The 69,645-nt window shown below is 51.9% G+C and overlaps 3 protein-coding genes across 4 annotated transcripts; 1 reads left to right on the top strand and 2 right to left on the bottom strand.

Moving 5' to 3' along the window:
* Window positions 1-31,278: 31,278 nt before the first annotated feature.
* Window positions 31,279-44,727, bottom strand: ATPSCKMT (ATP synthase c subunit lysine N-methyltransferase). Its single transcript, XM_037529487.2, has 5 exons — window positions 44,704-44,727; window positions 42,080-42,369; window positions 40,516-40,653; window positions 38,348-38,398; window positions 31,279-32,342 (listed from the first exon to the last, which is right to left on the bottom strand). The coding sequence occupies exons 1-5, from the start codon at window positions 44,714-44,716 to the stop codon at window positions 32,136-32,138; spliced, it is 699 nt and encodes a 232-aa protein (XP_037385384.1). The 5' UTR covers window positions 44,717-44,727; the 3' UTR covers window positions 31,279-32,135.
* A 341-nt stretch (window positions 44,728-45,068) lies between these two features.
* On the top strand, window positions 45,069-55,924 carry CCT5 (chaperonin containing TCP1 subunit 5). The gene is made up of 11 exons (XM_037529486.2): window positions 45,069-45,246; window positions 48,436-48,496; window positions 48,972-49,136; window positions 50,427-50,625; window positions 51,346-51,538; window positions 51,621-51,770; window positions 52,258-52,377; window positions 52,991-53,176; window positions 53,664-53,801; window positions 54,141-54,321; window positions 55,634-55,924. Exons 1-11 carry the CDS (start codon window positions 45,142-45,144, stop codon window positions 55,759-55,761), a joined length of 1,626 nt encoding a protein of 541 aa, XP_037385383.1. The 5' UTR covers window positions 45,069-45,141; the 3' UTR covers window positions 55,762-55,924.
* Window positions 55,925-58,334: 2,410 nt separating this feature from the next.
* CMBL (carboxymethylenebutenolidase homolog) lies at window positions 58,335-69,412 on the bottom strand. 2 transcript variants are annotated; one of them, XM_054687965.1, is made up of 6 exons: window positions 69,302-69,412; window positions 64,852-65,086; window positions 63,493-63,600; window positions 62,201-62,343; window positions 59,769-59,860; window positions 58,335-59,044 (listed from the first exon to the last, which is right to left on the bottom strand). In XM_054687965.1, exons 2-6 carry the CDS (start codon window positions 65,064-65,066, stop codon window positions 58,865-58,867), a joined length of 738 nt encoding a protein of 245 aa, XP_054543940.1. In that variant the 5' UTR covers window positions 65,067-65,086; window positions 69,302-69,412; the 3' UTR covers window positions 58,335-58,864. The 2 variants fall into 2 exon arrangements, with proteins under 2 accessions (XP_054543940.1, XP_037385182.1); XM_037529285.2 differs by lacking the exon at window positions 69,302-69,412 and adding an exon at window positions 68,903-68,954.
* Between the last annotated feature and the right edge of the window lie 233 nt (window positions 69,413-69,645).

Here is a 69,645-nt window from a genome sequence, read left to right as displayed (position 1 = left end):
AAGACAGTTTGCTACCATCTGTTAGAAAACTAGAGTCAAATATACAAATATACATGTCTGCACTGTGACCCATGTCAGTGGCGCCCCCAGGGATGGGCACCTTGTGCAATGCACAACCTGCACAACTGTACCAAGCAGCTCAGAGCAGTGGTGGTGAGACCAGATATGCAGCAGAGCCCCAGCCTCTCAGGAAGGCAGGATCCATGGGTGTGAGGGGATCTATATGGCCCTAACAGTGCTGGTAGAGAAAAGGGGTGAACAGAAGCCAGGCTTCCACCACCACAGCAGGGGTGGAGAGGTGGGGGGAGGGAGTATCCAACCCTCTACTTTTACAGATCCCAGATCCCATGTCCTGAAAGTCTTTGCTGCTAAGAATGTGCCTGTGAGGTAGTATACCGCCCTACCACTCTCTAGCAGCCCTCTGGAGCAAGACCCACCTTCAGAGCCCACACAGGAACCCCGCCCCAGAATCTGCTGCAATAAAGTCACAAAGAAAGCAGGGTAGCTGTTCTGCCCTCAGGCCCAGAATGTGACCTCCCTGAGGGCCGGGAGGGGCCACATCCATATTAATCCCTTGTTATGTGTGCCCTGACGATAACTACCAGCCTGCAGACACAGACACCTGGGGTCTGTCCAACTGCCAGGGCCCAGAGGCTCCCCTCCAGTGCTGGCCTAGGCAAGAGCCACCTGGGCGCAGAGGAGCCCCACTAGCATTTCTCCCATTTCTCTGACCAGCTACTCACCTTACCTGACATCAGGGGTGTTGACCAGATGCCCCACGCACTTTCAAGTTCATGACTGTGGGGTCATCCTGGGCCCCGCTGGACTCCCCTTCCAGGATGACAGGCCAGGCAGCGATCACTCCCACCAGGTAGTGTTGTCTTGGTTCAAGGGTTTGCATGACACCACCTGCCAGAATGGTGCTGTCTTGCTGACTCGGAGAGATGCTCAGTCACACCAGTCTCAGGCTCACTGCCACCGTGGACTTGAGCTGAGTGTGTGGTCTGCACATTGACTCTCACCCATGTGCGCTCCAACCACCAAGCCAGCTCTGGTGAGCAGCACCAGGGCCCGCGGACAACCCGGGCGTTGGCAGAGGGCCCCCCGTCCTCTGCCAGTTCTGTGCTGCGTGTCAGGCAGTCTAGGGGTGTCTGCACCCCTCCCACCCTATGGCTTCCCCAGCCGTTGCCCCATACCCAAGGGGCATCTTAGATCAGTGCCCTCTCCTGCTTCCCATCCTGGGCGACAGCGGCCTCCAGGTCAGTCTTTCTCACGTAAATGCCAGCAGGACCACGCTGCTGGCCCGTCGTTCTTGACTTTGAGAGCAATTTTAAGTTAACAGCAAAATGGAGCAGAAAATGCTAAGTTCTCACTTACCCCTTGTCCCTCCACCATCGACACACATACCCACCCCCACCCTCAACATCCCTTCTAAATTTTATATTTTTTATTGTTTTTCCACGATGCAAAAATAGAGTCAATATCATGATACACTCACAAACGGGTGCAGGAAATCACGAGAACAGCTAAGCACTGACTACAACCCCACACCCGCCCGAGCCTCCCTGCCCCTGGGACACACAGAGCACAGTCTCACAAACTACTGGGTTCTTAGATAATTCAAGTTTTACCAAGTCTCCCAGTTATCTGAGAACACCTTTCGGATCATCTCCGGATAGGGCAGGGAAGCTGTCTGCTGGCATTTGTACAGGGCATTTGTAACCCTGGCATTTGTACAAAAGGAATGAGATACGGTCGTGTGCCACGAAGTGTCAGTCCCCAGCAGGCCGCAGAGGCGACGGCCCCGTGTAGGTGTGCACAGGCTAGACGGCTAGGTGTGTGTGATTGCACACTGCGACGTTCACACAGACCACCTGCCGCAACGTCTGCAAACGCTTCCCTGGTGTTAAGCCGTGCGTGGCTGCGCGGTGGGAACCCCCGCCGCGAGTGCTTTCCCTGCAGCATGAGGGGTGGCTACGCCCCCCATGGACCACTCTTCTCCCCTGGGTGGTGGTTCACGACAAGCGGCATCAACCCTGAGAGAAGCATCCTGAGGACACAGCAACGAGTGTCCGGAGAAGACGTGGTTGACACGAGCTGTCTTGCCTCCCTGCTCTGAAGTCCGCGCGGGCGACGTGAGCAGCGGCAGGGGTCACTCCCGTGCCACCTGTTCCCTGAGACCGCACTGGCGAGGCTGGCACATAGCGCACAGCACCGGGTGCAGGAGAGGACACCAGGCCAGGGGCGGGAGCACCGCTACCTGGGGAGCGATCGGGTCTACTGCCAATGGAAATGCCGTGTGACCCGGCGACCCCACCGAGCCTCTGGCCAGAGAACATGAGACCGGCACGCAAAAAATTGTCTGCTCTGCCATGTCCAGAGCAGCATCACTGACAAGCGCTCGGGTACGGAAACCACCCAGACGCCCACGGACAGGAGACAGGGTGATGAGGACATGGTCCAGCCACACCCCGGGAAACTAAGCAGGCGCCAGGAAGGTGACGTGCTGCCACTGACAACAAGTGGAAGGAGCTGGAAGGAATTCTGCGCAGCGGAGCAAGTCAGAACGACCAAGATGAATGTGGTCTTGCTCGTAGGGGAGGATTCAACAAAGGGAAACACAACAGCCAGCAGCTCTTCAGGCATGAAGCGGCGTTTCTGAGCTGAGAGGGAGGAGGGAGAGAAAGGCTGAGCGGGGAAGACGGGGTGACGGCGGAGGGAAAGGAAAGGCAGGTGGTGGCATCACCCACGGGTGCAGTGACCGCCCCGCGACTGTCCCGGGAAGCGGGTGCTCCTGGCGGGCGGCGATGCAGCCTCCTGAGAAGCCGTGGAGCCGCCTCAGCGCGTGGCCGGGCCCGGGACGCTGAGAGGCCAGAGGGCCGCCTTGTCCAGCACGCAGACTGCAGGGGGCCGCGCGTGCCGGGCGCCGAGGTGGGCCACGTGGAATTCTCAGGCATGGCGCCTTTGGCTGCTCGGCCTGACTGGGCAGAGCGGGCGCCTGGAGGGGGAGGCGCGCCCACGGGCTGACTGTAGCACAAACAAGCCCGGGAGTGTCTTCCCCGCCCTGCCTCCGCCTTCTCTGGTAAGTCAGCACTCCTCGGCGGGCCCAGCGTCCATGACACGCTTCAGTCAAACTAATACGGATGGCCCACGAGAGAACATTGTGCAGAAGCCCTGGCGACATGAGGGAGGGCTGGCGCCGCGCAGTTGATGCCGCTCGAGGGCCAGAAGACAAAGAAATGCCTGGGCTCAGGTGGGGGAGAGGCCAGGAACTGGGTGTCTGCAGGAAGGGGGAGGACGAAGTGATAGGGAGGAGGGCATAAAAAATAAAGAATTTAGACTCTCTGCATCTCAGAATCTTCATGCTGCCCCCTGCGCCTTACATCTTAGGTAGGAAACGGACAGAATCAGCTCTCTCTCTACCTCGGCCGAACATAAATACACTGAGATCGAGAAAGTATCCACACGGCTGGGATGTTTGTTTTTCCAATAAAACACAACCCACCCCGCCTACATAACCAACAGAGACATTAATATAGGTTTAAACAAGTGCATCTCTTAGGCAGATCCTTAAATTCCTTTAATTTTACATTAGGATATGAAATCGCTCATTCTAATGGGTTGGTAAATGCATGGTCCTTCAGGAGCCCCGTTGATGAAAACCTCACCAGGCGGAGAGAAATACACTGTTATTTCTGCTCTGGCTGGATCTCCCCTTCCTCATAACAATTATGAACTTGAAGCATCGGATTTGCATACAGATTGGCCTAGAGGCCCGCCCTGCTGCGGCTGTACAGTTGAGCATGTCATTGGTGTGCACTTCCCAGCCTCACCACACAATTTAAAGGCCACTTTATAGACACTCCAATTACAGCAACGTGCTTAAGCATTAGGGCTGCGACTTTTCCAAAAATTGCTGGCCACTGGGCAAAGTTCTATCGCATATAAAAGTCGATCACAAACTTCAGAGCTGTTACAGCTCATTGAATGGGGTTGTTCTTGAAATTTCTTAATGTCCCAGCCGTGGTCCACGGTCTCTAATTCATTCCCAAGCCTTCTGGCTGTTCCCACGCCCTCTCCAGCGCCCCCCACCCTTGCACCACAGTACAGATGCAGCTGGGGGCTGCACCACGCTGGGCCCCTGTGCAGATAGTCGGGTGCTAGCCCTGCCCCCCACAGCTCAGCGTCTACCAGGCAGTCTGGAAGAGAAACAAGTGCAACACACTGTGCATTTTGGTGCAGACCAACAACCAGGGACACACGGAGAAGGAACCACCTGCCACCGGCCGGGGAACCAAGCCCTGTGAGTGTGAAAGCTACAAGCACCCGGGACACAGGGTGTGAGCTATGGCGCCCCCAATGGGTAAAGCAAAGCACAGAGGGCATTTTAACTCAACACAAACACAACTTTCTCTGGAATTAGGGGGTAGATGGTGGCTGAACTGTAAGACAGAGCAAGAGGTTCAAGGTCAAGGCCAGCGATGAGCCTCCTTGAACATGATGAAAACTCCTCCCGCTGAGGGCACCGCAGGGCTGGCGCTGGCCTTGCTGGTCGTTCATGGTTGCTGTGTTGTATGGTTTCTTCACACATAAGGGAGAGATGGTGGTGGTGTCCTCTGCGAGCAGCAGTGTGGTGGGCGATCATGATGGGGGAGGAAGAACAGATGCACAGAGGCCCGCTGAGAGGCCCCACGCAGTCGGCACAGTCCCCAGCAATGCGTGAAGGCAATGGCGGGAGGGTGGAGTCCGGGCTGCCCGGATGCACCCAGGGCTGGCATCGGGGGAATGTGAGGGACAAGAGAGTGACACACGCCACGAGGTTTCTACCTTGAACTCAGACAGAAGCTAATGCTGCTCTTTAATTTGTACATCTACACGCAAGGTCTGCAGGTTAACGGGGGCAAACTGAGCGCAGCTGTAGACTCTGTGGGCCCCACGGAGGGGGAGAGGACTTGCCGAAGGAAGCGAAGGCAGGGACCCCCAAGAGAGCCTGGGGAAGGACCTTCAGGAAGGCCCGAGGGAAAGCCAGGTCCATCAGCCAGGGGCTGCACCCAGGGTCAGGGTCACGGGCCCCACGGAACTGGGCTCCCCCAAAGGGGATAAAATAGCCTCAGACGTGCAGGGAAGCGGCCGGGGCTGTCTCCAGAACTGTCTGAGACGGGTTTCACTGCACGGGCTGCGAGGGGGCGAGTTCAGCTGAAGATGCCTCAACGAGATGGACACCCACGGGGCAGGTGGAAATAAATGAGTCTGGAATTCAGAAGAGAAGCAGAGAAGCGGGGGTGACATCAGTAGTTCGCAGTTACTGAAGGAAAGCCGTGCTGGACGCAGTGGGTCACCCCCAAGCGGCTCCAGACAAGGCACCCTCGCCTTGGCGAAACCAGGTGGTCCTGAAAATGGAGGAAGGAACAGCTTACTTGACTGTCTCCCCTTCTGCCACCGAAGCCATTTTCATGGGATGTTAGGGTCGCCAAGGGGAGACCAGCCTGGCCACCAGGAAAGCGGGTCTGGAGCTGGGCAGTCCACGCATGAGTTTGGCCCGGGAAGACCAGGGCCAGGGCAGCGGCGCTGGATCAAGCTGGCAGAGCAGGGAGTACATGGATCCCTGACTTCCCACGCGGGCAATCCCACTGCCAAGTGGCCTGAACCCCCTGCTTAGGAAACAGCTGCTCGTGCGCCTCTGATGAGTGAACCGGAGGGAACCCTGATGAGGAGCTCGCCTGGTGAGGGGCGAATCAACCCCAGGAGCTATGTGGTCTCCTGTGTAATGAGAACTGAAGGGTGACCACAGCCTCCAGCAACAAAGAGGACTGAAGTGACTTGACTTTGTGAGTAGAAAAGTTGGCTCTGCCGCAAAATTGCTATGTATTCTTGGGCAAGTTAATTAACCTCTCTGATCTACATTTCTCCATCTATTATTTTTTTTTAAGATTTATTCATTTATACATACAAGAGCCGGGGTGTAGCCCAGAGATTCAGGGGGTGAGAGGATTCACCAGAGACAGAGTGGGGAACAGAAGAGGTGGATCTACTGAAATCCACTGCTGAGGGGAGCAGCGGGGAGTCAGGAGAGGTCTGCTGTGCCATGTGGGTCAGCTCCCTGGCCAGGGATCGAACTCGTGCTACAGTGGCTGCAGATAGCTTCATAGTGCTGACGCTTAAACCATTGTGCCACCAAAAGGCCCCCTCTGCATCTATTAAATGGAGGTGACCACCCAGGGCCATCCACCCTTCCTCGAAGATATTCACAGATGATCTATTTGGTGGCACTGAGTCAATATTCAATAAATGCCACATCCTATGCTGCATCTTATAGAGGTTCTTAGAATACTTAATCTGCATTTTAAAATGGATAGAAGACTGTTTGCTCAATTCTATTAAGGAAAGTCTTGGGGAAATTATAAAAGTACATAATAAAATGCAAAATAAAACAAAATTTAAAATAAAAGGAAGCACCTGCTGGCTTTTTGGATGGCTGGTCCATATCTGGGTCTCTCCATTGCGGTTCTGTCTGGAGGGAGGAGACCATCGTGCCCTGGCCAGCTGCATTGACCGGAGGCTGGTAGACGAGACCGTGCAGGACTCCCGTTCCGAATCTTTCAGACAGGCCCACCCTCTTGCAAACATTGTACCCACATCACAAAATGCTTTAAAATCAATACAAACGGGTCCAGCGGCAGAAGAGAGCCACTCATCCATTACCCGAAAACAATCAAGTAAAATGTACCCTCCGTTCCGTTTTCGGGATTCTATGTATTGCAGGTGAGCATTTCTTTCTCGCTGACTCTCTCCCTCTTCTCTCCTCTTGCTCCAGTTGTTTGCTTCCCAGGGTCAGGGAGAGTTCAGTTGTGTGGAGAAAGTACTAGCTGCTGAATGGCCCTGTCAGGCTCCTGTATTTAAGGAGACAGAATTGCATATTACAAGAAAATGATTGTTCAGCTACCTTTTCATTAACAATTTGTCTAAAGGGAGACAGACTTAACTGCTTCTATTGAAGTTGGGAAGCAACAAATTGAATGTGCTCCATAAGGGTTATGTCATACTTCAAACGTATGGTAGCTACAAACACCAAGATAGTGCGCGGGATGCGGGGGTGGGCTGGCTGCGGCTCGGTGGCTGTTTCATTGAATCGCCATAAATACCACTAAAAAAAAAAAAGGAACTAAGTCATTATCTACACAATCTCTAGTGAAATACTGTAATGATTTCCTATTATATATATTTTGGGTCCCTGACACGTTAAAGAAAAATTTCTTTGGGGGACCCGTACTGAAGGTTATTAAAGGAACACCAGCTCCAGAAGGTTGCCCAGGTCGGCTCCTTAAGGCGCGTTTCCATGTTAGGACACAGAGAGCCATCCAAGGGGGAGGGGGTACTTCGGAAGGAGCCTGGGATTAAGGAAAAGGGCCTCACCAAGGACATCTCAAGATTGAGGTCCTGGAGCCCACTGTCGGCCAAGCTTGCTTCTCCATCTGTAAACCAAACAGAAAGTCCAATTGTTCCCCATCCCCACCCCGTGATATCCTTTCAATACTCTGAATGGTTCACACTGACTTTAGATACTCAGAAAGCTCTTGGTGGAGGCTACATTATCATAACTTAAATGACCAACAAGTCCCTGCAGTCAAAGGCCCAGAACCCCAACTGAGGCTTCAAGGGGTTTGCATTTATTCTGCTGTGTCTCGGAGACATGTCTTCTCAGGACGTCCCTCTTGCTCAGCCATGAAATACTATTCACCAACACTCATTACATCTAAAGTTCATGTGCTCAATGCCAAAACAGCTCTTCTGTTCTCCTACATAATAGAAAACAATCTCTAATTACTGCAGACAGGGAAATGTTCTGAAAAATATCCACCCAGAACAAAGGGAATCGTGGAGGCGCTGGGCAAAACCGGCCCCAGGTGTCAGCTCTGACTATTTTGAAATAGAATTCAAATAAGATACAACCTAAAACAACACACATTAGGATGGCTACTAATCAGAAAGAAAGAAAGAAAATCATAAGTGCTGGTGAGAAATTGGAACCTTGTGCACGCTTCGTGGGGATGGAGAATGGTGTAGCCTCAGTGACAAATTGCACAGTGATTTCTCAGCATGTTAAGAACAGAAATACTACTTCTGGGCCTGCATCCAAGGGAATTAAAAGCAGGATCTTTAAGGGATATTTGAACACCCGTGTTCATAGCAGCACAATTTACAATACCAAGGTGGAAGCACCCCAAACTTGACGATGATTGAATGAACAAAATGTGGGCTATAAACACACTGAACTATTTTTCAGCCCTAAAAGGGAAGGGAAGGGAATCTGTCACATACTACACCGCGGCTGATGTGCAGACACCGTGCTAGCTGAAACAAGCCACTTACAAAAGAATAAGTTCTGTAAGACTCCACCTACATGGTGGCCCCTCAACAGTCAAATTCACAAGATCAGAAAGTAGGATGCGCCACCTCTCCTGCCGCGCCCGCTGCTCCCCTCAGCAGTGTATTTCTTGGTCTGTCTGCCTGCTCTGCTCCCCGCTCTGGCTCTGGTGAATCCTTTCACCCTCCTGCGCTTCTGACTGTACCCAGTGCTTGTATAAATAAATAAATAAATCTTAATAAATAAATAAATAAATAATGCCATATTTTAAAAAAAAAAAAAGAAAGTAGGATGGTGGTTGCCAGGGGCTGGAAAGGCAGAGTGGGGAGTTAGTGCTTACCAGGTATGAAGCTTCAACTCTTCAGACAAAAAGGTTCTCGTGATCCGCTTTACAACAGTGTGAATACACTTAGCACTCCCGGACTGCCCCCTTTAAAGTGGTTAAATGGTAAACACACATGTATACATATACACACGCACGTACACTCACATATACATGGCACACACATATACACACATACACACACATCTAAGAAAACACAATTTTAAAAATAACCAACACAATTTCCTAGGGATAATAAAAGGGGGAAAATTCATTGGTTTTAAAAATGCACATCTATTTCAACACAGAAATACTGGTGAGCTCACATCAGAGGATGTCAAGAGTAGTCAGCTGTTCTGACCTTAGAATCTGGAAGAATAGGAAGCCATAGAGGAGGAGGGACAGAGGCAGACACGCCATAGGTCAACCACAAGTGACTTCCCAGCTGCCCATAAAGTTCCAAGTGACGTGATTTACAGTGTTGCTCTCCTAGGGGACTTCAGGGACATCACACCCGTGCACATGGAAAACATGCCTCCACCCGCCTGCCAGACCTGTGGGACGCTTGTATGTTGGGGAGGACAAGGGGCAATTCAGCTTCTAGGTCTTGTTCAGTGAACACCAGCAGAGCCCCGGATCCAGGTCACAGCCAAAGACCCACCCCCCACCCCACACCCCCACCCACCCACCTCCCCCTCCAGTTTCCGACTTAAGGACTTGAGAACAGCGCCCCCGGAGGAAGCAGTGAGAATTGCCTAACTAAACCAGGAGAAGCTGCAAAGCCCTCCAAGGACCAGGGCTCGCATTAGGGCTTCTGTCTGGTGTCAAAACACAACTCAGGCCCCATCCCCAGGCCCTGCCCCTCAGGAGATGCCCACATGTCTCAGAACACAAGCAAAAGTTCCTCTTGGCAAAGCCATGTCAGACAAAATTTAGGTTTTATTTTCTTTGATATTCAGCTTATACTCACCCCCACACATCTCTGTCGTGGGGTTTCACTTAACTTAGGACTCTTGAGAATAAGAGGCTCCCACCAAAAATGAGTGAAACACCAATGGTGAAAATCAACATACTGTTGCCGTCTTGGGTCATCCTGAAGATTCCCAAACACTTTCACGCCTGCAGCCACCCGTCCGCCAATGACTGGCACTGACCCTGCATGGAAACCCAGTGCCCATGTATTTTCACTTTGTGATTGACATCTCCCCTAGCGTGGCTGAATGCTGCAGCTGCCTAGGGATGGACGAAATTGTCACCAAAGTGATAGTGCAGCTATCCTCTCCCTCCCCCTCTAGCCCACGCCGTTTACCAGCATTACAGGAAACAGAACCAAGGCCTGGTGAGGAGTCGCGTCAAGGAAAACATCATTCACCAAATGCCTATCGGTGACTAGTTTACATTTCAACTGCACACCCTGCACAGAGGAGAGGGGCCTGGCTCCCTCTAGGACCCAGGCCATAACAAAAGATTTTTCAGTTCTTATGCCAGCTGGTTCTCCCTGCACTCACGTGTTCAACATACATTGATTGAGCACCAACTGTGTGCTTCCACTAACGCTAAACACTTAGCACAAGTTTGCTACCCAGTCCCGATGCCCAAGCAGTGCAATTGGGGGTGCTGGCGGCCAAAGCAGGGGCAAGTACACAGCATCCTGGAGGATGCTCGGAGCAAGACAGGGGTGGGAGTTGGCAGCAGGGAGTGAAAACTTCCCCCAAAATAAAATGTCTGAGGTCCTGCAATGATTGGAGCAAAAGGTTTTCTACGCCTGAATGACCAAGGACATTAACAACTGTAAGCAAGTTTTGTGTCTAGACAGAGCAGAGTCTAGGAACCGTTATTTGATATGCAATTTTCTACTTAGCAGAGCAGGTACACAGAATTCAATTTGGGAGTGATCTGTATTCTATTCTGTTTCCACAATAGCATTCAAATGTAGGCAGGGACAGGGGAATTTATCTTCCTGCAAATTCACCCCCTAGGGGTCCGTGGGCACGCAGCTGGGTTCAGGGCTGGCTAGGTGGGCGGCAGAACAGACAACAGCAAGAAATTACAGTCACAAATCGCCCTGCGGGAGCCTCAATACTACAGCCACCGGCTTCTGCCTGTTCCTGTAATTGCAGACCCAACCACTGCAGAAAACAGATAACTAACCTGAAAAAAAGTCTCTCCAGATACCCAAGGAGCTGGTCTTGCTGTGATCTAGAGCAGAAAATCTTCTTTTCTAACATATTTCCTTGAGCTAACTCATGTAACCATTTCATCTCATTTTATCATTAGTAAAATTTGCAGTGTTTTGCTGTCAAATTGCACATTTCAAATAGCAGTATTTCATTCTCCTCACACACACAAATACTGCTATTAAATTGATAATGTGCTTTACAATCAGTAATATCTTTGAATCTAGGGAATTCTATAATTACCATGATTTAAAATGCACTTTATGGAGAATAGTCTACGACCATTTTTTTGATTCACTTGTTCGTTTCGTTGTGGTTGGGTTATGTGAGGTCTTAGACTGTAAGAAACTTGGGGAGCAAGGGGGGTTATGGAGGTGAAGGAGGACAGGATGGAGGGGCTCATCTGATGGCAGGAAGGGGGCTGTAACTTTGGTAGTGGGTGAGGTGAGGGTTTCCCACACCTAGAAGTGAAGATATACATACACATTATTTATGATTTATGATTTATCATAAATCAACAAGATTTAAATAAATAAAATGTGTAAACCTATTATAAAATGTTCTGGGAACACACCCCCTCCCTGCTCTAGCAGGCCAGGGAGCAAAGCCCTCTGCATAGACCTGGCGTGTGAAGCAGCTGAGCAAGGTCTGCTGCCTGCAGGTGGTCAGTCCTTGCACTCCCTCTATTGGCCAAGGAGCTGGATAAAGAAGGTTTAAATAATGGGCAGCTGCCTTTGCATGAGGACAGGGCTTCTTTAGGACAGCGGACATTGGGTCCCAGCATTGCTTTCCTCTGCACGACAGCGGCAGCCAGTCTTCAGGTCGAAAGACTTAGAACCAGAAGCCTTCCCAGCACAATTACATTTTTAATGTCAATGACTCCCTGTTCCTACCCTATAGAAACTAAATTCAAACTTGCCTTTATTGGAGCAGCACTCACAGAGTAAAGTCTGCTGAAGGACTTGCCAGGTTCAAATCCTCACTTTGTCTAATAAACTTTTTGCCCCACCTCCACACCAGTTAACAAAGAATTCATTACCAGTTAACAAAGGTATTCTACGGAACAACTAGAAACCTAGAACCAGGACGAGAGGCTTAGCACTGCTTCCCAAACATTTTCATGTCATCAAAGGTCTTTTGTCTACATCTCAGTGACCCAATATTTCACCGCTGGATCTGCTGGAAGGGCTAGAACCCTTTCCACAGACCCCCTACAAGGTCGATCTCCTGGCCTAGCTGTCCCCAGTCGGGGCAGCCTGCCTCTCATTCGTGGGAGGGTCCACACACAGACCCAGCTGCGACGGGTTGGGTCACACCCCAGCCCAGCCTCAGATTCCAATTCCTAAACGTAAGAACCTGGTGGCCTGCGCACCACTCACTGACCTGCGATGGGGCGGGGGGGCTGGTGAGATGGGCCCACGAAGCCCCGCCCCTCCAGCGCCCCAGAAAGCGCAGGGGCCTCCTCATTCATCAGTCCAGTTTCATGCATGTCCAGGAAACACTACAGGGGACCCCCTTATCTACAGGGGACCCCCTCATCTATGGGGGACACATTCCAGGAGCTAAAACAATGCATAGTGCTGAGCCCAGACATAGACCATGGTTTTCCCCACACATACCTCCGAAAAAGTTTAATTTATAACTTAGGCACAGGAAGAGATCAACAATAACTAATAACAAGAGCTGTAACTAAGACAAACAATTTGTAGCAATGGTTTGAATTCCTGCTCTCTTCAAACATCTTATTTTACATAATAACTAAAACTGCAGAGAGTAAACCCATGGTAAGGGAGGGGGCGAAGTGGGGCCGGCAACTGTATTTCTTGGAAGCAAAGGCTGACAGTGCTGGCAGGGAGATTTGTCCAGAGGGTGCATATGACGATGATCTGTGATCTGGTCTGGGGACCAAGCTAATTGATGGGGATTTGTGGGGTCCCTTTACCTTTCGCGCTCTTATTTACTCCTCCTTCTTGGCTTCATGACTCCGAAGTGCTCACTAGGAGCAGATTGACGCTGATAAACTGTAGACGTTTCTTTTCAAAATTTTGATTCTAGAATAAGGTAGATTTTTTTTTTTAATCAACCTAGGATCTTCATACCAAGCTGCTAAATGTGGAGCAGGCTTCAGAGAGCTTCAGGAAGTATAAGCAGCACCACCGCCCCTGGCCGACAAACTTGAAAAGGCCAGTGGAGACTTGACGGTGAATCCATGGAAGGACGTGTTAATAGCCTGAGCAGCCACACGGAGGAGGCAGGAGATCCATTCTCCACGGGAGACCCTTTGAGCCAGGCATCTGTCAAAACACCGACAGAAGCAAACTCTCAAGGTGGGAAATGAGTAGGAGAAAATGCAAAAGACAGACACTGTCAGGAAATGCAGTTCCACTTTTAAAAAAATCTGAAGGAAACTGCAGGGCTCACAGTTGAGTCTGAAAAATGCCTGCTTCTCTGCTAATTTTCGGAAGGAAAAAATGGGGGCAGAAGGGACAAAAAATCTGCATTAAGTTTTACCACCAGTTTTTAAAAGGCAGCTGACGGCGTGGCGCAGCAAGGCAGTGTGGAAACAGCCCCAGCCGGTGCCCCTCGCGTGTCCGCAGGAAGAGGAGGGCTGCAGAACAGCTCGTGATTCTCCGGCGGGGGGGCCCCGGGGCCCGGGAGCAGGGCGCCAGCACCTCCCTGGACGGCACCTCCCTGTCCTCTGGGGAGGCCGCGGCCCGTCATCCCACCAGTCGTCCAGCAACCTGCGCTCCTCTGCCCAGACCGGCCATAGCCAGGCTGAGGCCACCTTGGCCACGCAGAAGCCCTCGGCTCTCAGCTCTCGGTGTCCCCGGGTAGGAGCCGCACTTGAAGAGGTGGGGGCTCCTGGCGGGACCTCTGGGAGGCAGCTGGGAGGCGCTGGGCATTGAGGGCGGCCGGGGCGCCTGCCACTCACCTCTCTCAGGCTGAGCGCGGCCCTGCCCGGGCCCGACTCCAGCGCCCACAGCAGGCAGCCGGCAGGTCCCGTCCCCCTCAGACACCTGCCCTGGCGCCACCGCTGGGTAGGGGCTGGGGCAAGCGGCACCCAGGGGCCTCCCCTATGCCAGCGTGTGTGGGGTGCCCTCAGATACTCAGGCAGTGAAACGGTGGCCGTGAGAAGGGGGGCAGGTGGGAGGAGGGGACCCTAGGCTGAAACACCGCCTGGGTGAGGGGGACGCATCCCCCGCCCTGGCTGACATCCCGGGGTAAAAAGTGAAATCACCTCCCTCGTCTGTGTGTCCTATTTTGGTTTGTTTTTTTTTTCTGATGATAAGAAATATTACGGGCCTCCCTGGTGGCGCAGGGGTTAAGACACAGCACTACGAAGCCACTGGCAGCCACTGCAGCTCCAGTTCTTCCCGGCCAGGGAGCCGGCCACATGGCGCAGCAGACCCCTCCTGTCTCCACGCTGCTCCCCTCAGCAGTGGGTTTCTGTGGATCCCCCTGTTCTGCTGCCCACTCCGTCTCTGGTGAAGCCTCTCACGGCCACCCCTCCTCTTGCCCACACCCCAGTTCTGGTATGCATAAATAAACAAATCTTTAAAAAAAGAGAAAGAGACATATTACATGCTCATTATGACTTTTAAAAGTTAAATAAGAAGAACATGGGTGTCCTCCAGAATCTGCTGCCCCGAAAGCTCACAGAACAGGTGGCAGGACATGCACGAGAGCTTTCTAGACCTATAAATATATTCGACTTTTCTCCTCAGCCACAAGCCAAGTCATCACCGTGTGTTAATGCTCCCGCAGTAACATGGGCTTATAAGCCACTGAAAATGGAAAGCAATGATGACTATTATTATGAATGATGATTAGATAATTAATTTAGCAGGCCAATTTGGGTGGGTCAATTTTTTATAATGTTCTGGTTTCAGATATTGTCCCTCTAGTCTCCCTCTTTCCTACCCACCCCCCTGTTGAGTAACCGCCCCCCCAGGTGGAAGGTGATGTGCTGGGAGGAGGGGGGTGCTGCGGGCTAAGCTGGGCCAGTCAACAGTGGCAGGCCTGAGGCCAGAGAGCTGGTTGCTTCCGTAGGAGGTGACGGTCAAGTGTCTTCCAGCTAATGCTGGTGCCTGGCTCCAGGGGATGGCTCTAGGGGTGATGGGAGGCCCTAAAATGCAGCAGGGGCAGAAGGCTGTTTCCTCTATTAAAAAGGCTCAAAGTCACCACACTGAGTGGTATGGACAGGGTGCCATGGGCAGGCAGGGGCTCTCCAAGTGAGCCTCAGCACCCTCTCTCCCCTGAAATAACTGCCACTTCCTGTCAGACACCCCGCTCTAGTCCCAGGGCTGATGGCAAGAATATAAACCTTCTTCTAGAATATTCTCTAACATTTTTCCTTTCAGAATCCTAGGCCACATTTAACCAAATTGTAACAGGGTGGTCCCCAGGAAAGGGGGAGTTTCCCTGAAGAGAAGCTGCAGAAGAGACTGAGGAAGCAGGATGGAGCCAGGAGACCTGGAGGAGGCGCATGGAGCCTAGAGACACGTGAAGAAACTGCGCTTGTCTTTTGGTCGTGGACTGGGTGACACAGATGTGGGTGAGACCCGTGGGGAGGTGACCATGGCAGCTTTTATCTTGATGTTGATTTTGCTCTTTTCCTTCCGTGCTTTTCTGGTAGTTTCTGATCCTTTTCTGTGGGTCCCCACTGGAAGATGCTTTAGACTTGTGGCAGGCTTTGGGGCCTTGCTCTGGGCCAATCCCATATGGATGGACTTTTACCCACGAGGGGACGGGTCACTTTGGGTGCTTCATTTAGAAACTAGACTCTTTGACTTACCTGTATTGTTTCCTAGTTTTTATTAAAGATCCTTCCCATTAAAGTCTCCTATGTTTTGTGTTGATGCGGCCGATGGCAGAACCCATTTAGAATAGGCAGGTTTGCGGGGTTTGGGCTGCCCCTCTCCCTGTCCTATAACAAAACCTTGAGTCCTGCCTGCATCAGGGAGGTGAGCTGTGGAGGGCTGCGGCCGGGACCAGCTCCAGCACCGGTGAGCGTTCCTTTGCTTGAGCTGCCTGCCGCCGCCATACAAATAAAATGGAAATAAAAATAGTCCTCTCAGACAGTTGTTACAAGAACAAAAGCAGGCAGAGTAAATTTCTCTTAAACAGGCAGAAAAAGCTTAGAATAAAGCTGATGTAAAGCTGAGGAAGCACCCGGTAAGTGGCAGCATCTTCCAAGAGAAAAGCATCTCCAGGATGGCAGACCCCAGAGGAGGCACCAGATTCTCCAGAAGACACAGCCTCTTCTACAGCAAGGGGAAACAAGACAGTATAACCCGATGGGACAGCATCAAACACTGAGCTTCTGCAGCAAAAGACCCCATCGTGGGAAGAGAAAGGCACCATCTGGGGGGAAGAAGATGTTTGCAAACCATCCATCAGATAAGGGTTTATCTCCAAAATGCACCAACGCAACTACAGAAATGCAACCGGATTAGAATATAGGCAGAGGATCTACATGGACCTTTCATCAAAAACACACACAGATGACCCAAGACACAAGAAAAGAGGTTCTGCTCACGTGTCTTCAGGGAAACGCAGATCAGAACCACAGAGAGACTTCACCCACCCCTGTGAGACTGGCCCGTGTCACAACAAGGAACAGTGTTGGCGAGGATGTGCAGTGAAAGGAGACGCTTACACTGCTGGTGGGAATATATAGGAGCAACCACATGGAAAACAGTATGGGAGGCTCCCTAAAATATTGTTGTCACAAAAACATTTAAATAGGTCAACCACATGACTCAGTTACTCCATTTCTGGGTTTTTACCCAAATATCATGAAAACACTAATTCAAAAAGATATCTGCACCCCTATGTTCACTGAAGCACTAGTTATAATAACCAAGAGCTGGAAACAAGCCCAGTGCCCAAGACAGGTGAGTGGGTAAAGGAGATAGAGTGTACATGTGTGATGGAATACTACGCAGCCCTAAAAAAGATGAAGCCTTGCCATTTGAGACAACATAGATGGGCCATAGGGAAATTATGTTCAGTGAAATAAACCAAAGAGAAACATCTTTGATTTCATCGCTGTAGAAGATAAAGAAAGAAAAGAAAATGCGCAAACAAAACAAACAAACATTTAGGGGGAGGGAGAGAAGAAGGGGGAAAGAACATTGCTGAAAGTGGCCTCCAGAGCTGGATGGCCCCAGGTTCAAGTCCCAGTCCTGCCCCTCACCCACTCATCAGCCTGCAGCCATCAGCAAGCCTCATTATCCACATCTGCGAACAGGAACACCTACAGCCCCGACATCTCAGGGGGCTTAGACCATGTCAGCGGGCCATGGCACTGGCTGAGGAGACCAGCAGCCCGTGGCTGACAGCTGCAGATGGGAAGAGCCACGAGGCCCTTTACTGTTCTCCCTCCTCTGCACGTACCTCAACTGGCCCATAGCAACTCTTTTTAGCCAAGCACTTGGAAGAGGCCTCACGCATAATAATTACATTATTATTAATACTGTGCTTCATTAACATTACCCCTTTCATAATAGGCAGAGAGGTGTGTGACACGCCATTCTTGGCATTTAGACCCACTTCCCCAAGATGCCCACAGAATCTATGCACACTTACACACCCCTGGTACACACACCCCTTGTTCACAGAGCCTGGGTGGCCCCGGGGTCCCTCTGTGTCCCAGGTGAAGAGCCGCTCTCTGCAGCATGGGGTCGGGTAGGCATGGGGTCGGGTAGGGCTGGGGTCGCTCTCTGCCTGGCCCCCAGCTTCTGGGGTTAGGGTGCCATGGGAACCACAGGGCGAGGGACAGAAGTGAACTCAGTGCCAAGCAGAACCTCAGCCCAGCACATGTTAATGAGGAAGATGCATTTCAGGCACACGGTTGGTATTTATTTTTCTACCTCAGCTCATTTATCTAAACATATTTTCCTTTCTGTCTCCAGACAGCATATGAAAGAAGTTTCAGCTTCATAATTTTAGGTGTTTGAAAATTCACTGTAACTCTATTATCCATCGTGTTCTTAGGTTGACTCTGCTCCATAGCAATAAATCTGGACCAAAAAAAAAATAAAGGTAAGATATTGCAGTATATCATTTCTGATTTCAATACTATTTCTGGTTTAACATATGACTTTTATGCCTTTGTTAACATTTTTATCTAGCCTTGTGCAAATAGATGGAAAAATATCTAACGTGCTACAAAATATAACTGTGAAATAAGAGCTCTAGGTAAGGCCGTGGGCAGGAATAATCAGCTATGAAAATACTTCTCAAGTTGAACCAAATGGTTAAAGTTTTAGCTGAACTATCAATTCTGAATACAATTACAGCCCAGTAGTTAGCAGATCATTCAGAAAAGGATATTTTAGTGTTCGACTTTTCAAATTACAATGTGGAACTTTGAGCAATAAAGGGCAGTTTGAAGAAGTGAAAACTCATAAAATGGGAAATGCAAAACATTCCACATGTGCAGGGGGGAGGCAAGTGTGTGGAACATTAAATGGCCCTCGCATCCCTGTAAAATCTGGAACGCAGCGCCTCTGATCTGGTCCCGAGAGCATATGCTGGATGAGTTAAACTTTAAAAAAAAAAAAAAAAAAAAGAGTAGGTACTTTGAAATAAATGTTGAGGAGAAAAATGTAGGCACTGTCTGCTAAAATTAAAACTGATGCCGTTAAGTAGGATTAGCAGCAGCAGCCTGCGTGACGCCATGCAACTAGGGACTACCTACATCTCCGTGTGGAAACGATTAACTCGTCAAGTAATTCTTTTTTTTTTTTTAAAGATTTATTTATTTATTTATACAAGCACTGGGTACAGTCAGAAGCGCGGGTTGGGAGGGTGAGAGAATTCACCAGAGCCAGAGCGGGGAGCAGAGCAGGCAGAAGGACCGAAGGACACTGCTGAGGGGAGCAGCGGGCGGCAGGAGAGGTCTGCGCGCCATGTGGGACCCTCGCCCAGTGGCTGGGGATCGAACCGGCGCTGCAGAACTTCGCAGCCCAGTGCTCAACCGCTGCGTCACCGGCTCACTATGCTCCCAACCCAACAAAAACCAAAACAGGGCTCAAACATCCCCTCAACTGGCAGGAAAAACATCTTGATGGACAGAAGAGAGATGAGGAGCAATTGCCTGGAGGCTCCGGGAAACTTACCTCTTGCTCCAGAAAGTGACCCCACCCCATGCCCATCTCCTGTGTCTTCTACAAACATCCAGGAGAAGATAGTCCAGGTCAAGGAGGTCAGCGCCTCCTCAGTGAGCCCTTCAGAAATGATGTTCTCCAGGAGAACTGCAGGCACAGCCTTCTCTTCAGCCATTAGATGTTGGAGGACAATGAAATCAAATCATGGAGGGAATGTAACCTCTACCCCCTCAAGAGGAAGGGCAAAGGGGAAATATTTTCAGATAAACATACCCGCTGTGATGAGCTTTCCAAGTCCTGGGGCACAATCACAAAACAACTGAAACTTGCAGCTCCCACCTCTGGCTCAGGAGCCCTGTGAAGCTGCTGGGTAGACAAGTTCTTTTATGCTTGGATAAAAGTTCAAACCCAAGAAGTTTCTGGTCGCTGCTTGAATAACAAATTTCATAGGACCCGAATCATAAAATAAAAGGTCACCTCCACATTCTAATATCCAGGCCCACGTCCTGCGTAAGCAGTTCAGGTTTCTCTCTTCCCCCAGGCCAGGCTGCTGCAGTAGCAAGCCTCTCCTCCCTTCCCCGGCTCGCGCTCCACCTTGCTCATTAGAGCCATCCTCCGAGCCCTCCAGATCAAATAGGAAGCAAGAAGAGGCAAGGAGACCAGCGGTGCCCTTATGGGCTTGTATGTTCCCCCCAAAACTCATGTTAAAATCCCAACCCCCAATGCAATGGTGTTAGGAGGTGAGACCTTGGGGAGGTGATTTAGTGAAGCAGGCGGAACCCTCACGGATGTAATTAGTGCCCTAATAAGAAGACACGAAATCAGGCTCCCCCCTCAATCAGACAGCCAGCGGGGCGCTAGGGCGCTAGGAGGCTTACAGACTCCAGGAAACAACAAGGACGCCCAGGGAAGTGGCAGCAGGCAGTGACCCACACCCCCCCCCACCCCCGGTCCCTCCGGAGACCGAATGGAACCAGAGGGGGAAGGAAGTGACTGGCTCTTCGCTTCAGCTGCTACATCCATCCTGGGCTTCCAGATGCAGGTCGGGACTCACCCTGTCGCCCCCAAGGCACCTGCCCTGGAACGAAATACACGGCCAGCCCTATGCTGTGCTCAGCCTTCAGCACCACGTGAGCCATGGCCTGTGCTAAATTTAAGCATATGCACATGCAAGCGTGCACACACACACACACACACACACACACACACACGCGCGCCCTGTAGGTGCTGCTGCCCTGGATAACTCTAACACAGCAGAACACTTTTCAGTCCTTCGCTGACCTCACATTTCTACATCCCGTTGCACGAACAAGCCACATGGCCGGGCCCAGTTTCCAAGCAGGGGACGCAACGTCCCAGGGAGAGCCAAGCTGGGAAGGGCCGATCTGGGCCCCTTAACGTGAGCGGCCGCCGCCACTGCCCTTCCTGCAGGTGACCGCGGACGGAATGAGGCAGCACGATGCCAAGGTTGGAAAAGCAGATGCACGAGAAGAATCCGAGGCTCTGTAACGGGCACCGAGGCTGAAATGTCCAGGGACGCGCCCGGCTGCTCCGCCCGCCCTCTCCGTTCCCGCTGAGCTCCTTCCATCTTCTCAGCACATCTTAGCACGCGGAATTTTTCACTGTGGTGACTTTTATAACTACTCTGAGTCCAAGGGCTTCCCATTTACATAAGCTCAGATTTGGACAAACTGTAGGAGGACGATCTATGGGTCTAACAGGAGATGTCACACCGTGCCCTACAGGACCCTAGAGGCAGGCGGGGAGAGGCAGAGGAGAAGGGGTGGCCTCAGCCTGCACCCCAATTCTCCAGTAAATAAGTAAATAAATCTTTAAAAAAAAAATTACTTTTTTTAAAGATTTATTTTTTTTATACAAGAACCAGGGTACAGGCCAGATGCGCGGGGAGGGTGAGAGGATTCACCAGAGACAGAGCGGGGAGCAGAACAGGCAGACTGACGAAATACACTGCTGAGGGGAGCAGTGGGCGAGACAGGAGAGGTCTGCTGCGCCATGTGGGATTCTCACCAGCCGGCCAGGATCGAACCCGCGCTGCAGAGGCTGTGGACAGCTCCACAGTGCGGTGCTCAATCGCCTGCGCCACAAGGGAGGCCCAATAATTACATTCTTAATGTCAACAACTCACCTATCCCTTCCTATATAAACCAATTACAACTTGTATTTATTGGAACAGCTCTCACAAAGTCTGTCGGACAGCTTCCCACGTTCAAATCCTCATTTTGATGATCTACTAAACTCTTTGTCTATCCTGAGATTTTATTTCCAGGTAACATTAACCAGGCAAAGATATGGGGTTTTTTTATACATGCTCAGGGGCCTTTGGAGGGGTTCCTTTCCCATAAAGACTTCTAGTCTTTCGCATGAATGCAATTTTAAATTACACAATTATATTAATGCAATTTTACTCACTACCATAGAAGAAAGCTACACGTCCACTCCACAGCATCCGCAGACCTGACCCAGATTCCCTGTGCAACCTCACTGGTTCCCACCTACTCCACACATCTTGCTCACTACGACTGGAGATTGCTTTGCGTCACACGTGCCCTGCTTTCTGTTTGGAGTACAAGACGTGGAGTTTGTTTCTAGTTACCGTTGAGTCCATGACTTTAGAAATGCAAGGCTGATTTATCTCTGATACTAAACTGCATTAAGGACAATTTAATGCAGTGCACTCTCAGGAATGCGTTTCCTTTCTTGCCTTATGTACTTCAAGAGGAGCACCAGGAGCCTGCTCGAGAAAGATAATGCTCCGTGCTGATGTCTTCTCTGGGAGCTGCGAACAAGGCGCCAGCAGCCCGCCAAGCATATGCGTGAGGATCCGAGGCTAATCAGGGAGCAGAACCAGCCGCAGCTGCTAGCTAGTTCTGGCTCCATGAGAAGTCGTGACTTCTGCCATCTCCGAGGGCTGGTTAAAGCTCTGATTCATGCACGAACTACCCAGTCCATATGGGGAAGGCAGCACAGCTTGAGCTGGAACTTTCTATTAGAATTTTATAGGATTCAGAAAAGCAGTGCTTCTGCTATCACTGCCATTTTCTGATGATTCTTTCAACAGCATCGTTTAAAGCCTTCAATTTATGAAGGATAGTGTTGGACATTTCACAGCGAACTTAAGGCAGCATATACACCCCTAGATTCTCAACAAGTATCTGAAACTATATAATGTTATAATGCAGTGTTACTTCCATAAAAAATGTTTCAATCTCTGAAGATGCAACCTGACTTGTTCATAGGTAAAATTCCAAGAGATGCTGAAAGTCATTCTCCCAACCACACTGCCACCTCCATCTCTGTAAATGAAGGAATTCTCCCAGACCCCGCCCCACTAACATGCCCTGGGGAGAGAATCATTAAGCCTGTGCTCCTCAAACTTCCCCACTAAGGTGCTCCTCACAGAAGACAAAGACAGTATTGGAAGGGATGCCAGGAGCATTTCTGAAAAGGTGAGAGATTCCTTTGGAGAAGCTCCTGCTTTATCTTTTAAATGTAAATAAACGTTGTATTCCATGGCACAGATACTTATGATCATTTTAATATGGCAATAAATACTGGCCAGGAAACAGAAACCTTGCCCGTATTTTAACACTGAATATAAAAAGTGGACAACCTGGCAACCATTTTCTGGACCCAGAAAATGCAGAGAGGGGACACAGGCTCACAGAGAGCACCCAGCAGGCTGGGACTGGGCAGCAGTAACCCCTGGAAGCAGAGAAGGGGACCCCCCTCCTCCACCCCTACACCCTTTCTCCTTCCTCCTCCACCCCAGGAACAGGGATGACCAAGGTCTTGTTTCTACGGAGACCAAAGAGGCTGATGCTGGGGATGCGGGGAAACGCAAACTGAAAACCACCTTTGCAGCTGGAACACCGACTGGGCCAAGCACTGTCACTGGACAGTCAGTCACGTGGCATCAGTGAGGGCAACAAACAGGAAGGGACGCGTCCCCCAAAGTTACAGCTACCTTCCAGCACCCCTCCTGGCCTGTCCTGAAGGGAGCAGGGGCCGAGCAGAAGCCATTCAGTCTCAACCTCCACCCAGCCGAGCACCAAAGGGGCCTGGAGACTTTTTACCACAGCAGAGCTGCCTGATCCAAGCAGTTTATACTCCTCGGCAGGACAGTGTGGTTGGACCTGGAGGGAAGGTGCTAAGCACAATAAGTCAGAAAGAGAAAGACAAACACAGTGTGATTTCACTCTTGCAGAACAGGAAGAAATAAAGCAAGTGAACAAACAAAACGATAACAAGCCCTGAGATTTTAACAACAAAATGGCGGTTATCAGAGGAGAAGGGTGTTTCCACGATGGTGAGCTTGGATGGAACTTGACCTTGGGTGGTGTATACATTTGTCAAGGGATGAAGCTTTGTTCTTTTTAAAAAAAAAAAAAATAATTTATGCATACAAGAACTGGGGTGTAGGCCAGAGGTGCGGGGGGTGAGAGGATTCACCAGAGACAGAGCAGGGAACAGAACAGGCAGATCTACTGAAATCCACTGCTGAGGGGAGCAGCGGGCGGGCCAGGAGAGGTCTGCTGCGCCGTGTAGGCAGCTCCCTGGCTGGGGATCTAACTTGCGCTGCAGAGGCCGGCAATAACTTGATAGCGTGGTCTTTAACCCCTGCGCCACCAGGGGTTCTTGAAATTTACTATTGGAAGGAAACCAATGGTGCCTCCATTAAAAACAAAATGAGAGACTTGGCAGCGCTCCGGCGTTGGCTATTACCGGCCGACTCCTCCGGCATTTTCGATCCAAGGTGGTGGCTCTCCAGCCCGGTCCAGCCACTTTTTCTATGACCTGGGGCACACCCCTTTCTCAGTTGCCTCTCGTCTCCTGAGAGGTGGTTGGATTAAACTTTGTAAGATCTTTTCCAATTTTACAATTACTGAGAACAGTGACCTTTTCTAAGCATGGTCTCTGTGGAAAGGAGACTCCAAATCAGTGGGATTTCTAAGGCTCCCCGTGGGCACCCTGAAATAACATAAGGGCCTGGGACGAAGAGAGCTTTGAAGGCAGGGAGCCGGGGCGGGGAGGCGAGCTGAAGAGGAACCCGTCAGAGCGGGCGAGGGGACAGCAAGCAGGTGGGCAGCGGAGGGTCCACGACTGTCTGTGGTTCTGATGACCTTGAACTTGGCTGGACGACTCACCTGATGGCTCCGGTGGCTGTGAAATGTACGCTCTGTGTGCTCTGTTGTCTCGTGTGGACAAGGGGAACGGGCAAGAGGGCACGCAAGGCAAAGCCAGCTTTCTGCTGAGGTGAGGAATGAGAGCCCCCACCAGCCCTGAGCCCTCTCTTCCCTTCAGGACTGCAAAAATGGGGTGGGTGGGAGACTTGCACATATTGCCGTCTGCCACAGAGCATTTCTTGACATCATACTCCCCTCGTACAGATGAAATATTTTGTGCTTCTTGGCAGGATGGCGTTGGTTCACAGCAACCTCCGTGTAACTCACGACTGACAAAGAAAGAATTGCTTCCAGCTGCATCACGACAAGACAGGTGAGCGTCCAGGGCGGAGACCATGGGTCTTGCTAGTGTCGAGATGCTTACCCTTCCCGCCAGAACCTCTGTGATTTGGGTGACAAATCACTCGTTAATTAAATAACCTTTTCAAAATATCATGGCTGCTTTAATGAAAGCCAAATTCATCAAGGCAGATTGTTAATCTGAGCTGGTGGAATGTTTTTTTGCCTTTGTTTCATTTTCAAAGATTTTTATTACAGTAAGATATTTGGTGATATTCTTTATTAGGCTGATAAGTTTTGAATTGCTTTTCATTTTATTATCACATTAGTTCCTTCTTAATGGTTTTACTAGAATTCAGAAGTCTCCCAAGTTTTAATAACCTCTCTTTTTTCAGTATCTATAGCATGGAATTAATTGTATAAAATCATGAACCTTTACTGAATGTGTCACCAGGCCAAAAAGGAGGAAACTCAATAGGAAGAATTAGACCTTGAAGGGTGATTGACGATTCATCTCACCACAGATTTTTCACTTTGAGACTGCCATTTGCTTTGCAGCACCACATTTCCTTTCTTTCTACCTCTTAAAATATCCTCAGACGATGAATACTTTGGAATTCTCTCAACTGGGGGTTATTAAAATTCAACATTTTAGAGATCAGTTGATTTTTTTAAGTATATTGAAAGGACATGTTTTTATTCACCTAGAATACTCTAGCTGGTTTTGCTTGAAGGAGAGATGACAACAAGATGCATTCCAAGAAATTATCAAATTAGCAAGTCTTCTAAGAATCTCAGTTTCATGTTTATCTTCCTTGATCCATGGTGGTAGCAATTCTCTTAAAAACAAATGTCTATTAATTAAAGTCCTGCAGTCAAATCTCTTCTGTTAAATCACAACTAATTGTTTAAGGAACAAAATATTAGACATAACAGATTCAGAAAGAACAGTAATTTGATCTCCTGCACTGCTGATGGGAGTGCAAACTGGTCCAACCACTATGGAGAGCTGTGTGGAGATTTCTGGACCTACTAAACATAGAGCTTCCATAGGATCCAGCAATTCCACTCCTAGGGATTTACCCAAAGGACACAGAAACATCAATTCCAAAGAGCACCTGCACCCCTATGTTTATAGCAGCACTGTTTACAATAGCTAAGCTATGGAAACAACCCAAATGCCCCCAAATAGATGACTGGATCAAGCAGATGTGGTACATATACACCATGGAATATTACTCAGCAATCAAAAAGGTAAACACATGCAGTTTGCAGCAACATGGATGGAGCTAGAAGGGATCATGCTCAGCGAAATAAGTCAGAAAGAAAAAGAAAAATACCGGATGGTCTCACTCAAAGCAGGAATTTAGAAAACCTAAATAAGAGACCAGGAAAAAGACTAATCAATGCAAAGTAATAATCAAAATCAACAAGCAACTATAAACCACAGACACACTACGGGGGGGTGGGGGGGATTAGGATTAGGGAAGGGCAGGAAGAGGAAAAACTAGAGTCAAAATAAAGGGGGGGGTGCAATTGTATGGGGAATATAACCAAAATGAAAATGCATACATTGTACAAAGTTGAAAATTGATGTAAGAATTATATAAAATAAAATATTAAAAAAAAGAACAGTAATTTGAAATAATCTTTTACCTTAGATATTGTCAAAGAATGAGAATATCAACTGGAAATCAGTGGCCGGGTTTCAAAAAAAGGAATAAATAATTAAATGCCTAGTCACAAGATTAAAAATTGGGCAAATTAAAACCATGCTTAAAAATTCACTATCAAATGAACAATGATTTTGGGTGATCAGATACCTCCACTCTCACAACTGATTAAGTACATTGCAAGTAAAGTCTCCGTAGCAGCAGCAAATTAGAATGTTATCCCCATGTCAAAATTTCTCTTCCAAATCTAACACATAATAGATGGGCAATAAATGTCTGCTGAATGAATGGGTTTGTTCAATTAATGGCTTTAATCAGTTAAAAGAGAATTGAGCCCATCAAACATAACTCCTTGGTCTGCCCGAGCTGTAAATTTTGCAACTAGTCAATTATTGATGGATCCGATTTTTTAATGATTCACTTGGGAGATGAGTTATTTCTAAACATATTTAAATAAGCAAACTATTATCCAGCTTCAGGGTATTTACCTAAAAAGTACAGAAACACTAATTCAAAGAGATGGGTGCATGCCTGTGTTGATTGCAGCATTATTTACAACAGCCAAGAGCTGGAAACAGCCCAAGTGCCTCTCGACAAATGACTGGGGTGTATATATACACAAGGGGGTTCTACTCAGCTGGAAGAAAAGATAAAATCCTGACATTTGCCATAATATGGATGGATCCTACAGGGGACATTAAGTGAAATAAGTCAAATGGAGAAAGACAAACACCCGATGATGTCAGTCATAGGTGGTATATATAAATGAGCCAAACAAATGAAGGAACTAAAATGAATGTTCAGCCTATATATAAATAAAACAAACTGCTAGCTTCCCGAAAGGAAGGAGAAAGGAGGGTGGGTGAGTTGGGAAGTGGGATCGAGTGTATGGTGAAGGACAGAACTGAATTCTGGTGGTGCATTTAATGGCGTCTACACACATGTGATTCTCCATGACTCGCTCCTGAAGCATATATAAGTGTTAATTCAATTTTTTAAATTCTGGTTTTAGTTCTTTTAGTCTTCTTTTCCACTCTGCTCTCTGATCCATTAACGGTTAATTTCTGTGAATGGTGTGAGGTAGGGGGTGGCTTTATTCTTCTGTATGTGGATACCCAGCTGTCCCAGCACCATGCATTACAAACTATTCTTTGTCCACTGAACTGTCATGGCGCCCTTGTCAAAACTTAATAAATGTATGATTTCCTTTCTGGGTTCTCAATTTCATTTTTTTGATCTGGAAGTCTGTTCTTATGCCAGTGCCTTACAGTCTTGGTTGCTGTCGCTTTGTAGAAAGTTTTGAAATTGGGAAGTGTGAGTTCTCCAACTTTTTTCTTCATCACAACACAAGCCAGCAGCCCTGCTCCTGGGGATTTACCCAACTTCCACAAAAATGTCCCCAGAAAGCAAGCCTACAGGCAGAGGTTTATTGTGGCTTTGTTCATAATCATCAAGAACTGGGGGAAATCCAAATGCTTTTCACTGGTAAATGGTAAACAGCCGGGGACAGGTGTCCATGGACCCCAGCAAGAAGTGATCAGCACGTGTCCCCTGGATAAATGTCCATGCACCATGCTGGACTCAGAAAGTGACACCTATGTGACCCCCGCTATATGACATCTGGAAAAGGCAAAACTGTGGGACAGAAAATAGATCAGCACTTACTAGAGAGTTGGAGAGGGGAGAGGGGCTGACACAAAGGGACTCCAGGGAATTTTGTGGGTGATGAGATAATCCTGTGTCTTAACATGTGGCAGGACTATATCATTTGTCCAGATTCACAGCCCTGTAAACGGAGAAGGGTGAATGTCTCCGTGTGTAAATTACACCTCACTTTTTTAAGTGTAGAGCTTCCGCCCTCTACTGTTAACATCCTAAGACATCAGATTAAAACATTTCTGCATAGTATTTATATGTGTTATCATTATCAGCCTATGCTTGGAAAATATTTCCATTTGCTTAGACCAGAATATTGGTTTTTCTCAACAAAGGGTTGAAAATGAAAAGAAAAATATATCAAAGCCACTTTGAAACTTCTCCTGCTGTAGGGGAAAAAATTGTAAATAGCAAATCATCGTCCTTGATTTCCCTCCATATATAAATTGAGCACTGAAATCCTCTTTCTTGTTTTAATTCCAGCAATAGTTCATTTGCTCCTAGGAAAGAATTCGTCATAATTGGTCTGAATTATTATCATGTTTGTGAGCAGTTCGCAGGATCTGACCAATAGTCATGTGGATAATTTGAAAAACTTGTTTGTTCTTATCAATCTAAACATAATCCCTTGTGTTCTATAGCAAAGTGATTCTTCAAGCCTGAAAAAAAAAAATTAGAACCTTCTGTTTAAATGGAAACTCTCTCAATAGGATCAAAATTCATGTCTTAAAAAGCATCAAATAAAAGCCTAAACGAATAATCACCAAACTACTGAAGATACAAAATGCAGACACATGGACCAAGCGGGAAAGCCAGACAGTGTAAATCCATCACTTCTTATGTCACCCAGAAGTGCTGAGCGCTGGGCTTCTTCCTTCCCTTTGCTAACTGCTAAGTGGGGGAAGTGTTTCCTTTCATTTACCGGAGACAAAAGCAATGCAGTATCAGCAGATAGGCTACAAAGGAAAACATAAACAAGATGATGCCGCATTCAACGTGAACAAAACAGAAAGACCAGGGGCTTCATTAGGGCGTGAGTTTTGCAATCAAAATTATATTCAGAAAATTTAAATGCAGAAGGAAAAGGCCCAAGACCCCATTAGGACAGAAAGAGCACGCAGACTGCGAGGTCCAGAGGCAAGAGAGACGGGGCTGCAAAGGAAGTTGGACGTGGAGGAAGAAGTTAGCTCAGCCCACCTGGGTGGGAAAAGCAACTGCTAGACGGAAAATAATGTGCAAATTGTAAATTAAAGCAAAAATACCTGGCAAATGCGAGATTCATCGTTTTGTATTCAGGACCCACTACTATCACTATTATAACTGACATTAAAAATGGGGAATTGTAGGGCCTCCCCTGGTGGTGCAGCGGTTGAGCGCTGGGTTGCGAGGCTGCCCGCAGCCTCTGCAGTGCCGGTTCGATCCCTGGCCACCGGCGAGGGTCCCACAAAAAAAAGGGGGGGGAATTGTAAAGAAAAATGTTCTCTCCATTAGTGATTACACTAAGAGGAAACTTTTTCATTAAAAATTCCAAAAGTAGAGTCATTTACTCAGGGGAAACCTGCACTATAAGAACTTTATAGTCATAAAGTGAATGAATGTTTTTAAAAAGCAGAGTAGGTGGCAAAATGTAGCCATGTTTCTTTTTTACTTTTTTATGAGTTTTCTTTTCTTTTAAGATTTATTTATTTTTATACAAGAGCTGGGGTACAGGCCAGACATGCAGGAGGGTAAGAGGATTCACCAGAGACAGAGTGGGGAGCAGAACAGGCAGACTGACGAAACACACTGCTGAGGGGAGCCGCGGGGAGACAGGAGAGGTCTGCTGCGCCCTGTGGGAATCTCCCTGGCTGGCTGGGAATCGAACCCGTGCTGCAGAGGCTGCGGACAGCTTCACAGCGCTGCGCTCAACCCGCTGCGCCCCCAGGGAGGCCCTTGAGTTTTCTTTTTCTCTAGAGCCAACACCACTGGCACAGCTGGAATAAAAGGGAAGTCGCAGTGCAGCTGGACTGCAGCAGGACTCAGGGCCACCTCTTCCACACCCTTCCTTTGCCCATTTATTCAGCAACTGTGCCCGGACTGCCTCAGGGTACAGGCACTGTCCTCCAGCTGGAGACACCGTGGGAGCCCCACCCATGGGAGGCGGCACTGCTGTCTCTGTGCCCTGCAGTCAAGAAGCACCAGCTAGGAGCAGGGAGACTGAGCATGAACTGAAAGAGGGACCGTCTCCATGGGGTGTCACCAGTAGAGCTAAACAGGTAGGGCTTGGGGGTTCTGGAATGGGGGCAGGGAGCCCATCTCAGAGCTCCATCTCATCCAAGGCTTGTGGTTATTTCTTTCAACCAAGGTAGGTGAGAACTCAGGCAGCCTGGTGCAGGACAGCCGGAGGGCGCGTCCACAGCCCTGATCTCCCCTCTCCACACAGTCCAGCGCCTCCTGTCTTCAAGGGCCTCTAACCTCTGGGTTCTCTAAGCTGCTGACCTGAATCCCTCAAGTCACTGTGTCTCTATTTCTGTTTCATAATAAAGACCTATCAGGGAACAGGGGGATTACAGGAGATAAGAAAAAATCACAATGACTGACATGTACCCCAGATAAGCCACGGACACGCTCAGTGTCTCCACGACAGCTTCGCTCTGCAGGCTGACGCTCTGCCCCATGGTGCCCCCCAGCCCCGCCGGCCTCCCGGAGGCCACAGCCACCATCCCAGCAGCTCAGCACATGCCGGGGCTGAGACATCGCTGAGTAGTCTCTCCCCAGATGTGCTCGCAAAAGTGGCATCTCATATGCACTTGAGAACTTTAAAAATGAACTTTTCATTGGAAAGTCATATGTATGGTAAAAAAATGCAAAATATATCTTAAAATACACAATGCAAGATGCCTCCCTCTCGCCCGCTCTCATCCCGCCCTCTCCCGCCGTCCTCAGCCGCGGAAGCTATTACCAGTTCTCTCAATTCATAGACTCAGAGATTCTGGCGGAGAGTGAGTGTGTTGGTGAGCACACACACGTGCACCTGTGAGCACCCGAATGCCCTTCCTTGTATAATTGGAAGCACCTGTCCTTGTTTTTGCACCTGAGGACAGTCCACTTTGCTGCAACACTGGCTGTCACTCCACAGCGCCTGCCCCGGTGCACAGAGGACCCAACTCAGAATAGCCGGGAAGCTTTGTTGGTTCATAGGAGATTTTTCCTGCAAGAGCTTTGAACTCAGAGGGTAAAACTGGAAGCTGCAGCAGGGAGGGAAGTGGCGCTAAGCAGCCAGGGAAGTGGCGCTAAGCAGCCAGCCCCTCCAGGTGTACGTTTCTCCAATGTGAAGTGAGAGAGAACGCCCTCTGCAGGGAGGGCATCCAGCCCTAGGGGACACCAATAGGACGCTTTCCAGCTGTTTTAAAAATCTTGAGGTCCTGAGGCCTGGCAGCCACTGCAGCATGAGTTCAGTCCCCAGCCAGCCAGGGAGCTGACCCACCTGGCACAGCAGACCTCTCCTGTCTCCCCGCTGTTCCCCTCCACAGTGTATTTCAGTAGATCCGCCTATTCTGCTCCCCACTCTGCGTCTGGTGAATCCTCTCATTTCCTGCACCCCTAGCCTACACCCCAGTTCTTGTGTGCATAAATAAATAAAAATCTTTTAACAATAAACAAACTCCTCAAGACCGGGGCCTGGTGTACATGGCGGTGGGTGGCAACCAGACCTTTGGTGGCAGGTGTGATGTGCATATACAGGTGTCAAGATGTGCAGCTGTACACCTGGAACTTGTACAGTGTTGTAAACCAGTGTTACCACAATAGCAAGTGATTTTTAGAAATTCAGAAATGTTAAAGTATGTATGCACATGCCCTTGGACTCACAGCATGGATTCAATAATAGACGCCAGTTAACTTTGGAACCAATGATTCCTAATAAATTTTATAAAATATGAATGTCTCTGTGAGTCCTTTAGAATATTTGTCATGAAATACAGAAAAGAGACAAACCTTAAGACTGAATAAAGCCAGAGGACGCTGTCGACATCGCTGACACACACCCTCTTTAACAATGTTTAATTCTCATCTCTGGCACCGCATCACGGTCTCCACGACGTGAACAGCTGCTGACGCCTTCCAGTCCGTCCACACGGCCCTCACTGGCTACGTCTTACACACATGAAAGCAGCACAGATTTAGGAATATACCCTGAAATGGGACTTTAAATCCACTGGCTGTTCATAGCTTGTTTTCTCCAGAAGTTAAGGAAAGTAATAATTCCTCGATCTGTACCAAAGAAAGACTCTCTTGCTGAAGACACGGCTGTGAGTCTATAAAAGCAAAGACCACCAGCATTTCAGGGAAACACTCTCAGCGACACTTATATCTGCGTGACCAGCTGTCCAGGCGCAGATGCTCGGGGGCCCTGGCTGCTCCCTCTGAGAGTCCCCATGTCGTAGGCCCACACGGTGTCGATGCCCTCACCCGTGACCTGGTCAGGGGCCCAGTTCGGAAACGGGAACCGGCAAGCGATGACTCTGGCACCATCCTCAAGTTCAAGTTCAAGCTTCTTGGCCAACTGCGGCATCTGTGGGGAAGGACGGTCATTGTTTGGTAAGGGGAAATGACCCCCCCCCATCCTCTGTATCTCGGTCCCTAAAAACACCTGTGCAAAAATTACCTTGTAAAAATGATGATTCCAGAGCCTAAGTGCATTACCCAGTAACCCACGGAACCATAGAAGTCACTCTAAGGACAGTGACAAGAACATCTTCTCAGATCAATTATAAACCAGGCCCTTTTCAGCAGATGTGCCTCCCGGCTTTCTGGCTGTCTAACTAAAACCATCATGTGGCGATAATGAAAACGAGAAGCAACTTCAAGTTATTTACCAACCTAAACATTTCAATCTACTGTCTCACCCATTTAACACATATTTTCCACATTTTAGATTCTCTGAAATCCTACTATTGACATTGTCTTATACTTGTAATCAGCCATAGATTTTTCCTATCAATAGCAATGGTCTGTCTAAACCAGTAACATCTAGTGTTAAGGAAATACGATGTAATTAGACAATGAAAAAATAGGCACATTTTACCCCCTTGAAATACAGTGAAATTAGCCAGACTTTTAAAAAAATATATCCATGATATACAGAAAATGATTTCTTGATAGTCTATATCACTTTTTAAAAAGTATAGTTCTCAGGCCTCCCTGGTGACACACAGGCTGAAGTCTCAGCACTATCAAGCTACCCGCAGCCACTGCAGCCTGAGTTCAATCCCCAGCCAGGGAGCTGACCCACCTGGCGCAGCAGACCTCTCCTGTCTTGCCCACTGCTCCCCTCAGCAGTGTATTTCAGTAGATCCACCTGTTCTGCTCCCCACTCTGTCTTCAATGAATCCTCTCACCCCTGCACCTCTGGCCTACACCCCAATTCTTGTATGCATAAATAAATAAAATCTTTTTTTTTAAGATTTATTTATTTATACAAGAACCAGGGTACAGACCAGATGTGCAGGAGGGTGAGAGGATTCACCAGAGACAGAGCAGGGAACAGAACAGGCAGACAGACAAAATAGACTGCTGAGGGGAGCAGCGGGCATGACAGGAGAGGTCCACCACGCCATGTGGGACCCTCGCCAGCCAGCCAGGATCAAACAGGCTCTGCAGAGGCTGCGGACAGCTTCACAGCGCTGCACTCAACCACCTGCGCCACCGGGGAGGCCCAATAAATAAAATCTTTTAAAAATATTGGAACAGTTCTCTTACCACTTTTGTATCCTTTTAATGCCAATCTATGAAGAAAGTTTCATTGTTTGCTAAAAATATTCACATTATAATTCCATCAGAAAATTTAAACTGCTTAAAAATGTATCTCCAGGTCCTAAAAATATTTTGCTACCTTCACTAGCTAAATACAGCTGCCCCACTTTCTTCTTTCTATATGTTATTTTGAAATCGTTTCAAACTTACAAGAAAGTTGCAATACAACAGAGAACGCTCCTAACCCTTAGCCAGGCTCGCCAATTTTTTTTTAAAGATTTATTTATTTGTACAAGAGCTCAGGTAAAGGCCAGAGGGACGGGAGGGTGAGAGAATTCACCAGACAGAGCGGGGAACAGAACAGGCAGGCTGACTGAAATACACTGCTGAAGGGAGCAGTAGGGAGACAGGAGAGGTTTCCGCGCCATGTGGGTATCTCCCTGGCCAGCTGGGAATCGAACCTATGCTGCAGAGGCTGCGGATGGTTTCACAGTGCTATGCTCACCTACTGCACCACCAGGGAGGCCCAGGCTCACCAATTTTTAAGCCTATCATCATCACTGGACCCTAATTTCCCTCCAGTGAACATTTTTCTAAGCCATCCAAGGCCAGGATGCCCGCCATGCCCCTCTGCCTTGGATATGCCCATGTTTTCTGAGCAAGTATTTTCTACAAGTGCATTTTCTACTAAGAACTGACCCCTGCACCTTTATGAAATACAGGAAATTTAACATTCCAGTATTCAAAAGCCCAAGGAATTCTAGTTTTGTCAAACGGCCTGATAATGTCCTTGATGGTCTCCCTGGGATGAAGACGGAATCCAGTGCATTTGGTTGTGACGTTTCCCTGCTCTCCTTACTGGCTGTTCCCGACCTTCCTTGTCACTTAGCGCCCTTTGAGCAGACAGGCCAGTGATCTCCAGTGGACAGGCCACAGTTCGCTGGCATCTGCACCTGGACACTTGGCGTGAGCATCTTCAGCAACACCCGCCAGGGGGCTGTGACCTTCTGGGGTCCCCAGGCGGAGGCCCCGGAGTCCCACCTCGAAGGGGATGCTAAGGCTGGGACACAGGGGTATCTCGCATCTCCACCCTGCGGTTACTGCTGTCCCTTTCTAACAAGTTGGTCATGGGGGGGCACTGTGCACAGTGGGCACACCCTGTCGCTCATCAGGCCTGGGGTCCCTCCACTGCGGGGAGCACTACCGATGACTTGGCCCAGGAAGGTCTTTCCATCCCTGCAGCAAAGAGATCAAAGCTAACCCCATGGTTCCTGTGGGGAAGAGCTGCCCTCTCTCCTCCATCTGCCTAGCCGTCACCCTGGGCATGAGCGCACAGACAATTCTTCCCTCACCGCATTATAATCCAGGCCTGCCCTGTCCATTCGGAAGCTCAGAAGACCACAGTTTGGCCTCCTCAAGCTGGCAGCCTCCCCACGCACCCCAGGACGAGCCCCTCCCATACTCTGAGCCACACATCCGGCTCCAGACCTTCCTTCAGTGCCTTCCCTTCGGGCCCTGAGCAGCCAAGCTGCAACATCCCTGGCCCTCCCGCTGGGAAGTGCTATTCAGAAACCAAGACCCAAGCAGAAACGACTCCCTTTCAATCAAAATATCAAATCAATAGTGCTTCTGTGGAGACACATCCCTAACCTGTATCTTTAAAAAGTGCTTGGAAAAACTCCTCTGCACAACCCCAGGCTACAGTGAGCCAATTCCACAGCAAGATAACAACAGATCCCATTAAGGGTGGAAGATACCTGTTCTCCAGCAGCTCGTGAAAGTGAGAGGAAGCAAGAGGGAGGGAGGTTGGAGGGAGGAAGGGAAAGTTTTGTTCCTTGAGGGAAAAATTAAATAAGCCAAGAATGAGACGATGTGTTTTTCAAAAATATCAGAGGTCTCCTCCAGTGATTTTGCGTAGAAAGGATAATTGTAACTCTGCTCCTATTGCTATTATTCTGCTCTTTCACCGTTTCTCTTCTTTCCAGATGACTGGCATATGCTAAGCCGAGATAACCCTAAGAAGGAAAGGCGCTATTGCAATCATGAGAAATTAACAGACTGAATTATACATAAACACGCGCCGAGGCCGCGCCTCGCTGCCACCCCAGGGGAAGTGGCAGCCGCCCGGCTCTGATAGAATTCAAAGAGCTTCCACGATCACAGGTTTCAAAGTGACAGCGACTCGTCACATTCTAATTACTTCTTCAAAACTTTAAACCGAAGTTGAAACAAGCTCCAAGGCATAAGACAAAGTAGCCCTGTCCACCCCAGCGGGTCACTCCATCCCTCCCGCCTCCCCAGACGTTAGCTTTGAGGGTGACCAACCCCTCCCCTCAGCTTGCCCCTCTTGGCCCTACTCCCCCTCTGCTCCTGCCCCCACCGCCAGCTGCCCTCCTCCCCAGGCCCCTACTCCTGAGTCCTTTGTGGGGTCCCTCGTTTCCCGGAGCTCTGAAGTGAGAGGTCAGGGCCCCACGGTGGCCACACCTAGCCAAGGGCCTGGCCTCAGCCTCAGCCCAGAGTAGCCGGCAGTCACAGACAGCTCCGCCTGCAGACACTGCTGCTGCAAGTTCCGGAATGCGGCTCCGGTTCTGGAACACCGCCCAGAACTGGACCAGCAGGTCCAAAGGGGCGTCCAGGAGCCTGGGCATGAGACACACATATGGAAGCACCCCTGATCTCAAGAGTGATCCCCCTATGAGGACTTGTAACAGCAGGTCTAGTTCTGACCTGACCTTCCCTTCCTAAGCATCCCTCCAGGACCTCGAGACCTCTCTGTCCTGGGGTTGCCAGGCAATGTCTGTGCTGCGTGGGCTGTGCCGGTCCACACGGACCAGGGCTCTGGAAGGTGACATGGGGAGGCGGTTGTGCTCACACCGCTCCGCTGACCCAGGAATGTAGGTGCTCCGGCTGTCCTCTTTCTTGGGAATGGGGAAAGGCTACACGTTCCTTATTTCAGATGTAGAAACAACAGCACAAGCGCTCATCAGAATAGCTGGACTCTCGCTGCTGAGTGAACAGCTCCCAAAGGGACCACACTCAAAAGCTGAGCAGCTCTGGCGCTGGACCCCAGCGATCCCGCCAACAAGGCACCGCCAAAGGCCACTGCTGCCCCCTGCTGGCCCCGAGCTGCTGGGCCGCCAGATCCTGGGCTTATCCCACCTCTCCAGACAGCTCGGCAACCCTATTGTCTTTACAGGGCATGGATTTCAAATTAAACATCAAATTAACACTTCAAATTAACATTAAAACAAATGCTTTTCTTCCCCCTCAAATTTTGATTTGCCAGTCATTGGCATAACTAGAAAATCTGGGGAGTACAACTTCACCCCTTCCTGTGTGCAGCTGCCTCACACCCTCCACCAAGCCCCACCACCTGCCCTCCCTCTGCAGCCGCCTCCCCTCTCCCAGCACCCCGGGCTGCCCGCCCCCTCCCCACCCTCCCCTCCCCTAGGGCCACCAGCATATTCCTCACAGAGTCTAAGAATTATTCTTGTTGTTTCGCCAGCTTGAAAAAATATTTCAAATTAAACACAGAAAGGCCCAAGCATAAGTGGTAAATAAACACCAAATTCCCTGGCAAGCCTGTGATCCCAGCTAGTTCCTTTGAAGGGCCAGCAATCAGGCCCTTCTACCTCCTCTCGGTTCTATAATCAAAGTGGAGACACCCAGAATTCATCCTAATTTCGGGCTTACTGAGAATTAACCGCAAGCATAGAGAATCCTGTCACTTTCATGGCTAACAAAAGCATTCCTACTCCATCGACTTGAAAAGAAAAGAAAATGGCATTTTACTGAAGGTCCTAACACTAAAAAAATTTCTCAAGCAAGCGCTGAAACATCCTATATAAAAATTAAAGTGCGAATAGAAAATAACCAAAAAGCAAATTTCCTTTTTTTTTTTTTTAAATTAAACATTATGTCACTGGGGCCTCCCCAGTGGCACAGCTGGTTGAGCGCAGCGCCGTGAAGCTGTCTGCGGCCTCTGCGGTGCCGGTTCGATTCCCGCCCAGCCAGAGAGATTCCCACACGGCGCGACAGACCTCTCCTGTCTCGCCCACTCTTTCCCTCAGCAGTGTGTTTCAGTCAGGCTGCCTGTTCTGCTCCCCACTTTCTCTCTGGTGATTCCCTCACCCTCCCGCGCCTATGGCCTGTACCCCAGTGCTTGTATAAATAAATCTTTAAAAAAGAAAATCATTGCAAAAAATATATTAAAAAAATAATAAAAACCCACTCTGTCATGTATATAGCAGTTTTTCAGCAAACATCCAATCTCAGCAAGATTATGAAGGCTACAGTTATAGACTGAAAAATGAGGGGGGGTTCCCGCTACAGTCTGCAAAGCAACAACCAACGACAGCCTCTCGCTCCCGCCATCTTTCCAAATGCTGGACTAGGACCCTCTTCACTTTCGCAGCATCCTCACTTTCGAGACTGCACAAAGTCCAGCAGAGGCCAGTCAACAGAGGCCAGCTGAGGCCAGCGGACCTCACCCGCCCTGCACGGTGGAGGGAAGGCCCCTCCCCAGGGATTCCGGCTGGATGTCAGGAGGAGCGGAAGCCTCACATGACCCAAGCCACCAGGAGCTCATAAAGCGGTTTCAGACTGGAATTTGTTGGCTTGGGTGGACAACTGAGGATTTTATTGGAAGCAGACGTTTAAAAACTATGATTGATTTTTTCCTCATTCGATGTTTAAGGCCCTGATGTCCTTGATTAAACCGATGCGCTGAGGCCCAGCATCTGGGGGCTCTGGGAAGCCACCTGCTGTGGGGGGCTGCGCAGAGCCTGAATCAACACCCCAGGGCCGGGCACTGGCGGTACTCACCATCTGAGGCACCCCAAAGACAACGACGTTCGAGTACTGAGAAAAAGTCACCTAGGAGAAGCAGGCAAGAGGGGTTCGGGCATTAATTTTTTTAAAAAAAGATTGATTTATTTATGCATACAAAAACTGGGGTGCAGGGCCTCCCCGGTGGCGCAGCGGTTGAGCGCTGGGTTGAGAAGCTGCCCGCAGCCTCTGTAGCACCGGTTTGATCCCCGGCTGCTCCCCGGCCACTGGAGGAGGGTCCCACATGGCGCGCAGACCTCTCCTGCCACCCGCTGCTCCCCTCAGCTGTGTACTTCGGTCCTTCTGCCTGCTCTGCTCCCTGCTCTGGCGCTGGTGAATCCTCTCACCCTCCCGCGCTTCTGACTGTACTCAGTGCTTGTATAAATAAATAAATAAATCTTTAAAAAAAAAAAAAAAAAAAAAAAAAAAAAAAAAGTGGGGTGCAGACCAGAGGTATGGGGAGTGAGAGGATTCACCAGAGACAGAGTGGGGAGCAGAACAGGCCGATCTACTGAAATACACTGCTGGGGGGAGCAGCAGGCAAGTCAGGAGAGGTCTGCTGCACCATGTGGGTAGCCACAGTTTGGCCTGTGGCCGGGATTGAACTCATGCTGCAGTGGCTGGCGATAGCTTGATAGCACTGAGACTTTTACCCCTGTGCCGCCAGGGAGGCCCTCAGACATTGATTTTTAAAAGCCAAACATTAAGCTTAACTTTTGTTTCAAAACGAGTAGCAATTTTCCATCTCCTCAAATAGCGGGTTTTCACAAAGACACGCCCTTTGCTGTTTCATCAGGAAGAGGTGATCAGCTCACACCTTCCACTCCTGCTAATTCAATGCATTGGTTTTCCAAATGCTGCCCAGTGAGGACCCCGTCCCAGGGCAACTCCACGCAGGACCCCACCGCCTCCCCATCTCCCCAGTCACGGTCATCTGTCAGAAAGGCCAGGGACTGACCAGGTGGTGGCCGAGCCAGGTGACACTGGGCCACCTGGCCCCTGCTGCACACGTCCCTGCTCAACTCCACCGCTCACCAAGTGCCAGGAGGCCAGGGACACCTTGTGTTTATGTGGAGATAACCTTAACATTCTAGCCCCTCCTCTTCTCTAAAGTACTAAGTAAAAAATGCAATGAAACGGTCTTTAGTTGAAGAAACTGGGGAAGTGCTTTGCCAGTCAAAATTCTTATTGCCCAATAAAAGTCTTATTTACTCTGGAGAGAGATCGTTTATGCACATATGATATAAAAAAACAATGCTGCAAAACTCAAGTGAGTGTTTACGAGCTACTGATGACAACGTTACGGTGTAAGTTCTTATTTAAGGAAAGGCATTTATGGAGGATTCCTGAGACAGAATCACAGGCCGTTCTTTAGCAGACAGGCACACCTCGTTTTATTGCCTTTGGGTTTATTGCGCTTTGCAGAGTTCGTGCTACCTACGGATTGAAGTTCTGTGACCACCTTGTGTTCAGCCAGCCCACTGCCACCGTTTTTCCAAAAGTTCCATGAGTTACCATTTTTGCAATAAAAAAAATTTTAATTCAGATGCATACATTGCTTTTTTTTTCCACACACTTTTTTTTTACACACTCTATGAGTGTGTAAACATAGCTTCTGTATGCACGGGCTAACAGGAAATTCATGTGTCTCTCTTTATGACTACATTAGATTTACTGCGGGGTCTGGAACCGACCGCAGAGTCTCCGAGGTGAGCCTGTAAGGTGGACCTGGAGGCATCACGTACTTTATGAAGAACAGAGAGGGTCACGGCAGCTGGGCTGATGGGCTCTCTCCTCTCACGCCCTTCTCCATTTTTCTCAAAATACACACACCCACCCACTGAAAAGTCTGCTATTTACCTAAAATGACATTAATAAGTGAATCCTAAATCACAGTTTATAAGATTCCCAAATGAGATAAATCTCATCATTTCAAAATAGGTGGAAATGAGAACTGTTTCGATTGAGCAAATAAATCTTCGGGCTTCACCTGACCTATCCTGCCCCAAACCCTACGCTTCTGCCCCCAAGAGTGGGTGTTTAAACCCCCCACTTCAAAGGTGCTCACAGTCAGGTGCGTTTTAACCGTTTTTATTTTAATACACGTTTCAATGTTCACTCATGATTATCATGAATTATAAAGTTTTCCAGGACTCCTCACGTACCTTCCACAAATCTGAGATGTGAAACCTGGCCGAGGCCTGCACACCCTCTCGCCACGCGCGGTACCGGGAGAACCAGACCAGCCAGGGGTTGAGCTCGTAGCCCACCGCCGTGAAGCCTTCCTTGGCAGCTGCTATCACCTGAGGGAAGAGGCCATGTTTATTCCCAAGAAGAAAACACCATCTTACATGGCCCAAGGACGTGAACACGTTCTATTTATGGCCTTTTATCCTAGATCATCCGCCCAAAAAGCACCTCCTTTGTCCAAAATATTTCAAGGTGTGTCTCCAAGTCACTGAGCTTTGCAGACGAGATAAAGCCAGCCCCGGGAGGTCAGCTGCTCGTTTTCGTCAAAGGCTTCACCCAAGCATCAGAGCACACAGCTGGGTTCATTCTGGACAGCAGTGTCACTGGCCGGCTGGACCGGCCAGCCCCGGGTGGGTCAGACAGAAAGCCACGAAATGAACCGGCCTGGGAGAAAGTGTGGTGAGCAGGCTGTGATCTTTAATAAAAACAACATGACGATGAGGAGAATGCAGTAAATGACATGTTTCCTTAGTATTTAAGATTGTTCATTCAGAACTGAAAACAGGTAAACGGGAAGAATCCCAAATAAAGTCAAGGAGGTTCCGGCCTCTCCTGAGCAGATGGGCTGGGCCTGGGGTCTCTCTGCTCATCTTATCTTGCCACCCGCTTCCAGCGGACATCCCTGAAGGGGTCTCCCAATGAAGGGAACTTCCCAAGCAACTATGGTCTCACCCCTTAAGAAGGAAACCAGCTTCTCAGAAACCACTCAGAAACCACTCAGCGATGTGAGACATTTAAATATGGATGTTAAAACTTTCTCCTGACTTACATACACAGCTCCTGATCTCTCTAAAACACAGCAGGTCACTTTTTAACCTGTTCCCAATGACTCCCAGTCCCACTGACATGACAGGCTCCAGGTCATGTCAGCACAGCCTTATTCCAGTCACCGGAGGACGGTGCCACCTCCCCCACAGAACACTCTGAAACACCCACTGGCTGGTCAATGGCCTTACGTCTTTATTTATGGATTTCAGCCAGGGTCAACGTGAGTTGAAGTCACCAACAGTCTGATCTTGGATGAGTGGGGACTAAGGCACTGCCTCTCCCCATCTCAACAACATTACGAGGTAGAGATTAATAGACATGTAGAAACAGAAATAGATATAGATGCAAAAAGGCACAGGTGCCAATATGGGTACAAAAATGTGAAATATTGCAGAAATGAAATGCCATGATTTAACCTATTTCTTCTACTAACACTAACTCTGTTGGTGCAAGTTTTTCAATGGACAGTTTCATCATCACCAATTAACTGTTCCTTCTTACCTGGGATATCTACAAAGTACTGCATTAAGAAAAAATTAGAGAAAAATCAATTCCAAATTCATGTCGGAGGGTTTGCTAGTCTGGCCAAGCACACACAAAATTAAACTACTTCATTATGTTGTCATATATAGCCAGTCTTGAGCAAAGCTCCACAGCGATTTTAACAATTCTAGTTCCAAACTTTATTCAAATGTCTTTAGCAAAACTCACAACACGCCCATCGCCGCTGCCGATGTCCACCAGCGAGCCTTTCCTGCACTGCAACATCTTCACGACATTCTCGATCTGCTTGGTTGTTGCAGGCACAAAAGGCAAACAAACTTTGCGGAGGGCTGGTGCTATAAATGGTGTGGCCACAGCATACACGGCCACCAGTGTACCGCCAACAACCCCGGTGATTAAGAAGCCCCATTGGCTCTTCTTAGGGCCACTGACTCCCAGAGGTGCGGGCCGGGCAGGTGGTGACCCACTTTCTTCTTTCAGTGCTTCTGTGGATGCACCTGGATTGAGAGCAAGCAGAAAATACATAGGTGCCAGCAAACCAGAAATCTCAGGTTCTGTTTTTCTCCCTACAATTCTTTTTTTTTTTTAAGATTTATTTATTTATGCACACAAGAACTGGGGTGTGGACCAGAGGTGCAGGGGGTGAGAGGATTCACCAGAGACAGAGTGGGGAGCGGAACAGGCAGATCTACTGAAATACACTGCTGAGGGGAGGAGCGGGGAGTCAGGAGAGGTCTGCTGTGCCATGTGGGTCAGCTCCCTGGCTGGGGATCGAACTCACACTGCAGTGGCTGGTGATAGCTGCATAGCGCTGAGACTTTAACCCCTGTGCCTCTAGGGAGCCCCTACAATTCTTACAAATAAAATCATGCTTTTTTAAAAGAATCATGTAGGGCCTCCCCTGGTGGTACAGCAGTTGAGCACTGGGCTGCGAAGCTGCCCGCAGCCTCTGCAGCACTGGTTCCAACCCCAGCCACCGGCGAGGGTCCCACATGGCGCGCAGACCTCTCCTGCCGCCCGCTGCTCCCCTCAGCAGTGTCCTTCAGTCCTTCTGCCTGTTCTGTTCTCCGCTCTGGCTCTGGTGAATTCTCTCACCCTCCCGCGCTTCTGACTGTACCCAGTGCTTGTATAAATAAATACATAAATCTTTAAAAAAAAAAAAAATGATGTAGTTGAATACAGTCTTAATGGCCAACGTATGATTCCACAATGAGTTGTAGATTCCAGTCACTAAATTAAAGCGACTCAGAGAAAATGATTCAACACTAATGGAAGACTGAAATCTTTTCTTTCCAACACATTGATTTTTGTTTCTGGAAGTCATCTTGGAAAACTATGTCTTCCAGCCTATCTGGATTCTTACGAATTCAGCATCCATTCCTTCAAGCGCTGACCGTGCAGTCTGTTCTCATGGTTCAGAACAAAATCTCATAAACAAGCAAGCTTGACTATATCTAATTATTACCCTATTTCAGACAGGGTGATTGATTACACGGGGCCACAGGGACAAGGATGACACTCCCAGCTGAGTCCTTGCCTTGACCGTGTCTGCAGTCTCCCATCAATTATTCACAGATTCTGGGCACCAGGATGTGCACATACTGGGGGGTCATTATTCTGCCCACCTACACTGAACGTGGTCACCTGTTCTACTTTGAGGCGGCTCAACTTGAACACAGGGGGGTCCCCAGCCATGAGCAACTCTCCACAGCATGTGACCACCCACGGCGCCTCCAATGGAGGGAGGAGGGTAGTTCTTCTTGACTCGTGAGGTCACTAAAGTGACTTAAGAGTGGCTTCGAGGTGGAAAACCAAGTGAGAACACACCTCCACCACAAAATCCGACTGCAGGAAGTTTAGGACGGTTGGTGTGTGATGGGTTGAAGTCAAGGGACTTCAACACGCTTCCAGGCACTTTCCAGCCTGGTGGGAGGGGCTTCCAAGACCCCTGTAGTCCGAGTGTACTTTTGCTTTAAAGATTTATTTATTTATGCATACAAGAGCTGGGGTGCAGGCCAGAGGTGCGTGGGGTGAGAGGACTCCCCAAGACAGAGCGGGGAGCAGGACAGGAGACTGACTGAAATCCACTGCTGAGGGAGCAGCGGGCGAGGCAGGAGAGGTCTGCCGCGCCGTGTGGGTAGCTCCCTGGCCGGCCAGGAATCGAACTCGTGCTGCGTGTACTTCCACGTCCCGCATCTGTCACGGGCCAAGCGACCCCGAGGGCCGCAGTCTGGAGGCTCAGCGCCCACCCGGGGTGTGAGTTACCCTGGCTCGTCCTCACCAAGGCCCGACCCAGACGCAACACGACCCTTTAGGGCGCTGGGCAGCTGAAGGGAGGGCGCAGAAAGCCCCGGCGCAGGCCTGAGAGTGACAACGCCGTGTGGCGGCTCGCCCTGCAGAAGTGGGGTGCAGGGACTGGGGGGGCGGGGGGGGCGTCGCCGTGACCTGCTGGGCGCGTCAAGGCCTGGTGCCGGGGCGTCCCCGGAGGCGCGTGCGCCCCGCGTCGCCTCCAGACAAGCCCCTTATCCTGGGGCCGCCGCCCCAAACCCCCAGCCCGAGCCCCCCGGTCAGTCTGTCTCCCCAGCTCCGGCTCCCGGATGTGCTCGGAGCCGTGACCAGAGCCGAGCGGACGGCAAGTCTGAGGACTGGGCCAGGCGAGGGGCGCTCAGAGGACACGGCCGTGCCCGCGGGCTCACAAGCCCCCCGCACCCCAGAGCACGGGCGGCCGCCGGCGCCCCCACACCCCCGCCGGCCGGGCACAGGCGCCCCCAGGACCACGCGCGTCCCCGCGCCGCGCCCACGCTGCCCACGCCGCCGCGGCCGCCGCTCACCTCCTCCCGCCATCGCGAGATTTGGGAGTGGGGGGGGGGGGAAATCCGGAAGTGGACTCTACCATCTCGGGGAGCCGGGGCGGGAGGAGAGAGAAAACATGCTCTGAGCGAGGGAATTCCTCGCGGCGCCCGCTCCCCAGCTGGCCTCACTCTGTAGCTTAACGACATGACCGCATTCGAGCTACACATGTGTGTGGCTTCTAAAAGTTCGCTCCGCCTCTTTGAACTCCCCCCACAACTTTCTGAAAGATGGAAGTTTCCGAGGGCGGCCGGTTCCAGAAGGTGCTGTCCCGGCGTTAAACTAGTCCCGGCTGCGAAACAAGTCCCCGCGGCCTGCTCTGCGCCTGCGCGAGCGCCGCGCCCGCCCGCGGGGGGAAGTGGCGCGCCGGCTTCCGGGGTGGGCTCCGCCGGCTGGGAACGGAGCTCCGCGGCAGCGCCATGGCGTCCGTGGGCACTCTCGCCTTCGACGAGTATGGGCGTCCTTTCCTCATCATCAAGGACCAGGACCGCAAGTCCCGTCTTATGGGACTCGAGGCCCTCAAGGTGCGGGGGGCCCCGCGCGGGCGGCGGGGAGGCGGCGGGCCCGGGGGCTCTGCGCCTGCGCAGTGTAGGGGGAGCGGCTCCGCCATGTGCTCCGGGGCGGCAGGCCGCGGGGTCCCCTCCCCTCGCGCCCGCACCCCGATCCCTCAGGGCAGGAGAGGGTGGCGGAGTAGCCTTTGGCCCCGGCCTGGGGGCGCGGGTGGGGCCGCAGGGCCGTCCCGGGGGTGGGCGCTGCCCCCCCCGTGTCCCCGCCCGGGAGCCGCTCCGTGGGGCGCCCCGCCGTGACCCCCACTCCTGGGGGCCTCTCCGTGGGGCGCCCCGCCTTGACCCCGCCCGGGGGCCGCTCCGTGGGGCGTCCCCGTGTGGGAGGCAGCGAAGGCATCGTGGGGTCACTTCTGGCCTCCCCTTAGGGTACCTGCGAGCGCCCTAACGGAAAGGGGGCGCCTCTTTGTCAAGGCTGAAAGGCTCGGTCGCTTGCCGCGTGTTTTCCTGTCCGCCTGTCGGCGCGCGGGCGCGGGACGCCGTCCCCGAGGAAGAGGCCACTGTCGCCGGGGCAGAGCGCGCACCGCAGGGTGCGTGGAGTCTCCCGTTGGGGGGGGGGTGGCAGCCGCAGCATGCTCCGGGGTTCGGTGGAGACGGCCTGGAAGGGGGATGAGCCCTGCTCCGGGCCGGCAGAGGGAAGCGCTGGCGCAGGGCGGGGCAGGTTGCCGGGCGCAGAGCCCCTGGGCTGCGTGGGGCGCGGGCTGCGCTCCGGCGGCCCCCAAAGGTGGCCCTGCCGGGGGCCTGGGATCAGGGCTGCCGGCGGGAAGGAGGATCCGTGGGGGGCTTTGAATCACCGAGAAAACCTGCCGTCCTCGGCCTCGGTGTTTGGGATGGGCTGAGGGCCTGGGCGTGCGGCGAGGAGGGTGGTGGGCTCGCAGAAGCACTGGCAGGGTGGGCGGGAAGGGGGGGCTTCGAGAGGCCGCCGACTTCTTTAGGGTTTGAAGTGCACAGACTGTGCCTGAGCCTGAGGTCTCCTGACTAGCTTAGTATCGATCAGGGGGAGTTGCTGAAACTAAAACAGGCCGTTCTTCATGGACTCTCCTTTCTACTTGAACCTCCTCCGCAGAGGGTCATGATCTAATGCCTCTGCACGCTGGAGACAGAAATGAGAAGCCATAAATTCAGGGCTGGCCTGTCTTGCAAATTCGGTTTCATTTTTCAGCTACAGGACCGGCCAGTACCCCCACCCAGCATAACAGTGTGGACACTAGAGGTTATTTTGCAGCAGCTCCTGTGTTTACTGCTCAACAGCATTATGTCGGGCAGGCTTCAACCCCTGAGATAGGTGTTAGTTTAGCGACTTTTATGGAATTGAAAACCGGGCCCCAGAGCACTTAAGTAGTCGCCTATACTCACATCGCTAATAAAGAAGTGGGTGTGAGTCAAGCCCACCTCTGTGTGGCAAGTGGTCTGGGAAAGGGTCTCAGCCATGGCACTAGTAATATTGAGGGCCAGGCCAGTGTCTTGTGGGAGCCTTGCTGTCTAGGATGTTTGTCGTTTTGTCCATGGGTAGACCGTTCCCTGACAGTCAGCACCAGCCAGTAGACAGCTGGTTGGACAAACTGAGTCAGACGATCCAAATTGTGTTCATGTAGACATGTCCCCTTCAAGTCAACCCATCAGAGATACAGCCTCCATGCCAGTCTCAGCCTCTCCCCGATAGTAACTACCAGAAGTGTCTCCTGGAGGATAAAATTCATCCCTGATTAAGAACCGCCTGCCTGTGATTATTGTCCTGTAAGGATTCCAATATACAGACAAGGCAGTGGGAATTTTAAGGATTACAGGTATTTTCACAGCCCAGATGAACTTTGTGTCCTGTTACCCACCATACGGGTGACTACGCAGAACGTGTGCGTTCGAATGGCTTTTAAAGGCGGTCAGGATTTTGGAGGCTAGAGGCCCTTCTGCCCATCAGCGCTCTGGGGGTTGAAAGACAGGTTTGGGGGATAAGCAGCGACCATCCTCTGGAAGGGGTCTAGGTCTCAGATTGTGAGGGAGCTTTCAGGAAAAGCAGAAGTTTTAGACTTGAGCGTTGAGGCACTGGGAACTCTTGGGGACTGATAAGTGGAGTGTTTGAGGAAAATGGTTGGGTTAGCTCTAGGTGGGATGAATCTGAAGGATAGCGATAGGAGGTGGAGTAGGAGTCCCTGGAATTCCATAGGTTCTTGCCTCCTGGGTTGGGTTGGTGATGGCAACGATGAAGACATTTGGAAGGAGAAAAATGGGTCTAAAGGAAAGGATGGCGGCGGGCTTCTGTGCCCTTCAGTTTTGTTGCCGCTGGCAGGTGACAGGCAGGGATGACCCTCAGCATACGCGTCATGTGCCGGCTGCCAGAAGAGTCTCTATAAGGTGCTGTGTGCTTGTGACTGGACTCATCGCCCAGTGTGCACCTTGCTCGGTGGTCTGGTCAAGCCTCCTGGCTCTGGCCGGCGTGCGAGGGCCTGCCTCCCAGACGGACGTGCTGAGGAGCCAGGGAGAGAACAGAGTGCCTGGTTCTGCTGCTTTTCCATAAGAATTGCCACCTGGAATGCAGACCGGTCCAGCCCCTGTGGATGATCCAGCCCCTGTGGATGACGTTTTCTCCAAACATTGAAAATAGATGTTTGAGCCAGCGCTTCCGCGCCTCGGTATCTGCACAGTGCAGCATGGGGGACTGTGTTGAGCGAAGTCAGTCAGTAGGAAGATAAACTGCAGGTGGTTTCACTTACGTATGGACTATAGAGGAAGGAAAAAAGGTCAGAAATAAAAGGCCAAACCAGGAGCAAACCCTGGAAATCTGACTGTAGAACTGAGGCTGCCGGAGGGGGTGGAGAGGGAGCAAGGCAGGAGAGGGAGCACGGGGCGGGGTTGTGGGGGGCGGGGTGTGCTGGGACCTGAAGACAGATCCTGTACCCGGAATCTTGCGCGGTGTTAGGAATAAATGCTGTCTCGGGAATGCATGAATGAATAAGTCAGAAAAAGAGTCGTGCCGTAACTGGTCGTGAATGTTAGCACGTGGGCATATTTTTCAGCCTGTCTGTTGCATCTCAGTGTAGAGGCTTTCAGAGACAGCAGCCTCGGGGTGATTTTCATCGCCGTCAGCTGTGTGCGCGTATCGGTTACAGTTGTGCGTGACGTGAATATTTGCTTTCTCGTTGTTCCCCGTAGTCTCACATCATGGCGGCAAAGGCTGTAGCAAACACAATGAGGACTTCTCTCGGACCAAACGGTAAGAGTCTCTCGTTCTTTGTTTATAACAAAATTTTTAAATTCTGTAAGTGGTCGGTACAGCCGCTATAGCAGGTTGCGACATGGAAGGGCAGCCTCCTCCCGCGGCGGGGCCAAACTCCTCAGTGAATTCCAGGCTGTTAGCATATTTGTCGTCCCGGAGTGTGTGCGCTTCCAGGTCAGATCCCCTCCCCGCGTGTCAGTAGCGTTTTCCTGATCACAGTGAACCCTTTTTTGTTATTACAGTAGCTTCATGGTGATGTTCTGTGGCGTTTTTGCTATTTCCCTGGTTTTAGGTGTTTCCAGGACTTGCTTTATGTTAGTGAATCTAAAATGTCATTTTGGAGATAGTCACTTGTTTTGAGGTTTTTATTTATAGTTTCATAGCTAGCAACCGACTCAAGAAGTCCAATTCCTTGGTGTGGATTGCTAAGTGTTTTCACCCAGAGCCATTCTAAACATCGCTGTCTTCCTAGGGCTTGATAAAATGATGGTGGATAAGGATGGCGACGTGACTGTGACCAACGACGGCGCCACCATTCTAAGCATGATGGACGTCGATCATCAGATTGCCAAGCTGATGGTCGAACTGTCCAAGTCACAGGATGACGAAATTGGAGATGGAACCACAGGAGTCGTTGGTGAGAAAAGGCGGGAGATCCTTCTTGTTGAAGAGCTGTTACAGGCAGTCCCTGCTGAGCCCGCTCACTCAGAACCTGCTCTCAGGAGACGGGTGAAGGCACATTGCCAGGCCAGCACCCCCATCCCCCAGGCTCAGCGATGGAACGAGGGGCTGGTTAAGCTCTTCTGGTAAAAGGAGCCAAAGAGACAGGGCGCTAGCTGTGACCTCTGGCACCTGATCGGGTGCCGGGTGTTTGGTTTTTAAAGCTGAAAGGATGTTTGAGTCGAGGGGCTGGGGGCTGTGTCTTCCAAACTAGTGTCCTCTCAGTGTGGCATTCCTGAGGGTGTCAGTTCTTGCACACTGAGATAGGATAACGCACCTGCGCTTAGGGCTGTGTGCTGAGCTCTTCGGGGGTGACCCATCGCGGTTCCTGGGACACACTCTCAAATTGCTAAGCACAAAGTTCTGTGTGCAGAGAAAGCCAGTGTGGCCAAGTGGCCGTCATTAGTAAGCTAGGGTTCATTTTACTGTTCCGGCATCGTTTCTGAAGGTCTGGAATATCTGAAAAGTTGGGGGAGATTAAAGAATGATCAAGTATGATGGCCTCCCCGGTGGCGCAGCGGTTGAGTGCTGGGTTGTGAAGCTGCCCGCCGCCTCTGCGGCGCCGGTTCGATCCCCGGCTGCTCCCCAGCCACCGGAGGAGGGTCCCACATGGCGCGCAGACCTCTCCTGCCGCCCGCTGCTCCCCTCAGCAGTGTACTTCGGTCCTTCTGCCTGCTCTGCTCCCCGCTCTGGCTCTGGTGAATTCTCTCACCCTCCCGCGCTTCTGACTGTACCCAGTGCATGTATAGACAAAAAAACAAACAAATAAAGAAAAGAAAGAAAACATGCCTCTATATAAAAAAAAAAAAAAAAAACAGATATCGCTGAGCGCTATCTGGATGTACTTGGGGTGCAGCCAAATGAAAACAAGCAAAGCGCCTCATCTCTGGCACTAGAATAAACATTTGGTCCTTTGTCACCAGCACGAGTTTCACTAAAAAGTCCCTGGCCCAGAAGCATGACGTTTCCCTCCTCCATCATGTCCTTGGTTAACAGTCTCTGCACCACTCAGAGTCTAGACCTATTAGACCTTTGCTGGAAACAAACAGGAGGCTCCCTTTTTAAAAATTGATTAGGTGGCCTCACCCCTGAGATACTCCCAGCTTAACTCTGGAAGCTTCTGTTTCCAAAATAGCATCTAGTTCTGATTTCACTACAAATACGGTCTTGTGTGTCCTGCACCGACTATGCGCCCTCTCTCCTGCAGTGCTGGCCGGCGCCCTCCTGGAGGAAGCCGAGCAGCTGCTGGACCGCGGCATCCACCCCATCCGCATCGCCGACGGCTACGAGCAGGCTGCCCGCATCGCCATCGAGCACCTGGACAAGATCAGCGACAGCGTCTACGTCGACGTGACGGACATCGAACCCCTGATTCAGACTGCCAAGACCACGCTGGGCTCCAAAGTGTATGTCTGCTGCTCTGTGGGTTGGCCCTGCTCTCTCGGGGCTTCCTGGGTGCCGAGCGTGTGTGGGTCTTCACTGCGGGAGAAGCTCCGGTCCCTGGAAATGGCCACGTGCATTTACCCTGAAGCAGGACACTCAGTCACCTGCTTAGGAGGATGACGATTTCAGTTCCACAGTTATCTTTTCCAGATGACAGAAAGTTTTAGGCATTCAGGCACTATATTCAAGTACTAGCTTTCCCTTGTGGTTTTTCCTGAGTGAACACTGAGTTTAAGCAGTCTATTCAGGTTTGCGAGTTTTCCCAAAAGGCAGCATCCCCCTCTGCAGGCTCGGAGCCCTCAAGGTCCGGTGACGGCCGCGCTGCAGTCCTGAAGAGGAGCAGGCTCTACGTGTGTGGTGTCCCACTCGGGGCTCGCTTGGCCACGTCTGTAGTGCAGGGAGATAGTACATTTCGGTTCATTGGTGAAAATAGAGATGTGATTTTTTTTCTGCCATCCTAGTTATGTTTCCCTTTGGGGTCCCGGGCGCCCAGGTGAGGACGGGACTCCCTGCCTCAGAGCCTGCAAGTGCAGGTCGAACGAGACCGAGCACCCTGCGTTTTATAAGACGTCACTGGGTGACACTGTGGTGCCGAGTGCCAGAGTTGCCGTTTTCCATCTCCTTTTCTGCTCTTGTCGCGACTGTTTTCAGTGGACATGAAGGAATGTTTTGGTTTTCTTCAGGGTTAACAGCTGTCACCGGCAAATGGCCGAGATCGCCGTGAACGCGGTCCTCACGGTCGCCGACATGCAGCGGCGAGATGTCGACTTCGAGCTCATCAAGGTGGAAGGCAAAGTGGGCGGGAGGTTGGAGGACACGAAGCTCATTAAGGGCGTGATCGTGGACAAGGACTTCAGTCACCCGCAGATGCCGAAAGTAAGTTGTCACCTTTCACGGGGCTACGCTGTTTCTTGACTGTTAAATCCACCGGCTCCAGCTTTTCTCTCTTTCCTGGCAGCAAGTGGAAAACGCAAAGATTGCCATTCTCACGTGCCCGTTTGAGCCACCGAAACCAAAGACAAAGCATAAGCTAGACGTGACTTCTGTAGAAGATTATAAAGCCCTTCAGAAATACGAAAAGGAGAAATTCGAAGAGATGGTTCAGCAGGTGCGCCCTGGTTCTTGGCCAAACGCACGGGGTGGGTGCTCTGGGTGCTCTGGCGGGGCCATGGGGGGGGGTGACTCACCTCTGCTTCAGTCTTCGTTCCCAAGGACAGGCCACACCGGCGGAGGCTGGTAGGAAATGCGTGTCACGAGACTGCGTCAGGCTGGTGTGAGTGCCACTGCCTCCTGGTACTAGTGACAGTTCGCTGGTTTCCGGGGCGAGGGTGTTACGGATGTTTGGTTTTACTTCAGCGTGAATTAACTAACTTTTCAAGCACAGTTTGACAAAGGAGGCGATTTCTGTGATGTTTATCATGCAGAACTTGGGCTGACAGAGTCCACCTGCTTCCTTTCCAGTCCACTTTTTCTTCTGATGTTTCCCCCTCGCACCCCCCACTGTGCATCTCACCCTTTTCCAGCCTGTTTTCAAATGTGAGCCTGTTAAGGAGTCTTCCTTCATGTTAACACAGTTGTGGTCTGTCTTTTCCCAGATTAAAGAAACTGGCGCCAACCTTGCTATTTGCCAGTGGGGCTTTGATGACGAAGCAAATCATTTACTTCTTCAGAATAACTTGCCTGCGGTTCGTTGGGTGGGAGGACCTGAAATCGAGGTAGGGAGCTCCTTGGGGAAAGGCTTATGAACTAGGGGTTGAGCTTACGATGAAGTTGTGGATTTGGGGGTTTCTTGGGTGTGCAGCCTTAATAGCCACGTCCCGCTCAGCCTTGTGAAGGGGGAGGAGGAGCTGAGAGAGGGAGGGTGCTAGGGCCCCTCTTGTCATAGTCTGTGCTGTGTTTTCGTGCTCCCACAGCGCGTTGGGGTGTTTCCACGTGTCACCTCACAGGGCCTCGTTGGCTCTCGGAGGCAGGAAGGCCCATCTGCCCCTTCTGTGTCAGCCCATCGCTAACAGCCTCCCAGCCATGGTCTGCACTGCAGACACCCCGGCCTTTGGTCCTCCCCGCAGCCAGGTTTACAGCAGGGCAGCTGCAGAGCTCTGTGATCGCAGAGCACAGTTGGCGAGACAAGGTCGAGAGATGGGGAGCTGTGCAGCAGGACGCCGGCTCTTCAGAACCTCTTGCTTTCAGCAAGACTCCACAATATTTCGGCCAGAGGGGGGCAGCAGGGGTGGATAGGGTCATAGAGCAAGTTGGTGGTCTGATTTTGAAGATTGGCTGTCCCTGGGCTTATTCTCTCCTTTCTTCTCCTTCATCGTCTGCCACGACCAGTTGATCGCCATTGCGACTGGGGGGCGCATTGTCCCACGGTTCTCAGAGCTGACCGCTGAGAAACTGGGCTTTGCTGGGCTTGTGAAAGAGATCTCATTTGGGACGACCAAGGACAAGATGCTGGTCATCGAGCAGTGCAAGAACTCCAGGGCTGTGACCATTTTCATCCGAGGAGGAAATAAGATGGTGAGCGTTCCGTGGGATGTGCTCCCCCGATTCCAGTTTGCCCTTCCCCAAAACACTTATCAGAGACGCAGCAGCATACAATGTGAGATGCTAAAGGTCACGGCCACTGTCAGTCCCAGGGGTGGAAATGGGGGCGTGGGGAACAGCCGTGCTGGCCTCCACCCCCGGGTGTCAGTGCCCCTGCACAGCACTCCCAGGGGCTTTCTTGTCAGTTTGTTGGCCGCCTTCACATGGTGGCGTCCTGCAACAAACCCCGGGCTGCCTGTTCGGTTATTTGGCTGGTTTGTTTAAACTATGTTGTCGGGAGGAAAGAGGGCGGGTGATGGCAGAATGTAACCTCCAGCCTGCACTTGCTTGTAACCAGGATGGGGTGAACGGTGGGGCCAGCCAGTGCCCAATGAGCACTTAGATTAAACCAGAGGTGCCAGGCAGCAGGATGGGTACAGAGATCACAGCCATGTTGATATAGGCAAATCTGTGTCCCTAGATCATCGAGGAGGCAAAACGATCCCTTCATGACGCGCTGTGCGTCATCCGGAACCTCATCCGGGACAACCGCGTGGTGTACGGCGGAGGCGCTGCGGAGATCGCCTGCGCGCTGGCCGTGAGCCAAGCAGCAGACAAGGTGAGTAGCTGCACGGCCTGAGCGTGCCTCCCTGTACCCCGGGGTCGGATGCTGGTCATCGGACACTGGCCCTGAGCCTTGACTGTGGTGGGTGAGCTCTCTGGTCTTTGAACGAGATTTGAAATTCAAAGTCCACCCTAAGAGCAGTAAGAGCACGTTGTCTGACTGCTTTCGTGTGTGGCTTCGTCCTCACTCGTGGGTGACTTTATGTTGTGGTGGATTCAGAGTAGTCAGGGCAGCCCAGTCTTAGAATTCTTGAGTCTTTCAGAGTATGTGATTGAAGTGTCGGCATCTCCGCTGGTTTTCCCGCCCCCACTCACCCAACGCCTGTGCCCGCAGTGCCCCACCCTGGAGCAGTACGCCATGCGCGCCTTCGCCGACGCTCTGGAGGTCATCCCCATGGCCCTCTCGGAAAACAGTGGCATGAACCCCATCCAGACCATGACCGAAGTCCGAGCCAGACAAGTGAAGGAGGCGAACCCTGCTCTTGGGATTGACTGTTTGCACAAGGGCACAAACGGTGAGCGGCCACCGTCATGCGGGCTGGGCTGGTTCACGCCGGGTCCCCGCGTCCTGGGTGGGAGGCCGGTGGGGCATGCTGGCCAGGTGGGGTCTTCGAGATGCTTCACACGCTGGGTATTTGGGTCCTGAACTTGAGTGTTCGATCATCTCGCCTCCGGAGCAGCTTAGACAGCTGGAGTTCACTTCTGTGACAAGCTAGTGTGCTTACACCAAAGGTGACGTTCAGTCTCTGGTTTTAAAAAATAATTCCCCGGTCAATTTTTTTTTTTTTTTTTTTAAGAAAACTGTATTTGATTGCTGTTAGATTTTATATTTTTAAGATTTTACTTATTTATACAAGAGCTGGGGTACAAGCCAGGAGTTCAGGAGGGTGAGAGGATTCACCAGCAATAGAGCGGGGAACAGAACAGGCAGATTGACCAAAGTGTACTGCTGAGGGGAGCAGCGGGCGAAACAGGAGAGGTCTGCCGCGCCATGTGGGTTGCTCCTTGGCCGGCCAGGAATCGAATCCACGCTGCAGAGGGTGCAGATAGCTTCACAGCGTGGCGCTCAACCCGCTGCGCTACCGGGGAGGCCCAACTCACTTTTCTTCGCACAAACACCTGTCACAGTGGCCTCAGGGTGTTGTGTAAAACAGCTCTGAGGTCGGCTTCTAGCTGCTTATTCCTAGCATGGCCTGTTGGCCAGGGGTGTTTATAATTATAAACGTGGCGTGACTGAGCTGCCCCGTCAGCATCTGCTGAGAAGGCAGTACCACCTCGGCTTGTTGAAAGGGCAGCCCCGTCGTTTCTGTTCTAATTTGGCCGAGTCTGAGGCCCTGTGATCAGTCCCAACCGCAGACTTGTCTGCTTTTACTGAAGAGAGTAGGTCGGGCCTTCTGCAGTTTGCACCCCGGGGGTTTCATAGCAGCCACTCTGACAGGTAATTAAATTTTTTTTTCAACTTAAAGGAGTGATTATGCTAAAATGTTACCATTTCTAAGTCTTTCTTGAAATTAGTTGTAATTTCAGGTACAGATTGCAGGTTTGCTAAATTGCTGTGTCGGCTGCCGGGTTGGGAGGTATGAAGTGTCCTTGAAAGATGTGATCCTAGCGGGCTCCTGACACTTCACTGGTGGTTGAAGAGAGGTCCTCCTCCCGCCCACCCCAGCTCTCCGGTGACCAGGGTCAGATTCCAGGTGTCCTTCAGATACAGATACAGCTGGCACTAGTCACCGCACAGCTGAAGTTTTACTATGATCCTGGAAGGTGGAGAAAGTTGCCGGTACAAATGTGTGTGCTCTCTGGGGTAATAAACTTGTTCTTTCTCAGATATGAAGCAACAACACGTCATAGAAACCTTGATCGGCAAAAAGCAGCAGATCTCTCTCGCCACTCAGATGGTTAGGATGATTTTGAAGATTGACGACATCCGTAAGCCTGGAGAATCTGAAGAATAAAGAAGAATCTAGAGTAATTGTAGTAAGACCTGCTGCTGTGATTGGATGGTGTCCCGTGCTACATCTACAGTTATTTATTGTTCCATCCTCCATTAGCCGCTTGAGATGCTGTAATAAAAAGCTGTTTGGTAACTGGCTTCAAAGTCCTCTGATTGTGGGGGTGCTGTCCCCCGGGCTGTGTGACGCTCTTCAGGTTTTAGTGAACCGTTCATTGTAATAATCAAACGCCATAATTGGAGAGAGGTTGAGTAGAAATCCTAAGACAGCTTAAAATTTAAGACAGCTTAAAACATTAAAGATTTAAAAAATTTAAGACAGCTTAAAACATCTTACAAAACGCCTTTCAATGCTGTACCATCAAATGGAGGACCCTTCGGTTGTAGGGCTCCCTGCGGCGGTGCGTCCCCACCAGGCGACTGGGGGGCCCTCAATACCTGCCAGGTTACAGGCGGGAGACCTAGGCGGTTTCTGCAGTTCCCGGCAGCCGCTCTGCAGGGTCCGCTTTGCTGTTTCTGGCCCTGGCCCACCCTGAACACAGCCAGCTGGTGTCGCGTGCCACCTGCAGCCACTTGGGAGGGTGTTCTCCGCTCCGAGGGGCAAAGCAAGGAGGGTGAGCGTGGAAAGCGAGGAAACGGACTGAGCAGGAGGAGACGGACTGAGCAGGAGGAGACGGCTCACAGTCGCCATGGGTGGGGGGAGCCAGCCCTTCCAGACACCGGGGAGGTGCTCTTCTCATGCCTTAGGTAGGTGGTCCCCGGCCTGCATCCCAGCGTGAAGCAGCAGCTGGGGCAGACCAGATGCCTGACTCCAGGCTTCTAATCCCCGATGCTGGGTTGCGTCCAGCGTCTGCTTGCGTCTAGGTGTCTGGATTTTGTGGAGGAATGTTGGGAAAAGGTGACTAAGGTCACTGCCACCCAAGGGAGGATTTACGGATGGGACTCGAGAATGAGGATATGCCAGTTGTCTCATTTGGCCTGGGTGATGTCACAGGGTTACCTTCTCAGGAGAACACAGGCACTGGCCGGTGCTGACCGTCGGTCATTGTCTCTACGTTAGTGCTCTGGCGGGTTCACTGAAGTGGAGAGTGGAGTAAGTGCCAATGGTCTTCATTTCAGTGTTTCTGGAACACGGCTCAGTGTTGGAAGTGGAAACCTGAGTGTGTTCCTGGGGTGCATTCCATCCTCCCGCGGGTGGGAGCAGCCCGCCTCCTGGCGGGGCATCAGGGCACAGACTCTGGGTCTAGAACCCGGTCAGACAGACCTGCTTACAGCAGTGGCATTCACAGCCGGTGCGTGGTGGACAGACGTCCAGCCAGAGAGGAGGCGGCCCCTCAAACACCCTGCTTCCCGGAACGCGTGGCTCGCAAGTCTTCAGGGAGACACAGGCTTCCCGGCCCCGGCTGCCCACCCCACACATCCAGCTCCTGTCAGTCCCGGCCGCGCACACCTTTTCCCTAACCAAGGCATACGGGAAACCAGGAGGGGGTTCTGGAAAATGTCCCCTGACAACAGCAGGTTCAGGTAGAGACCCTCCCTGCCACTGCTGCTGTTCTGAGAGGCCCAGGGTGGCAGCCCTCACCCACATCCTGATGCCAACAAGACCCTGGGAGGTGTGGGGGCTTCGGTGTTACTCTCGGCCACTGCCCGTCAAGCGTTGTCATTTGCAGCCTAAGAAAGCCTGATACTCCAGGCAGGACCAAAACCAAACTTCCCATGGCCCAGTTCTGCTGCTGCACCCCCAGGTAATCTCCCGTCTAGACCGCAGGGCCGCTGCGTCCTCCCAGCTGCTCTTTACTCTCCCCCCCCCAGCCCCCATCACTACTTCCCCCACCCACTACTCCCCCCTCCCGTCACTACTCCCCCCGCCCCCCTGCAGAGGGCTGTGGCTCCCAGTGCTCTCTGAAGAAGCCGAAACCATCAGACCCCCTTGGCACCCCCAGGCCCAGCCAAGACGCAGAGGTGGTGTGGCCCCCAATGGGCCGTGGCACAAACGGGTGGAAACAACCCCGCTCTGTACCAGGGACCCTCCCTGTGGAGCCCCCAGGTGGAGGGGCCTCACCAGCCCGGGCCACGGGTGGGCACTGCAGACGCAGGATCCCGAGAGAAAAGGTCGCCGCTCTGGACTCAACTCCCGCTGGAGCTAGGAGAGGCACGCCCAGGCTGTCACGCAGAACAGCGGCCGGGGAAGTCAGGCCCGTGGCTGGTGTAGACGGCGCTGCCCCAAGTGGGTCTCGCTTTGTGCCCAGCCACAGGGGTGTTGACCGCGGCCAGGGCTGCTAAGGAGCTGGAGATGTTCACGCCCTCCGGGTTGCACTGGTTGACAACGCCGAGTCTCAGGAGGGCAGCTTCACGCCCTGCACCTGCAGGACCCCACCTAAGGCCTGGACACTGTCCGATCAACCCCCAAACCCTCCCCCTCACACCCTTCCCCTGCCATTGTCAGTGGTGTAACTGTAATTAACTCTGATTGAATGCATGAGAGGGTTCTCACGCAGCCCCGGCTCCTGGGACCCCAAAATGCCAGGGTTTAGAGAATCCCTGCCTAGAAACAGCCGGACAGTAAGTGAATCCCATCATTTTTAATTAGCTTTTAGATAAAGTCATACATTTTAAGACTCAGAATTAAGTTTGTTAGCTTGAAATAATTAGGTCATTTGGATGCCAGGTTTTCAGCTCAGCATTTCTCACGGTGCCATTTGTGGCCGTAGCAAATTCATCCGCAGGAGGACAAAATACACATCTAATCAAGTTGGCTTTTCCCCACCTGAGTTTACAGTTCATGTTCTGGGCTTTGCAGTCCAAGGAGGAGCCCAGCGCAAGGCAGGAGGGCCACCCCGGCTCCGGCGCGGCCCTGGGCGTGCGCTCACCGTGTCACTCTCGCGTTTAGATTCTTCCACTACGGGCCTGTTTTAATATCTTTTATTTAGGCACGTATTAAAAATTAAATTATTTCATACATTAATATTTCCTACTGAACTTATATCTCGGATGAAAGTGAATTTCAGGATTCCTTGGTTTATTTTACATGAAGTGAAAATTAAATCATGAAGTACTTCAGGCAAATTTCTGGATGAAAGCTGTTGTGAGTTGGCACTTGGCCATGGTTAGATGTACTTGTTCAGCCACTCAAGTAAATTCCTTCTTGCCTCATCAATATAGGGCTTGTCGTCAGGTGCGCAGTCTTCTCTCTTCCGATGCACAAAGCCATGAGTTTGCCCGGAAAATGTTTTAATTTGATATTCCACTTTGCAACGATCTTTCAGCTTCTGGGTCAGCAACGAGACCTGATAGGGAAAAGATTTCAGGAGGATATGATTTGAACCCTCAAGAGTCCCCTTCTCCAAATCTGTGAGTGCTCAGAGAGGATATTTAACATCAGGGGCCTCCCTGGTGGCACAGGGGTTAAGTCTCAGCGCTGTGGTGCCATCACTGCTGTGGCCTGAGTGCAGTCCCCGGCCAGGGAGCTGACCCAGAAGGCACAGCAGACCTCTCCTGACTCGCCTGCTGCTCCCCTCAGCAGTGTATGTCAGTGGATCTGCCTGTTCTCCCCACTCTGTCTCTGGTGAATCCTCTCACCTCCACACCTCTGGCCTACACCCCAGTTCTTGTATGCACAAATAAATATAAATCTTTAAAAAACTAATTGTAAGGTTGAAAAGTATTTGGAGCAACAAATGAACCCTTGGGGGCATTTTCCCCAGAATGTCATGGTGCTACTGAATCTAAGGATGAGAAGAGGTTCTGCAGCCATGGAGGCCTGGTGGGGGCAGGACTCTGCCTACAACAGGGGTCTCCAAACCAGAGGGAGCCCACAGCTGCTCGAGATGGACCTGGATTCTGTCTAGACCAGAGATGCGCTCACGTGTACAAAGCAGAGAACAACTTCTCAGGGTAAACCAAGTCAGGGAGTGCGTGTCCACGGAAACAGCAGCAAAGCCTGGCCCAAACCCAGATGCCACCTTCCTGCCAGGTCCGTGGGGCACAGACATGAGAAAGGTGCTCACTTACCTGCTCGAGAGGAATCACGGCATCGTTCTCCGCGAAGATGAAGAGTGTGGGGTTCTTCAGTCCGTGCACGTCGTCCGAGTCCCTGATGATGCCTGGGAGGGGACAGCAACACGGGTGGGACTGCCGTCTGCGTGGCCCAGAAAGCCACGACAGCTTTGATTGTTCAAAGTCAAATGCGTGCCTTGGGGCTTTTGTTTATTGACTTTTCAGTCGTTTCACAGAGTGACCTGCACTGTTGAGTCCGCCTCACTGAGAAACTCCCTTCATTCCTGAACAATCAGGCCATTCCACAGGGGAACCAGGCTTTAAGACAGCGGGGCGGAAAAACGGCCCCCTAGTGAGAGGAGACCTGCCAAATCCCCACCCCTGCTACCACTGTTCTGGAAGTTTCTCACAAGCCCCTAGGTTCTGACTCCAGCCACCTGAGCAGGCCCCTGAAGAGGTAGGTCAGTCACTTGACTGATAGTTGCCTTCAGAGGCCCAGAGTCCTCCGAGATTCCAAAGTGTGGGATCCCCTGGCACCAGGCACTGGTCCCGGCAGGCTGGTAGTGAAATGTATGTCTTTTTTATTTCGGAATTTCAGGGATCTTTTAGCCAAAGCATGTTCTGTCTTAGGGACTCTGACCAAACTGGGGGTGTGCCCACTCCCCGGGAAAGCAAGGACGCTGGCACTCAGATGATGGCCCACAAAAGGGGCCGCTGGCGCAGGGCCTGTGGCGGGCAGAGACGGGGTTCAGCCCCAAGTGCAAAGATGGGGGGCTATGGCCAGAGAAGGAGAGAGGGGTCGGCAGGTCGAAACCACCACAAGGAGACACTGGGGGTTTCCTGGCTGGAGTAGTGGACAAGGTTCTCACTGTAGGCAGGACAGGGTGACCAACAGATGGGGGGTGTCCTCACCATACCACGGGCTGGGCCAGAGCCCGAGGTAGGTGCCCACTCTGAGGACCCACAGAGGAGCCTGACTCAGGTTTGGTCAAGAAGGGAGTCTAGGGGCCTCCCTGGTGGCACAAGGGGTTAAAGCCTCAGCACTATGAAGCAGCCACTACAACACAGGTTCAATCCCTGGCCAGGGAGCTACCCACATGGCGCAGCAGACCTCTCCTGAGCCATCCGCTGCTCCCCTCAGCAGTGTATTTCAGTAGATCTGCCCATTCTGCTCCCCACTCTCCACTCTGTCTCTAGTGAATCCTCTCACCCTGCACCCGGCACCTTTGGCCTGCACCCCAGCTCTTGTATACACAAATTAAAAAAAAAATCTTTTTAAAAAAGAGTCTAATAAGGAAACAGGAGGAAATAATAGGTAGCTGTTGTTTCCATTTCCTCTTGGCAGCTCCGCAAAGCTAGGTGACCCCGGTAACCCCACTACCCCCACCCCAGCCAGGGCGGCCACGAGCTCCCGGCCACCACCATGCGCTGCGCAGCCGGGACAGCAGGGGGCGCCCGAGAGTCGGCCTCTGGGCCACTTTCTGCGATTTCCCTGGACTCCCTGACAGTGGCTGCTCGACCTGGGTTTCTTTGTTTTTGTGTAAGCCAACAAGTCAAGGCTTCTTTTTGATGCTAAAAGTCAGCAGAAACACCACAGTGAGGAACTGTCAAGCCAAACGGGCATCACTGGTATACTATGAAATACAAGATGGAAGGTCAAATAGCTTGTCTTTTTTTTTAACTTTTTTAAGATTTATTTATTTATGCATACAAGAGCTGGGGCACAGGCCAGAGGTGCGGGGGGTGAGAGGACTCACCAGAGACAGAGTGGGGAGCAGAGCAGGCAGACTGACTGAAATACACTGCTGAGGGGAGTAGCGGGCGAGACAGTAGCTGCTGCACCATGTGGTAGCTCCCTGGCCAGGGATCGAACCAGGGAGCAATGGCTGCGGACAGCTTCATAGGTTGCATCCTAACCCCTTGTGCCATCAGGGAGGCCCCCTTTTTTTTTTAACATTTTTAGGGTCTGAGTGCTTCTATATGGAGAATTCAGTTTGTCGGGTTCTAGACGCACCCTGATGTTCCTTCCCTTGCTATGTTACCTTTGGTCTGTCCTGGCTGAAATGCTGATGTTGCCATAACATTTCCTTCCTCTCCTTTGCAGTGTGTGTGCCTCTGAGACTAAGTCACATCTTGGGAAATACCTCCATGGATACTGCTCACGGCAAAGGCCTGTCATCAGCACCCATCACCGAGACAATGCTATTCCTCTCATCCCTGGGAAGCTGCTGAGACAGCAGGCCCCTTCCCCAAAGGCCTCCGCACTCCCAGCACAGTCCCCGGCAGCTGCACCTGCAGCTTTCTAAAGGCAGTTTTCTTAAAAGGGGCCATGTTGGCCCCATGGGGTTAGTGTTGCCCCCCCCCCCGAGCCCTGAACTTGGAAAGAGGCTCCTGGCACTCACTCCTCCTCCTGTTCTTTTCGTGTAAAAATGAACAAGCGGATTTACCATAGACAGATACCCCTGCCCTGAATTCTGGATATTTCATCATCACATGATGGACAGCGACTCCACCCCAGCAGAACCCCACGACGCCAATTTTCTGGGCGTGGCACTGTTGCTTCAGGTACTTGAGGACAACATCCACCTCTCTGGAACACAAAGAAAAGTGGTTCAAGAACCAGAAGTATTCTGTGTGCCCCTGGGGCAGGCCGGGCCCAGGACTCAACCAGCAGCAGCTCCTTGGGGCTTGGGGTCTCACCTTCAGAGATGGGTCCTCCCTGCCCCTGCGACCACCCCACAAGGGAACTCCTGGCAAAGCATGAATCTGACCGGCTCACTCCAACCAAAGCCGAGCAGCGGCTTGGTACAGCATCTGAACAGGGGCCTGGAGCTAGCATGACTCTAAGACCTGTTCCAAGCGCTGCGAGCACCCCAGAGTCTTGTCTCTCAAAAGACACCAGCTGGAACCAGGCAGCTCCCCACATGCTCTGACTTGGCACACATTCGCTCTGCTGAACACCCCAACCCTGCATCTTCCAGCCCCCAAGGGATGTCCTCAGGCCCAGAGCATCCTCCAGAGCAAGCGGGGACTAGGGAGAGAGAGGAGGGCACTGCTGTGCAGTCCCCACAAAAGGCCCCACAAGCTACATGGGGATCTCCCACTCTTGAGGGTCACATGCTTGCCCCCCAGACTTGGGAGAGGGAGCCAGGCCGTCACACCCTTCCAGGACACAGACACACACACACACACCCCCAGCTGCCAGGATGGGGCAGACTTAATACAAAGTGGCTGACATTGTCAGGGAGCAGAATCTGCCACCCCAAAATAGGCCTCTGGCAAAAGTCTGATTTCTTGGGAAGACTGGGTGGAGGCTGCTTTTGAAAAAGATGAACTTCTGTAAGGGTGTATCCTGGGAAGACCTGATCCCCATCTATTTCTAGGGAGAAGGCGGAGCTTAGTCTGCACACACCGCGCATGGCGCCTTCCTGGAACATTCCTAGAGCTGTTCCCCTCCTCTCTTCCCACCTTAGCAGAGCTACCGAAGATGAGCTTGGAGTCTCGTGCGCAGGTGACTGTTTGTTTCTGGGCCTCTCCCACGTAGACGGGGGGGGGGGGGGGGGAATGTGTGTAGGGTAACATGCTAACATTGGGGTTCTCTGGGTCTTCTCTTATCAAGCTGTCTGGTGCTCGTCTGCTCCCCTCAGAGGGAGAAGGGATCCCCACAGTAAGGCTGGACCCACCTGTGCCCCCAGAGTTCTGGGGACCCCACAAATGCAGCACAATGTTGGGCACTTACTTATCTATCTTTCGGGCATTTCTTGTCTTCAGCCACTCAGGGAAGGTGGACCAGTCTCCAGAGGGATCCCAGGGCGCCTGCCCTACAAAGAAGTCCGGAACGATAGTTCTGGAAAACAGGGAGGTGCGGGACTTAGCTTCGGCGAGGCTTACCTACACAGGACACTCCCTCGCAGGCTCACAGGCCCGCGGAACAGCTCCGCTCCCAGCCGGGAGGCCACCTGGCCCAGGGTCAGGTGTTGCACAACTGCAGGTGCAGGCAGGCAGCGGGGCCAGGAGGGCACAGGATGGGGTGTGGGGGGAGGGCCCCTCCGGCCCTGGGGCGCCACACCTGTCAGCCGACCTGTCACGTGAGCCTCAGGCCAGCAGGGCACACCTGGCCAGCCGCCAGGCAGCAGTCAAGCACTCGCTCTGCTACCCGGGCGCTGCAGGGCCTGACCTGCAGAGCAGAGGTGCCATCTAAGGCAGGTGCTCGTGGGCGGTCTCCCCAGATCGGAGGGCATTTCTCAATCAGCCCAGGGGTCACCTGGACGCAGGGACGGGGGGTCAGTCCAGACCCGGTGAGCCCGGGACTCTGCTGCCATCATCTTAAAGGACGCAGCGTGTCGTAAGAGCCGTGAAGGTTCTAGAGGTGAGAGGTTTTGTCCTTGCTCGGCTGTTGACCCTTTTCCCAGTGGAAGCCGTGCTCACTGCTCCCCTTTTTATGCCCAGAAGAATGCAGTTCGGGGGCTCGTGCGGGTGCGGGTTGTCAGTGAACACGGCCTCCCTGAGAATCTGGTTTCCACCTCACAGTGAGGTCGGCCCTCGGCTGCCACGTGAAGTCTCCTGTTCTCTCCCCCAGGTCCTGAAACACACGCAGGTAGCCCTGCTCAGAATTTACAACCACGTGAGCTCTCCGCAGGCGTGTTAATGAATTTTGGCTTTTTCGCCTACTAACCCAGCTTTCCTGGACCTGCTTCGGGGCCCCGCATTAGGCCCCCTCCGAGGGAGCCCCGCCAGGAGGCGCCCTAGCCTGTGGCAGGTGTTCAGGTCTCACCCGCACCGCTTCGGGCCAACCCTGTCTGTGTGTGTGGGGGGGGGGGGGGCTTTGGTTTTTTTCCGAATATATTTTCTTGCTCTCCTCTCTCCGTGCACACTAATGCTATTAAAGGTCTTTCACCCTGAGCGTCTGCTTTGCCTTGTGCACAGAGAGGCCCGTTCCCTTCGGAGCGCGGGTGCCGACGCGCCCTAAGACATTCCCACTTTCCCGCAGCTGGTCAGGTCAGCCAGTGGACAACGCAGAGGAGAACGCGCTCAGGGAACAAAGCCGAGCACAGAGATTCACTGTGAGCAGGAACAGAGCTCAGAGCCCGCCACGCACGTGTATCCATTGCCTGCGATCATGTCCGCCATGTATCTGGTGTTGGGCAGCTGCCAGCCGAATATGTCCTGGATGACGACCACGGCCTTGCCCGTGTCCACGGGAGCTGGGGTGACGTAAGCCTTGATGTGCTCCACCTGGACCTCGCGCCCCATGCCCCCATACTCCAACCTGTGGCCGATGTCGCACGGGCAAGGGCGAGCCTCGTTGGCCATGGCAGACTGTTCAAGCTGGGCTGCAGAGAGAGAACGGCACGTTAGAGTCTCTAAGGGGAGAATTCCAAGGAATAATTCCCTAAGGGGCAAAGCCCAAGACTCTAAGGAATAATTACAATGAAATCAAGATTTGAGAAAAATTAATTTTAATTCTAGCCCGAGTGTGTGCAAGAAATCACACCAAGCAAAATCCGGCAGCACCATAGATGAGGTTAGCAGCAATCCAGCGCCAGAGCGAAGGTAACCAGCAAATACAAAGAGAAATAGTGGAACTCACGGGAAAATGGCAGCAACCCCCAGCCAGGTCTGGACAGGAGAGTGAAGCAGGGTGAGGGAGGCAGGAGCAGGTGCTAAGGGGGCCCAGCAACCTGGGCCAAAGGGCCAGACCCACCCAGAACAGCCCAAACACAACCAGCGCCCAGGGCCCAAGCCCAGTGAGGCCTTAGCCACCAAGAGATGAGGATTTCGGGGCCTCCCTGGTGGCACAAGGGGTTAAGCACAGCACTATGAAGCTGTCCGCAGCCTCTGCAGCAAGAGTTCAATCCCGGCCAGGGAGCTACCCACATGGCACAGCAGACCTTGCCTGTCTCCCCGATGCTGCCCTCAGCAGTGGATTTCAGTCAGTCTTCCTCTTCTGCTCCCCCCTGTCTCTGGTGAATCCTCTCATCCCCTGCACCCCAGTCCTGCACCCCAGTTCTTGTATGCATAAATAAATAAAGCTTTTAATAAAAAAGATGAGGCTTTTAACTGAGACCCCCTCCTTTACAAGTCAGAGGCCCAGATTGTTCTCTGTAGTGGGAAAAAACAAAAGCAAAAAAGAAACGGCAACAAAGAAAAAGAGGAAACTCTACCAAGCAGGACTAGGAATGTAAACAGAAAACCCAGGATAGGAAAAAAGCAGCCAGTCCCCCAAAAGTACACGGGCCTTCCCAAGGGGGACTGCAAAGCCTGGAAAGACAGCCTAACAGTTGCCCCTGGGCGGCGAGAGCCCCGAGGCATCCGGCAGGACCGAATGCAAATCCACTTGGGGGTGAGAGTTTCACCGCCCAAGCCACAAACTCTACACACAGCAAGGGAGCCAAACAGACAAGGATCAGGAGAAATTTACGTTGAGTGGAGGTAGAAATGACGAAAACATCTAAAAATGCTGCACCAAACAGAAGGCAGGAAAGAAAGCACAACAAAAGGAAAATCAAAAACCTATGAACTATAAAGCAAGAAATCATGTGGCTGAAATACAGGCAAATAAATGTAGGTTAGAGTCACTAGTAGAGAGATTTCCACATTGAATTTGTAAAGAGTCGCGCTGCAGTGGCCACCAATAGCTTGATAGCGCTGACCTGAACCCCTCCGCCACCAGGGAGGCCCGCTACCCACGCTCTGAATCTCTCCTACCCACTGGAGAAAAGAGACAGACGTCCTAACTGGTCGGAAGGAAAACGACCAAGGTTTACAGTCGGGAAAGCCACGCTCTGCACTGGTTCCAGCAGGTGATTGTCTGCAGGCAGGGGCAGTGGCTGGGCGAGGTCCATGAAGCCCCTCCCATGGCGCCTGTGTCCCGGCCAAGGCCGCAGCTGAGCAGGGCAGGCAGCTCCGTGGTTATAACCATGCCCCTGTGGGCCCTGGCGAGGCTGGGGACACACCCTTGACCCTCTACTGACTGAATCATGAGAACATTTTGTGAAGCCTTTCAGGATTGCAGCTGTGGAGAATAAGGTTTGGGGTCCCCCTAGACAGGGAGTCATGGGTCTGAGGTGTATAGTGGGGTCCTCATGTGATAGGTGGGTTTGAGAACCCAGCCCGGCCACCCTGAGCTCTGACCCTGGTCTCCTCTGATGAAGGCTCTGAAAGTCAAGGTCCTCTTCTTGGTCAAAAGCTGCTCTGTGGTGGACACCCCAAAAGGCACACTGAGCGACACCACGGTGGCAAGCTGCGCCCAGCTGGGGGCTTCCCCCCAATATCCAGGCCACGTGCCACACATCCTGAAGGCGCACAGAGCCCCTCCTTCCAGGCCACCCTCACTGTTCCTGCACCAGCACCTTTGGGCCCAGACTCCAGCCAAGCTCTTTTGAACTCACTCCACAGGGAGGCCCTGGCTCTTGGGCTGCCAAGTTCACCTCTGCATTGTCCAGTTTTACGAAGAATCCTGCAAAGTTCAGCAGAACACCCACCCCCATATCTCCTCGAGTCCCTCACCCCCACCCAGACAACCTCGTGATGGCTGACGAGCCTGGCTTATCTGCTGCAGGGATCCTGGCCGGCCAGTCAGTTCTGCCAGGACTCCCTTCCCGCCCATGCGCTGCCTCTTAGTAATTTTCCATGCCCTAACCCCCACCACCTGCTCCTTGGTTATAAGTTCTCACTTTCTATGTTGGGTTCAGAGTCTACCCCTCCCGCCACGGCAAGTCCCCCTGGAGGTGGGGCCTCCACCTAGTCCTTGGTCCTGAATAAAGTCCACCTTTCGGTTTTTTAACAAATCCCCCCACAAAATCAGGAGTCGGGGCTCTTGGGGAATCACGGGTGTACATTTCAACAGCCGTGCTCCCGTGCCCGGCTCCCTTCTCATCGGCAAAATAAAATCTTTACCACGTGTCCACTTGCATATCAGTATGAGTCACGACTGACCTTGCACTGAAAGGGATCGCTTAGAATAATCAAACACACCCCTTTTCACAACTGGAAGCCAGGAAGACGCAAGACAGAGTGTGCACGTCCCGCTCTCCTACCCCCAACGCCTTCAATAACTCGCAGGGCAGACTCTCCTAGGCCATGAAGTTCTCCAGCCCAAGCAGAGGAAACAGATTTTGACCAGCGAAGAGTCTGGATGCAGAGGGGGTGAAACGGGCAAGGAAGGCTGTGAGGAAGAAGCTGCTGGGGGTTTGGAGATTTCGCACTGAAGCCAGACCAAGTGCACAGCAGCTTGGGTAAAGGCAGCTTCAACCTGTGCTGGAAGGGGTGACAAAAGGGGACGGCTGGGGGTTTCCCGCTGCTGGGCAGACAGCTGGGACACTGCAAGGCAGTTGGTTTTCCATCTCGAAGGGCCAAGGCAGGGCCTACTTATCCTCGCTGACTCCATGTGCCTCGACTCCCCCCAATACTTATGCCTCCGCAGCCAGGCTTGCGCGGCCCTGGCACCAGTGGAGATGGAGTTAATTAGGCCGCAGGGTGGTGAGCCCAGCCTCCTGAAAGCCGGCCAACCACGTGGCCTCTCTGGCCCCTTCTGGGCTGCTGGAGGTCTGGATAGCATTTCCCCAGATACCCGCAGGGCTCACTCTGTCCACCTTATTTTAAATGGGTTTGAAAACAACAGGTGGCAAGCTCCCCGCCCAAGGAAGCCTGCAGGCCGGCCGCACCCGGCTAGGTTAGCCTTGGAGAGCGGGTCCTGCCTCCACCCCGCTGGCCAGGCTGAGGGCGCGCAGGCTGGGTCTGCCTGGGGGCCAAGCGTCTGGCCTGCGGGGCCTCCGACTCCAGAACCTGCACCTCCCCTCTCGCTCCCGCCCTGCTAAATATAACGCGACATTCGCGGTGCAAACGGTCCCAGTTTTGCAGCATTAATGAAAGCCAGACAGCCCAAGGGTCTCCACCGCAGGAAACGCGCCTCGGCTCTGCTGTCAAAGGCACGACCAGAGAAGGCGGGGGATGCGCCCCAGCGGGCGGGGTGGGCGCGCGGCTGGGGCGCTGGATCCCCGGATCCCCGGAGACGCCGCGCGGGGGTCCCGCCGGGCTCCGGGCAGGGCTGGCCGGCGCCGCCCGTGCACCTGGCCGGCCTCGGTGTCCCGGCGCCGCGGGGCGGGGGTGGCCGAGCGCGCGGGCGGGGGCGCAGGGGAGCCACGTACCTCGTCCCGCCGGGGAGGTCGAGCCGCCTTCCCTGCGCGCGGCCCGGGCGCCCCGGAGTCGCGGGGCAGCGGGTGGGCGGCGCCTGGGGCCGGGCGGGGGATCCCCGCGGGCCGGATCCCAGCCCCCCGCGAGGCCGAGCCCGGAGGGGGGCGGGCAGCGAGGAGGGACACGGGGTGGGTGTAGGGGGGGCGGGCAGGAGGCGGGCGGAGGGCAGGTGGCCTGGAGGCCGGGGGAGGAGGACCAGGGAGCAGGGAGCAGGGAGGTCGGCAGGACTGACAGGCCCGGCTCCTGAGGCTGTGACTTTGCTGCTGTAAATCAGAAATGGGCTATTTTCCCCAAATAAAGGCGCCTACCCGAGCTTGGGCCGCCCTCCCCCACTCCCTGGAGTGTCTCCTCACCTGACTGAGGTCGTGCTGACCAGTCAACTGGCTACGGTACAAGGTCGAGCAAGAAAACCCGGGGAACTGTGACTGCAAGGGCACAAAACGGGTGACAGCAGGAATGAGGGCCCGGGCGCCACCAGGATTTAACCAGAACTGAGGGCTGGGTGGCAGCAAGGTGTTGGCTTGGCTGCTTCTAAGCGGACAGGGTGCGCCTTCTGGCTGCAGCTGACCTTGTCCTTTAGGAGCTGTCATTCAATCAGAGGCAAATCAAACACATCAAAAGACCCGTTGTGAGGTTTGTGACTTAATGTGATTGTTCAAGAGCGATTTTCAGCTTTTTGTGTGACATCAAGTCTGCC

This window comes from Talpa occidentalis, unplaced genomic scaffold (genome assembly GCF_014898055.3).
Source record: "Talpa occidentalis isolate TD23 unplaced genomic scaffold, MPIMG_talOcc4v2.1 talOcc4.6, whole genome shotgun sequence".
Classification (NCBI taxonomy): Eukaryota; Metazoa; Chordata; class Mammalia; order Eulipotyphla; family Talpidae; genus Talpa; species Talpa occidentalis.
The sequence above is the reverse complement of the archived record's forward strand: the minus strand, read 5'-3'. Positions and strand labels throughout refer to the sequence as shown.

Bases quoted from the DNA above. Each gene is read 5' to 3' on its own strand.
- CCT5 (XM_037529486.2), top strand. From the start codon at position 45,142: ATGGCGTCCGTGGGCACTCTCGCCTTCGACGAGTATGGGCGTCCTTTC. The intron at 48,497-48,971 runs GTAAGAGTCTCT...CTGTCTTCCTAG, and splicing joins GACTTCTCTCGGACCAAACG to GGCTTGATAAAATGATGGTG. The intron at 54,322-55,633 runs GTGAGCGGCCAC...GTTCTTTCTCAG, and splicing joins TTTGCACAAGGGCACAAACG to ATATGAAGCAACAACACGTC.
- CMBL (XM_054687965.1), bottom strand. From the start codon at position 65,066: ATGGCCAACGAGGCTCGCCCTTGCCCGTGCGACATCGGCCACAGGTTG. The intron at 63,601-64,851 runs GTGCGTGGCGGG...CCTGTTTTCCAG, and splicing joins ATCGCAGGCAATGGATACAC to AACTATCGTTCCGGACTTCT. The intron at 59,045-59,768 runs GTAAGTGAGCAC...TTTCCCTATCAG, and splicing joins CCGTGATTCCTCTCGAGCAG to GTCTCGTTGCTGACCCAGAA.
- ATPSCKMT (XM_037529487.2), bottom strand. The intron at 40,654-42,079 runs GTGAGTTTTGCT...CTCTTCCCTCAG, and splicing joins GCAGCGGCGATGGGCGTGTT to GTGATAGCAGCTGCCAAGGA. The intron at 38,399-40,515 runs GTACGTGAGGAG...TGCTTCTCCTAG, and splicing joins ACATCTCAGATTTGTGGAAG to GTGACTTTTTCTCAGTACTC.